This window comes from Cupressus sempervirens, chromosome 3, assembly GCF_028749045.1.
Source record: "Cupressus sempervirens isolate cs-2001-9-10 chromosome 3, ASM2874904v1, whole genome shotgun sequence".
In the NCBI taxonomy this organism is placed as follows: Eukaryota; Viridiplantae; Streptophyta; class Pinopsida; order Cupressales; family Cupressaceae; genus Cupressus; species Cupressus sempervirens.
Genome location: NC_143120.1, coordinates 344,622,042 through 344,694,130, shown reverse-complemented (window position 1 = coordinate 344,694,130; position 72,089 = coordinate 344,622,042). Strand labels below are relative to the sequence as shown.

Sequence of the window (72,089 nt, the reverse complement as noted above, 5' to 3'; positions counted from 1 at the left end):
CCAACACATTGAGATTACAAAATATTTTTCATGTGGAAGATCTTTTCAACAAATTTTAGAGTGATTTAAGTAGCAATGAATTCTATATTGAATCCTCTAATAACAAAAGTAAATGTGCTTAAAGTAATTGTGAATGTAGTGAATCCATTGATGCTAACAATGTATCTTGTGATCATGAAGAGAAGGATTTGAATTTTAGTGAATTAGATGATTGTAGTCATCAAATTAAAGATGGATATGTAACCAAAAATAAATCATGTGATAGTATGTATGAAAATGAAGAAATTTCTAACAATAGTATGGATTACTCTTCTTGTGATGAAAATGAAAATGAAAAATCTAATGAAGAATTATTCTACAAGGAAGATGAAATATGGTGCAGTAATGATTCTAATGTTTCATATTTTGTACTAATGGTTCTACTATTATAATTTTTTCATGTCATCTAGATAATAATCACAGCCAAGAGGAGAATATTTGTGAGGAAGTTTTTTTGAACCCTAATGAAATTTTAGCTTTGTTAGCTTATGATTTTGAAAGGTATATAAGTGTTTCTAAGGATGTTCATATTTTAAATTATGATGTTTCTTCATTTAATGAAGTCACTTCCCCAAAGTTTGATGTGGAAAAAGATCTAAAATTAGAACCATCTTTGTCAAGCTTTGGAGGTGTATATGATTGTACCTCAAATGTGTGTGCATATGATGACTTGCTATATGTGGGGGATGTTATTGAAGGGAAATTTGGTGCTTTTTCATTTTCTTCTCATGTTGGTAGTACAGGAGAAATTTTTGATTTTTCATATGAAGAGGAGGTTAATACTAGTGTATCCCAAGATGATTATGATATATTTGAAGTTCATGCCAAGGGGATGCTTATTAATGATGATATTGTTGATCAATTCCCTATGTGTGAGCATTTTGATAATGGTTCTTATAACTTGGTGAATAATCAGTTATTTGAGTGTTAAGAAGTTTCACCATGTGATAAATATGATTGGATGAGTATTAGGTCTTCAAAGGATGAGACATCATATTTTATGTGTTCTTCACACCTAGTTACACAAGGTGAGTTGCAAGTTCTTGACACATACAACTTTTTGAATGAAGTAAAGTATGAAGTCTTTGTGTTTCCCATTGATAGCATGTATTATCCATTTTTTAATGATGGATTTCAATTTTATTTTATTTTATATGAGCATTCTGATTCACTTTCTCATAGTGAGAATGATGTTGAAGTAGATTCCGATAGGTATAGCACTATGAGAGTGAAATAGTTATTTTGTTTTGCCAAATGAACTAATAGAGAATGTTGATTTGTTGGTGAAATTGATGAAAATTATTTTTTCATCTCATCTCATGAAAATGGAGATGAAAAATAGGTATATGATAGAGGTAAGAAGTATTGTTGAAGTTTTGGTGGTTTGGAGCCATCATTTGTACAACTTAGAAGTCATTTTATTTCTTTCAATAAATTTTTTTGAGAGAATTTGTTGAACTGGTCTAATTCTTCTAGAGATCTAAATATTTTTCATGCCCAAAAAGGACATGCATCCCCAAAAAGACCCATGGTTGGGACTCAAAATTGAAGATCTAATTTTGAGTGCCATCCTAAAAATTATGCCTTATAAGCATTTTTTGTGCATGTGTATCCAACCATTATTTTGAGGCCTATGGGGTGTTTTATGTTTCTAACACCTTGTATTCAACATTTCCATGTATCCCTTGATGATAAATTTCTATTTTGAGTCATTTTGTGGAACATCATTTTGAGCATTGTTGAAATTTGCTTATTTCTATATCAAACAATGATAGGAAGCTTAGTTTGCAATTGAATATATTGGACCCCATTATGTTTCATGACTCATCACTTTAGGATTGTTTAGTATGCATATAAAAGAACCTATTTTTAATTTTTTTAATTTTTTTGATATGTTTTAACTAGGTTTTGATTCCATCAAAGTGGTTGTTTACTTTTTTCATGCTAATGGATATTTCTTAGAATTTTGGGAAGCCCTATTTGACCAATTATAGCTTTGACCTAGTTGAGCAAAATGTGAAAATTTATTTTGCATTACAATGTAGAGGTTAGATACTTGTGTTGGATACAATTGATTAATTGTGTGTTGTCTTTGATATTACACAAATGTCATATCAGTTATTAGACAGAGTCTACCAAGCTCAGTTGGTTAGTAAAGAAAAAGATAGAGTCTACCAATTTCAGAAGGTCAGCAAAGTGAATTACAGAGTCTATTGAGCATTTTTTGAAGTTACACTATGAAGACAATTTCTAATAAGCTCACTCAAGCACTAAAGGATTCTATGGGAGAAGTCAGTCTCTATCGAACTCACAAGGTCAGTGAAGGAAAATTAGTTCTTACCAAGTTAACTTGGTCTCCAAAGGATTTTGTAGAGTTCACAGTGTTTACTGAGCTTCACTTGGTTAACACTGGAAATCATTTCTAGAGTAGTGTTTACCGAGAAGGGTCAGCCAATGAAGGATTTCATTATTTTGGGAAATAAAGTTTAATTATTTCATGTAAAGTTTGTAGCTAACTAATGTAATGATTGTTGGTAAATGTAACTTGTAAATGAGCTAACTTGACAATTTGTAATGTATAAATAAAAGGTCAAGTTGTGAATTCTAAATTATGAATGGATGTATGAATGAGCAAGTATGCAAGTGAGTTGATTGTGTAAAGAGAAAGTATGAGCAAATTTTGAAGAAGGATCAGATCTCCTTGAGGAACTGCAAAGGTGTATTCGATTAGTAAGGATCTAGTGAAGTAGAATAGAGATTTGTATTAGAAAATATCAGTTGCATCTAATTTAGGTCACTCATTGTTACTTTCTCACAATTATAGCAGTGAATTTTAAATCTCTTAACATAGTTGGTTTAGCAGCCATTTTTGTAAATCCTCTAACAAGGTGGATAGTTCTACTAAATTGTTCTAAATTCCTCTAGCAAGGCCACTCCTAGTACGGTGATTAAATCCTCTAACAAGGTCACACCTAATAGTGTGTTTTGTAACCTTTAACAAGGTTGGCTCTTAACAGGGCTCACTTGAGAAGATTAAAAATTAGTAGCTAGTTACTTGGTGGTTTTTCCCATATTGGGTTTCCATGTTAAATCTAGTGTCTCTTGTAATCATGCTATTTCTTTTTGCACTCATGTTAATAATTGTGAATGCTTAAAGATCAGTAATAAGTTAATATACAATTCATCTATTGAGTTACAACATTTTTCTATGTGGCTATTGAGTGACAGTAATAACTAGTTATTTAAGACATCTAAGGGGTCTATGAATTTTTTTTTGTGGTAATTGATTCACCCCCCCTCTCAGTTACTCCATCTATATTTCCAATAATTGGTATTAAAACTTTTGGTGCTTGTAGGAAGGATTTCAAGGATCTAAGCTAAAGATCAGCATGTCTTACAAGAGGGAAATTCCAAGGCTTAATAGGGATAACTTTTCAGCATGGCAAGGTCTCATGAGACTCCATCTAGCTTCCATTGGAGATACAGGATTGAAATATTTGGATGAAGCATATGTCACTCCTTCTGGTACATTATCTACTAATGACATTGCTAAGAAAAAAAATCATAACACCATGGTGATAAATATTGCATCTGCCCTAAACTATGAAGAATTTGATGATGTCAAGGACTACAATTTTTTTTTTTAAATGTGGAACAAGCTGAAATATATTTATGGACGTGATGATAATGTAAGAAGAGCCAAAGCAGAAAGTCTAAGAGAACAATTTGATTAGATGAGGATGAGAGAGGATGAAAACATTGCCAAATATGTTGAAAGAGTCAAAGTAGTTGTCAGTGTTATTAAGGCTTTTGGAGGAGATATTGAGGAGGAAATAGTTGTAAGTAAAGTTCTTAGAACATTGCTTCTCGTTTATGCAATTAGAGTTTTTGCAATTCAAGAAAGAATATGTGAAGCAAATCATGAGATAAATTTAGAGGCCATATTAGGAAGATTGACTACATTTGAGCTAGATAACTATGATAACAATGTTCTAGCTTGTAAGAACATTGAATTAGCATTTGAAGCCAAGATTTCACTCAAAGACAAAGGCAAGAAGATCAAGGATTCTCAATTAGAAAGTGGAGAAGAATCAGAATAGAGTTCAGATAGTGATCTCAAGGTGGTTAAAGCTCTACTAGCAAGGAAATACTCTAGAGGTAGAGGAAAATACAAAGGTAGGTTCCTCTAACCTATTTTTCATATGAAGAAATTGGTCATATTTTTGCTAGGTGCCGAAAGAAAGAAAAACAAGGATTAGAAGAAAGGTAAAAAATGCAATAGAAAGAAATATTTCAAATCACTTAAGGACAAAGGTAAAAAAACATGTTTCATGGCTAAGAATTCTAATGATTCTAATGAAGAAGAAGATGAAATTGTTTACATTGTTGTGAAAGATGAATCTAATAATGAGGAAGAAGATAAAATGGAACTTATCTCTCATGTGAACAAAAATGATACATGCATTATAGATAGTGGTTGCTCTTATCATATGACTGGTGATAAAACTAAGTTTGAACAATTTGAAGACTATGATGGTGGTAGTGTGAGGTTTGGTAATAATGAACCTTGTTGCATAAAAGGAAGAGGAAGAATATCACTAACCAAAGAGCTTGTATGTGATAATGCCTATTGGGTTGAAGGTCTAAAATACAATCTGTTAAGTGTGATACATCTAATCAATATTGGATTCAAGGTGGAATTCATGCATGGAAAAGAAAGACTACTTGATGACAAAGGAAATCTGATTGGATCAAGCATACAGACAAAATGTAACTTGTTTTATCTTGAACTTGGTGAATGTTCATGCTTTATTGCTCAATTTGAAGAAATTTTTTTATGGTATAGAAGGTTGTGTCACGTGAACTTTGATAATCTGGTGAAGATAAGAAAATTCAGGAAACTTAGAGGCATTTCTAGTATAAAGAAACCTGATGTTGGTCTATGCAAGAATTGTCAGATTGGTAAGATGGAAAAAACTAGCTTTAAAAGTAAGAACTATCATTCTAAAGAAGTTTTGGAAATTGTGCATATTGATTTGTGTAGACCTATTGGAATTGAAAACTATACTAGAGAAAAGTTCTTCATTCTTTTTTTGATGATTACTCTATAATGATGACTGCCATGTACTTGAGAGAGAAATTAGAAGCTTTTTAGAAGTTCAAGTGGTATTTGGCCAGAGTAGAAAAGGAAACAGGCAAAAGACTGAAATTCTTGGCAAATTCATCTCCCATGAGGTCAATAACTTTTGAATTGAAAGGGGAATCAAAAGATAGGTATCAACCCCTGACACTCTTAAGCAAAATGGAATAGCTAAAAGAAGGGATAGATCTATCATGGACTATGCAAGAACTATAATGATTGAAAAGAATATTGCTATCAAATACTGGAAGGAAGCTATTAGCACTACAGTTCATACCTTAAACCGAGTACAGTTGAAGGACTCATTCAAAACCCCTTATGACTTATGGTATGGCTATAAACCCAATGTAAGTTACCTAAAAGTATTTGGAAGTAAATGTTACATTTTGAAAGAATCCAAAAAAGGTAAATTTGATGTGAAGGGTGATGAAGGAATATTTTTGAGATATTCTTATAAAAGAAAAGCATATAGATGTTTGAATTTGTCTACTCACAAAGTCATAAAAAGTGTACATGTGAAAGTTGATGAGTTTGTAGAAAGGACTAAAGAAGACAACAAAAAGGGACCAGAAGACTATAGGAGATTTGTTTTCATTAAACCTAATATAGTGCCAGATACATCTATCAATCAACAATCTTCTACTCTCTAGTCTTCAGTAACTGAGTTGCAGGAAGTTTAAATCAAGTTGAAGGAAATTGAGTCACATTCAAATGCTACCAAGTCAATGCCTACCAAGTTTGAAGGACCCGAGTAGTAGATAGAATAGCCAAAATCTAAAGTTGAAGTGCAAGAGGATGACAAAGCAATTCATTCAAAAGGAAAGGAACTTATATTAGCCAAGTATGTTAGGAGACATCATGCACTAGATTAGATTAGACAAGAAGTAAGCTAAAAGGTTCTTGTTGAATTTTTGATTTTGAACCTAGAAGTGTCAAAGATGCATTAGACAATGAAAGTTGGATTGAGACTATGAATGAAGAGATAGAGTAGATAGAGAAAAAAAAAACATGGACTCTTGTACCTAAGCCTAAAGATAAAAATGTGATTGCAATTGAGTATTTAGAAATAAGTTGAATGAAGATGTTAAGGTGTCAAGGAACAAAGCTAGACTAGTATGAAAAGGATGCTCTCAAGAAGAAGGAATAGACTATGGATATACTTTTTCTCCTATTGCAAGATTGGAAGGTGTCAGGACCCTACTTGCATATGTTGCATAGATTTAAGGTTTATCAGATGGATGTCAAGTTAGTATTTCTCAATGTTATACTAGATGAAGAAGTCTACGTTGAATAGCCTGAAGGTTTTGTTGATCTAGATAAGAAGGACATGGTCTGCAAATTACACAAAGCATTATATGGTCTGAAACAAGCCCCTAGAGCATGGTATGAAAGATTGTATAACTATCTTATTCAAATTGGTTTTCAGAGAACTAATGATAATAGTAGCTTGTATATCAAGGAAGGACAAAATAACAAGATTTTTTTGGTAGAAATATTTGTGGATGATACTTTGTTTATAGGAAATGATGACCTGTGCAAAGAGTTTTTAGAGAAAATGAGCAAGGAGTTTGAGATATCTATGTTTGGTGAGATAAAATTCTTTGTTGGTCTTCAAAATTAGCAAAGTAAGAATAGCATCTACATCACTCAATCTAAATCCATAAACGAGATACTAAAAAAAGTTTGGTATGGAAGACTATAAACCAATTGGAACTCCAATGTGCACTAGTCTAAAGCTTACCAAGGATGATGAATCAAAGGAGGTAGATCAGGCATTGTATAAATCTATGATTGGATAGTTGTAGTACATAGTTCATATTAGGCTAGATAATTCCCTTGTAGTTGGTATTGTAGCAAGATTTTTAGCAAAACCAAGAGAAAATCATGATGACAATCAATAGGATCATGAGATATTTAAAAGGCATTGAAGATTATGGATTATTGTACAAATTTGGAGGTTATCTAGATTTGAAAGTGTTTACTAATGTAGATTGGGTAGGAAAAATTGATGAAAAAAAAAGTACAAGTGGAGGCACATTCTTTCTTTGAAAGAGGTTGGTTTCTTGGACAAGTAAAAATCAAAATTGTACATCCCAATCCATGGCAGAAGTAGAGTATGTTGCAGTAGTAGTAAATTTTTCTAATATTGTTTGGTCTAAACAAATATATTGAAGGCATGAAGGAGGAAATCAAAGAACCTATTGTTATGTTTTGTGACAATACAAGTGCAATTGACATATCTAAAAATCTAGTGATGCACTAAAAAACCAAGCACATTGCAATAAAATATCACTTTGTCAAAGAATTGGTGTAGGATAAGGAGATCAGATTGGAATATGTCCATAAAAAAGAACAAATTGCTGACATATTCACCAAGCCTTTACCTAAGGATGCATTCTTGTATCTAAGAGGTAAGTTAGGGGTCATTTCCCTATCTAAAGCTCATGAAAATAAATTTTTAGTGATGCATCAATAGGTATCAAGTTGAAGATCTTTCAGTTGATGTAGAATAATCATGAGAACATTGCATATGAATCAGTACATAAGGTACATTGTTCTTCATTTGGTTTGTTCTTTCTTTGGCATGTGTTTCAAAGAGGGAGAGTATACTGTCATATCTTTCTAAAATTTGAATTTGTTTGTGAAGAGTGTGATGTTAGAAAAGAAGCTATGTAATTCCTTCACAGAGGGAGATTACTATATTTGAAAATTTTGTGGAATGAAATCTAAGGGGGAGAAAAATTCTATCAGAAAAAGACTTGTTCTGAAATTTCATTCTGCTATAACATGTTGTGTTGCCATTGATGCTAAAGAGGGAGATTGTTGGATACAATTGATCAATTGTGTGTTGTCTTTGATGTTACACAAATGTTATATTAGTTATGAGATAGATTCTACCAAGCTCAATTGGTTAACAAAGAAAAAGATAGAGTCTACTAAGTTTAGAAGGTAAGCAAAGTGAATTACAAAGTCTACTGAGTGTTTTTGGAAGTTATACTATGAGGACAGTTTCTACCAAGCTCACTCAAGCACTAAAGGATTTTGTAGCAGAAGTCAATCTCTACCGAGCTTATGAGGTTAGAAAAGTAAAATCAGTTCTTATCAAGTTAACTTGGTCTCCAAAGGATTTTTAAGAGTTCACAATGTTTATTGAGTTTCACTTGGTTAACACTAGAAATCATTTCTAGAGCAGTGTTTACTGAGTAGGATTAGCCAATGAAGGACTTCATTATTTTGGGAAATAAAGTTTAATTGTTTCATGTAAAGTTTGTAGCTGAATGATCTAATGATTATTGATAAATGTAACTTGTAAATGAGCCAACTTGACAATTTGTAATGTATAAATAAAAGGTCAAGTTTTGAATTCCAAAGTATGAATGGATGTATGAATGAGTGAGTATGCAAGTGAGTTGATTGTGTGAAGAGAAAGTGTGAGTGGATTTTGAAGAAGGATCAAATATCCTTGAGGAATAGTAAAGATGTATTCGATTAGTAAGGACCTAGTGAAGCCAAACATAGATCTATATCAGCAAAGATCAGTTGCATCTCATTCAGGTCACTCATTTTTACTTTCTCACAATTGTAGTAGTGAATTTTAAATCTCTTAACACAGTTAGTTTAGTAGCCATTTTTGTAAATCCTCTAACAAGGTCACACCTAATAGTGTGTTTTGTAACCTTTAACAGGGTTGGCTCCTAATAGGGATCACTTCAGAAGTGTGAAAATCAATAGCTAGTTACTTGGTGGTTTTTCCCATATTGGATTTCCACATTAAATCTAGTGCCTCTTGTGTTCATTTTATTTCTTTTTGCATGCATGTCAATAATTGTGAATGCTTAAATATTAGTATTAAGTTAATACACAATTCATCTACCAAGTTACAACATTTTTCTGTGTGGCTACCGAGTGACAACAGTAACTAGTTATTTAAGACATCTAAGGGATCTGTGGATTTGTTTTTGTGGTAACTAATTCACCACCCCCCCTCTTAGTTACTCCATATATATTTCCAAAAACTTTCTATCTTCTAGATTTGAGCCTATGATGAATCCATTTAAATAGTTTTCAAATTTGATTCCAAATGCAATTTGTAAAGTTTTAATGGTGTCAAAAAGTGCAGATTGATCTATAGCCCTGTTTGAGATGTCATAACTCTAAATCCATGATAGATGAGACCAAATGGATTGTACCACTATGTTATAATATGAAAATTCTCTAAATGTGCCAATTTTAAATTCTTAACCAATCCATCTACAGAATTTCCCAAGTCCTTTTCATTTGTGAAAATCACTGCCCTGCCAATGTTCCTAGTTTTTTAATTCTGAGTACATAACTTTGCATGCTTTCCAAATGTGCCCAGTTATTTTTCATGAGACCAAATCATGGGTTTATAATTTCCCCATGAAAGTGAACTAATGCCTTAGTTTTTCTACCCCCAAGTATCTATTTGACCAATTTTTGAAGCCAAACACGAATGCATTTTGTTGTTTTCTGACATGTTTGTTGCAGCCAATTCAAAGAAGGCAACTTTGATGGTCAATATATTTTGACCCAAGTGTGGTCATGAGGAAAATTTTGACAGGGTACTAGAATGTTGAGCAAAGAATGAATATGATTATTTTTATCTCTTAGTCAGGTGTTTTAATCAGGTTTTGATGTTGTCTTAGAGACCTCCTTGGAAAAAAGTTACAATTTTAAAAATGAGGTATAATGAGTTTTAAATGATGATTCAATGGTCAAATTTGATTTTAATTTGGGCCAAGTGATTAATGGATCAGTTTGACAGGTTAGGTATTTCAGTTTGATTTTTATTTTAGCCAGACCCACTTTGGGGTCCAAATGGTCCCATCAAACTAACAAGGCATCGTAGGTTTTGGTTATACCTAAGGAAGTTCATGACTATGATATTGAATGGTTTGTAAAGTGAGTGATGTATGAGATATCCACATGTTACATCACCCATAAGAATGGGGCTCAAACTTATTAACTAGTTTACCTTATTTAGCAAAGTAAATTGCATTTTAAACATCAGCTACCATTTGACCCATGAGTGTTAAATGTATCTAAGATACTTTAGCAAGATTTTCTCAAATACACCTCCTATAAAGTCTTCCCCCTTTCACAAATGATTTTTTTGAGAAACATTTAATAAAGCTTGGCCATATGTGAGACCCAATAACACTTTTTTTTTACCATGCATTTAATGTCATACATAGACTAAACTAAACTCATCAAGCCTTAGATAAATCAAAAGAATTTGGTTGTAAGAGATGGAAATATCATGTGGTTTTCCTATTTGCAATAATTGGCTACATATTGATCTTCTATTGTTTAGAAAATGAAATAATAATATGAGAGTTGACCACCATAGAAGGTTGACATTATAAGAATGTGTTGCATATATTGTCTAATTGGGGCAAAAGGCTAGTAACCAAGGTTTACTTATATCCCACGATCAGGGCTCCCGAATGATGTGCTTATACATTCATAGTTTCTTATGTTGGTAAGGATGTAGGGTGCATTTGAACCTCTCCAATTTTCATTCTACCATTGGTATCTCTTGACCCAGTGCCAAGTAGTTCACCTCCTTATGATTGATTGTGGGATGGGAAAAAAAATGCCCCATCGACTCATGATGTTGACTCCAACAAAATGCCCCTTGCTTGATGTCTTGGTTGTTTGAATAGATGAAGCATCTATTGAAGCCTCTAAATAAGAAATACCAAATGGAGAAGTAGAGAATCATAACTCCTCTTGATGCAGCCTTTTCTAGATGCATAAATATGTCACTAAATCATTTCAAAGAGAATCTATATCTATTAGATTTTCCCCATCATAGGTACACTGGAAAATTCTACATGGGATCTTCCCCATCTAGTTCAAATGTTGTCAATATTCCAAATACTACATCTAATGTTATGTCATTCTTTGGATTGCATCTCATTTATTGAATTGTTGATACTCTGATTGCATATATAGGAAGACATGTTCTAATAAATATACTTACCACTATTTCATCTTCAATCTCTCCTCATGAAGCTTTGATAGCACAAACATTGGCTTTGATTCTTTCACTATATTTTTTAATGTTTTCATCTTCTATCATCTTTATTTGGACAAAGTTCCCTCTAATACTTTAAACTTTAGCTCTTCTTTCATTATCATCTCCTCCATAGATGATTTTTTTCTTGATCCACATTTCATAACAATTTCCATAGTCTTTGACCTCATCAAATTCGACATAGTTGAGAGATGAAGTAATAGCAATCATCACGATTTTATGACTCTTCTTCTTTGCAATTTCTTCAATAGTCATAGTTCTAGCAAGTTTTGTGTATTTGGCATCTAGATGATTTAGCCTAGAATCTCCAATGGTTGCCAAGTGCAGCTTCATGAGTTATTTCCATGCCTTAAAGTTATCTCTATTCAGCTTTGGGATCTCTCTTTTGTAAGACATTCTAATCTTTAGCTTAGGTCTTTGAAATCTTTTCTACAAGCACCAAGAAGCTCTAATACCAATTTTTTGAAAATATAAGAGGGGTAACAAAGAAGGGAGTGGTGAATCAATTACCATTAAAATAAATCCTAGATCTTTTAGATTAAATTGTATTCTATGTTTACTCAACAAACACACATGCACTTGATTTATACCATCAAATGTTGTAACTCAAAATATGTAAATCTTAAGATTTTTTTGTGATTGGCCTTATTTAACTTAGTTGCATACATAAAATAAATAGCATGAATACAAGTGACACCAAACCCAATTTGGGAAAACCACCAATTGCACCTAGTTACTATTTTTCACTCTTTTGAAGTGAGCCTTGTGAGGAGCCAACCCTGTTAAAAATTACAAAACACAATGTTAGGTATGACTTTGTTAGAGGATTTAATCTCCATGTTAGGAGTGGCCTTGTTAGAGGTCTTTAGACACTTCAAGCTATAAATTCCACCTTGTTAGAGGATTTACAAATAATTATTAAGCCAACTCTATTAAGAGATTTAGATCACAACTACAATGGCTATAGAGTAATAATGAGATGACCTAATTTTTGATGTAACTAAATTTATGATTACATATCTCAATTTTGGCTTCTATACTTGATCCTTCTTAATCAAATATATCTTTGTAGCTCAACAATGATATTCTACTTATCCTTCTAATTTTCTTCCTCTAAGCATCTTCAAATCTTCTATTATGTTCCACACATTCAATCCACAACTTGACCTTACATTTGTATCTTACAAATTGTCAAGTAAGCTCTAATACAACTTAGAATACTTAATATTCATCTCCTTAGCTAGAACCAACAAACAAATCAATTGTTCACTCAATGTGCCAAAATAAGAAAATCCTTTGTTAGCCAACCCTACTTGGTAGACACTAACTCAAAAATAATTTTCCTATGTTAACCAAGTGAACTTGATTAATACTACATACTCACAAAGTTCCTTTAGTAACCAAGTGAAATCAATTAACTCTGGTTCCATCCAACATTTCCTTCATTAAACTGAGTGAGCTCAGTTAACACTCAACTTCCGTAAACTTTTCTTTGTTTCCTAATTGAAGTTGGTAAAAAATGTCTTATCATCTTGGAAAACTCTAGAATGCTCGACAGACATAGGAAAATCTCTTCATCACCCAAGTGATCTCAACATACACTAACTAGAAATGATATGACATGTTTTGTAACATCAAAGACAATACACAATTAATCAATTGTTCCCAACAAAGAATAGAGACATTATGAAGCATTATGTGAGGTTTATTCCACATCCTCTCTTACTGCGAACATTTCCATCAAATGTCTCATGGATGGGTAGATTTACTGAGGTTGGCATGAAGTTTCTCATGAGTTTTTTAATAACCAATTAGTCTCATATTGCCCAAGGCATCATTGCCTAAGATATTTTTATATACAAACAAACATACCATAAGTGTCTTTAAGACACAAGAATTTTTAAAGGCAAGGCAATCATGCTCGCCTATAACCCAAGCTAGCTAGCAGATGCCAAGTAGAAATTTTGAACAACATGTGGCATGAGGATGTAGATGTGGCAGCCAACTAGATAAATTAGAAGTATACACATGATACCCAATTGGACCAATTAGAGAATAACAAGTGGCACAAAAATTAAGGAGTTGATGACATGGAAGCATCCAAGATTGGAGGCACAAGATTGTGACACGTGGAAGAATCGACCATTGTTGCTTTCTCATATTATGAAGATTCATGATCATTATCCAAAGTGAGAAAGTAATAAGGCACCATGTGTCATCAACGGTGATGTGGTGATGTGTACAAGTGATGTACAAGATTGTGACATGTGGAAGAATTGAAGGTAATCACTTTCTTGCATTATAAAGATGTAGGGAAGTTAACCAAAGTGGAAAAGTGATATGTTAGCATGTGGTAGTGGTCCTAGATGATGGTGGGGCAATTCTAATGAATTAGGTGATGCCAAATAGTAGTGCACCCAACAAGGTGATGATGTGGCAGTGACCGTGCATAAAGAAATCCAATCAAAGGTCTCTACATGGCAATGTGTTCGACAATAGGTGGAGATTAGTGGAATAATGAGAGGGTTCCATGTGGTTCCTAGGTGGCAATGACTATGTGAGGATGGAAAAAATAGGTATTGCTATGTGTCATAGATGGTCAACCAAGTTTGACCCAGATGCAAATTTAGAGGGAAAATTCTAATTTTAGATTTTATTTATTATTATTATTTTTATTTTGAAAGTACATGCATAATTTTTTTAATTAAAAGGGGTTATATCATAAAGCTTTAAGTTTAGTACCAAGTTAAATTTTTGCAATAATATAGACCCAAAAATTGGTCATGAACTTGAAGTTTTTTGAATTGTCCTAGGTGTTTCCTTTAGGCTAGCATAGGACCATCATATAGCAATGAAAAGGTCTTGGAATGAGATTTACATATTTGTCATTTATTTTTATATAGGAAGCCACTTGTGTGATATATTTAGTGGTTTGTTCAAGGTACTTTCTTTTTAAGTGCATTTTAGTATGGTGGTTCAGACTTGGTTTTTTGTGAAATGACAAATTAGGTTTGCTCCAAAATTAGTAGAGATGTAGTTGGTGATGTCTTTTCACCTCCAAGTTAGTTTAGTGGAGGAGTTATCAACATTTTAGTTGCATATTTCATGTTTTTGTTAGAATGAGGGTTTCTCATTATTTGGAGGAGATATTTCAAGTTTCTTACACACAATGATGAGATTCCATTCAAATTTTCATTGTAGAGGGAAGAGAGAAGATTTGTAGCAATAGGGGATGGAGATTTTAGTGGACATGTGTCACTTCCAAATCAGATCTAGATTCTTCTTTCTTCTCTATATCTTTCTCTTTTTCTCTCATTGTAACTGTTGGTTCTAGGTTCTTGAAAAAAATTTCCACTACTATGTTACCACAAGGTTGGTTCCAATCTTCTGGAAGATTTCTAGAGCTAAGTTTCTATCATTCTTCAACATTATCTCTTGTATGAACAATAGTAATAAAGCTAGTATGGATAATTCTAGTCTATGGAGTTATTTCTCAGTTATTTACATGCATCTTAAGTGTTTTGTTCCAAAGAAATGAATATGATGAATAAAAACCTTCTTAGTTCCATTCTCATTCTCATCACTTATCTCTATTATTTGCACTATTTTTTTATTTAAGAGAAAATAACTTAAACCCATTTGAAGCCCCTTAACATTGTATGTCTTGTTAGGTTTTTCTATTAGAACTAAGAGTCACGTAATTTATTTTCTTGATAGGGTTACTAGTTACATGAGAAGGATATTTTATAAATATTAGAGGTTTTATGAACACTAATGTCTAATTCGCAAAGTGATAGGATAGATTTGATGTCTTGATGTATGGGGTATTTCATTTGTATCATAGATGTATGTTTGTGATTTGTGGAACTTTCCAATAGACAAGGTACTAATCAATTATAGGATGAGCATTTTCTTGCTATTGCATATTTGAATTTTTTTGAAATCAAACTTTAATCAAATATTCATTTCCCTTTCTATTAAAGAGCTGAAAGGATGCCCTCACTTTGCTTGTGTATTTCATAGGTTTTTCAATTTTCTATTGCATATCTTTGTCATTGAATGTGTATAGGAGAAATAAAGGTTTAATCTACTTTATAAGATTTAGATTGTATGCTTTTGAAAATGGTACCATACAATTGAATCGTACGATAACCCACCTAGGTCTTGTAAATCTTGAAGAAGAAGTATAGCCTTATATTTGGACCTAATGTCTAAATAGGTATGTTGCAGATGGGAATTAGCTACTCCTAGATGTATTTGTTACTATCATCGAGTTAGTCAAAAGTTATTAATTCAAGAGCCAACAAAATTAAAATATCACTTCTTTGCACTAGCTCCCTAACCTCATCCATGGTGAAAGTTTTAATATTGAAGTCACATTCTTATAGTGTCTCCACTAATTCAGCTATTTTTTCTGGTGAGTCTCCTAGCTACATTTAGAGAGTAAACTCATTCAATTTAATCTTAAAAACAATTGATTTGAATTCCTTAGAATTCATGAACTCATCATCCTTCATAAATTCTTAATCTTGGATAATTCTCTCATCCAACATTCTTGTTTGAAGCTCAAGTTTTTTCTCAATTTTTTCATTTTGGCCTGCCTTCCTTATTAGGAAATTATTTCTAATATCATCAAAGTATTTTCAACCCTTGGCAAGATCTATAGTGCATTATCCCTTACCTTGTTTGGTATTTCTATCATTTTTTTCTTTTTTTTGCCACCTTGATCTCATGATGAACTCTCTAGCTGATCATCTTCAACATTAATCTCAATTACATCATCATGTTGTGGAAACTTAGGTGGTGTTTTGTATTTTATCTCAATAGGTTCTTAAGACATTATAGCATTAAAATTTCTAATGAATTTATTGTATATATCAAGATACCTCTCCTAATGATATAAGCCCTTAAAGGAAGGATCTACTCTTTCCATCTACTCTTCTATCCTTATAAGTTCTCTCCATTTGAGAGTCCTATCTGTGTAATCCTTTGTATTTAAACAATTAATTGTTACATCCTCTTCCCAACATGGTTTGTTGTTTCAGAGAGTGAACTTTCTCATTTTCTTTAGGGCATTCCTAACCATATCTTTAGGACATACATTCTAGTAGGAGCAACAAGAAATAAGAGTTCACTCATGAATCCATCTATCTCTTTAGTAGCATCCTTTCCTATGACAAAATCTCCTATTTTGATTTTTCTTAGGACAAAGGAACTCTTCTTTATTGTAGAACCTAGGTATTCCATGTTCATCATTACTAGTTGCCAAAAAAAAATTAGAAATCCCCATTCTCTCTTGGATTTATTTGGGAAAAAAATGAGGGGGTTGGGGGCATCCATAAACCCTTATTAATTTTATTTTATTTTCAAAAATAAATGTTCAAACTAGCACAATCATGGCCTAGTCTCCTTTCCTCATTAGGACATGTAGAAGGTCTTATTAGCATTCTAACCCCCCTAGGAACCTTTTCTATTATATTTAATAAGACATTAGAAATTGGAAAGGTAAAATCATTATAGAAAGAAATATCATTGGAATAGGTTAACCTTTGCCACAATCTAGTCCACAGTTTCATTAGCTAGTTTTCTCCATTATCCTCTATCACTTCAATGAAATCAAGACTGATATTCCCTATATTTTGGTAGAGGATGACTTACATCAACAATGAGTAGTGTTGGAATTTGAAATTCCCCATCTCTCCCCTTTGAGTAGTAGTTATCTCATTAAGCATTACATTTATAGTGTGAGTCACAAAATCATTCCCTACATTATGGTGTGAGTCTTGTATGCTTGGAACCATGATGTATATATAGCCAAGAGCATTTTGCATACCATCCAATCCAATCACCTTGTAAATCCCAAAAATAGTATTATGGGAGTATCTGCTAAAAAAATTGAAAGGCATGAGGTCTCCTACCTTTTTATGCAATTGACCCTTTTCTTTTTTGGATTTAGGATGTGTCTTCTCATCACCTTACCAATGAAAAATATTTTCTAGTTCTTGAAGGCCTCATTCATTTTCTCTTGTTTAATGAATTTTTTCATTGGTCCTCCAAGTTTGAATATCTTTATGAATGTCTCCTTATCAAAGGTACATAGTAGAATCATATCTTTCCTATGAAATCCATGAGTTGTAGGATTATAGGACTTTATCAGGGCTTTTACCAAGTCTAAAACCACTATCACCTCTACCATGATTAACTTTGCTAAGTTTTTGATCCATGGGTTGGATATTGGTGGCTTCTCAAACCTATTATTGTAGAAATACCAGAATAACTCATTACCATTAGTTTCTGGCATAGTTGTATCTTTGTAGAAGCTGTATGTATCTTTAAAAATATGGGAATTCATTCTTTGTGCATGAGATGATCTTGGGATAAAATAAACCCACTCCTTAGCATACAAACTGGATAGCTTAGTCTTTGGTTTCTCAACACTTTAAGTAACTTCTTCCTCATTGACTTCATTTATCAACTTACCTTCTTCTTGTGCCATTTTTCTAATTTTAAATTCTTCAAGCACTTCATATGCAACAAAAATCTTTGAAAACAACTTGCTGCTCAATTCTCTTTTGGCTCTAAAATTTTGTGAATTATGTAATTATAAATCTATTGCATCACCTTTTAATAGTAATTAAACAAAAAAATAACATTAATAGTGTCTTTAAGTCAACATGCATGAGAAATTTTGAAACTCAAAAAATGCCAAAATGTGGCTTTACAACACTTGTACTGCCAACTTTCTAAATATTTTTTGCATTTTTTAGACAATACCATTTTTTTGGTAATCATGAAGTTATAACAATTATTTTATTATTAAACTCTTATGTGTGACCATGTGAACACTACATATTGCTAGTTGTTTGTGGCTTCACAAGGCTTATCCACTAACTCTTATTTCTCCTTGTGATTGTGGGAAACCCTTGGTCGCTACTTGACTATTTATCTTTATGTTTAACCCCATAGCCTTGTGACCAAGTGGACACTATTAAAATGCCTTATCATTTATTTGCAACTTTTCTTTTTCTTTATGCTCTGTGACTGAGCAACCACATAAAAATTTACATCCTTTTGACTGTGTCGCATGATCACTACTTAATCCTAATCTTAACAATTAAGGCTTGCGACCATGTAAATTTTTTTATGTCTGAGTGATCTCTTAATAACTTCCTTAATTTACTTCTATTACTTTAGATGCTCGACCATATGATCATTGTGTTTCCAGATGCTCTTAACTATTTTTCTACTTAGTAGCTTCATTTTCAACTTAAAGTTTTAACTGTGCAACCATGTGACTAACATCTTATGCAACATACATAACAAATTTTCCATGTCATAGGAATCTATATAACTACTTAGTTTGGATATGCAACTATGGGATCAAAGATATTTCCAAGTCATAGCTTCATCTTTCTCTTTATTTTCCAACTATGCAACTACATGATCAGATCTTTCTTCATAGTTTCTTAACCTAATCCCTAGGTCATAGATTATGCTTCTTAGTTCCTTTTGAACCTTACATTTCAATTATCTATATTAATGGTTTCATACAATCATAGCTATGTCATAATTTTACATCTTTAAGCCTATGACTATGCAATCATAGTTGGTCGTTGAGTTGCTCCATTGTGCCAACTGCTTCAGCTTTTAGCTATGAAACAATGAATACAAACCATTTAACCTCAGTCACAATGTCACATCATAATTTTCATGTTAATCATAAACTTCTTCCTTCTGATTCTTCCACATGTTAGATGCTTCTACTTTTAATTAGGATCATGACTAACACTTCTTCTTTCAACTTTAACCATGTGACCTTATGATCAAATGCTTACAAATTTGGCCACACCTTCACTATCTAAAAATGATGCAAGAGCATCCAGAGGTATAAGGGCAATCTTGTGTCACCCAAAAAAATATACTTAGACTTAGTTTTTGTTTCATGTGTTTTCATTTTTGGATACCCATTTGGGTCAAATAATGGTTCCAACTCCCACAGTTCCACTATCAGTGTTTGTGTAAATCTCAAAAAAATAGGAGTATGTAATTGAGCCATCATTTTGGTAAACTAGGAGGTGTAAATTGGCTAGATGAATGTAATTTTAACTTAGAGCATTCAAGAAAAAGAATCAGGTCAAAAGGCCCCACAGTTTGAAAGTTATTGCAATTTTTTGGGTTGTGGAGACCTCCTAAGAATGCTTCAAAGTTAGGTTAGGGGCATTAAATGACCTTGAAAAGGGCCAAAAAATGGGGGACAAGCAAATCTCTCCATAGGGCTATAGAGTGCTTCAAGAGCTTTTCGAAAATGTAAAAGGTTTGTCAATCGGAGCTACGATTCAAAAGTTATGCCTCCCAAAAGTTCGGTTACCATTTTTGGATTCTTCTAGATTTGCATCAACTTCTAACGTAGCTTCTGGAACCTTCTATTTGGTCGGTGGATGCCTACTAGCACTTTCTAGAATGCACTCCTAGTCCTTAACCCTCTGGGGCCTATTTAAGGAGATTTCTGGCATTGTAAAAGGCAGTTCTGAGTGGAGTTTGAGAGGAGGTATTGAAACGAGAAATTATCTCCACATTTATGCTATTGTAAGCCCTTAGGGCATGTTTTGAAGTTTATTTTCTCTGTACTGAATGTACTAGCTTATTTTTTTTAGTTAATTCAATTTCCCTTTTCTGTTGTGCCCATATCTATTCTTGGGTTGTGTCCCCATCAAGTGGTATCAGAGCTGGTTTTCCTGAGTGTGTAGACAGAGCGCTGACTGTGAGGTAGTTTTCACCAAGATTGTGTGGTTGTGGGTTTGAGTTAAGAAGATGCCTCCATGAAGAGAGCATGGTGGAAGGGTCAGAGATATTAATCCTAAGGAGGTTAGAGCCTTCCAAAGGCAGGTACAGACATTGCAAGAGGTGCTCCGTAGAGGAGAAAATGTTGCCGCAAGTGATGAAAGTGAAGATGACAACGAAGAAGATGAAGTTGGACCAGAAGGGGAATTTGACAGGGAAGTTCTAAATCATGCAGAGGAAAGGATTTTTAGGGCCATTACTAAGTTTGGGAAAAGACCTACAATTGAAGTGGGTGTATTTTCAAGAAATTTGAAACCAGATGAGTTGATCGATTGGATTAATGAACTGGAAGAATACTTTGAGTATGAGGATATCAGGGACCCAGATAGGGTTAAGTTTGTAAAGGCCAAACTGAAAGGCCATGCCAAAATCCGGTGGCAAGAGGTCCAATTGGAAAGAAACAGAAGAGGAAAGGAGAAGATCACAAGTTGAGATTGCATGGTGGACAAATTGAAGAAGTAGTTCATTCCTATGGACTATGAGCTTGATTTGTTTAAGAAGATGCATGGGTTAAAGCAAGCAGGAAGATCAGTCCAAGAATATATAGAGGAATTTTATCGACTCTTGATTAGAGTAGGGCATGTAGAAGCAAATAAGGAGAAGGTAGCTCGTTATATCAATGGGTTGCGACCTAACATCCAGGAGGAATTAAGTCTAGTAGGAATGACCAGCGTTGAAGAGGCATACCAATTTTCCCTACAAGTTGAAGAGAATCTGAATAAAAGGTTTGAAGGAAGACAAAGAGGGCACAGTCAAGGAGGAAGGGGAAGTGGTAGATCATCTGGAGGCCGCAATGAAACTCAAAAGAAAAATGAAGATGTGGGTACTAGCAGGAACCAGAGGAATGAGGGTTTCAACTGCTCCCATGATCAAGACTTTGGAAATTAGAGAGGAAGAGGTAGAGGAAATGGATAAGGAAGAGGAGGCTTCTGTGGTACCTATTTCCATTGTAATGAAGAAGGTCATCGTGCCTTTGAATGCCCTCAACAACAAGGAAGGATAGATAGGAGAGCTAAGGGCCAAGCTAGGGTTGCTCATGTGGATGAGGATGCACAATCATCACAATCAGAGGATGCAGAAAGAGGAGAGACCTTGGTAAATGAAAGAGTCCTACTAAGTGGTGAGATTGAACCAGGACAATGGAGGAGTTTGTTCCATACCAGATGCAAGTGTGAGGATAAATGTTGTGACGTGATCATTGATGGTCGTAGCACCAATAACTTGGTATCAGAAGAGATGGTCTCTAAGATGAAGCTCAAGAGGGAGAAACATCCCCAGCCCTATCGGATTACTTGGGTAAAAGATGATCATAAGGTCCTGGTAAGTGAAAAATGTTTAGTGAAATTCAAAATTGGGAGTTACCATGATGAAGTTCTCTGTGATGTTATTCCAATGGATGTTTGCCATCTATTGTTGGGTAGACCATGGCAGTTTGATAGACATGCAGTACATGATGGACATGCAAACACATACTCTCTGACAAAGGATGGAGTTCGCCACAAATTGAAGCCCATGAAAAAGGAAGGTGAAAAGTTATGTAGCAGTGCTAGGATTTGTCTTGTTGATAGAAGGATGCTTTTAGATGGCATGAAACATTAGCATATGTGCTATGCTTTGATTCCTAGGAAAGATAAAGAAGGTAGTAGTGAAATACCACTTGAAGTTTCAGATTTACTAGGGGAATTTGGAGATATTATCTCTGATAATGTTCCAGATGGATTGCCACTAGTAAGGAAAATCAGTCATCAGATAGATCTGATTCCAAGAGCTAGTTTTCCTAACAAGGCTGCTCACAGGATGACTCCTACTGAAACAGAGGAGCTAAATAGATAGGTTCGGGAGCTGTTGAGGAAGGGCTTGATTTGAGAGAGCCTGATTCCATGTGTAGTACCTATAGTACTCGCACCAAAGAAGGATGGAGAGTGGAGGATGTGTACAGATTCTCGAGCTATAAATAGGATAACCATCAAGTACCGGTTTCCATTGCCAAGGATGGATGATCTTATGGACTGCTTGAGTGGAGCTTAGTACTTCACAAAGATAGATCTTAAGAGTTGCTATCATCAGATACAGATTCGAGAAGGACATGAGTGGAAAACAACCTTCAAGACCAAGGAGGGTCTTTATGAGTGGTTAGTCATGCCCTTTGGATTGACGAACGCCCCAAGCACCTTCATGCGGCTCATGAATGAGGTACTTAAGAAGTTCTTGGGAAAATTTGTTATTTTCTATTTGGATGATATTTTAATTTTCAGCAAGACTTTGGAAGAACATTTACTACATATTCGTAGTGTCCTTGAAAGGCTAAGGGAAGAGAAACTGTTAATTAATTTGAAGAAGTGTATCTTTGCAAAAAGGGAGTTAGTCTATTTGGGGTTTGTTATATCACCTGTAGGTCTCAAAATGGATCCAAAGAAGGTAAAAGTCATCTTGGAATGGCCTACTCCAAGGTTTGCTATTGAGGTAAGATCATTTCATGGTCTAGTTAGTTTTTAGAGGAAGTTTATTAAGAATTTCATTGGCATATGTGCACCCCTAACTGATACAATAAGAGGGGATAGAAAAAAGTTCAAATGGACAGCAGCTGCTACGAGAAGTTTTGAATTGCTGAAGAAGAAGGTGACAGAATAGCCTGTGTTGGCACTTCCAGATTTTAGAATGGTTTTCTAGCTAGATGGTGATGCCAGTGGTAGCGCTATTGGGGCTGTATTAAGCCAAGAAGGTAAGCCTATTGCATATTTTAGTGAAAAATTAAATGATGCAAAGAAGAAGTATTCTATTTATGATCAAGAGTTCTATGCAATAGCTTAGGCCTTAAAGAAATGGAGGAATTATTTATTTCCAAAAAAATTTATTTTGTATACTGATCATCAGGCATTACAGTACCTAAATAGCCAAGGTAAATTGAATCAGAGGCATATGAAGTGGGTAGAGTTCTTGCAGAGTTATACATTTGTGTTGAAGCATAGAAGTGGAAAATCTAATAGGGTTGCAGATGCACTAAGTAGGAGACAGTTGTTGCTTACAGTAATGTAGGTTGAAGTAGTTGGGTTTGATGAACTCAAGAATTTGTACCTCAAGGATCCTGATTTTGCTGAAGCATGGAAAGCTTGTAAAGAACCTGTTGCTGTAGATAGAACCAAGTGGTTAAAGACTATTTGATTCAGGATGTCATGTTGTTCAAGGGTAGTCAATTGTGCATTCCAAGGAGTTTCATGAGGGAAAATCTGATTAAAGAGAACCACAGTGGAGGGATGGCAGGACATTTTGGTCGAGATAAGACCATTGCCATTCTTAGAGAACATTATTTTTGGCCTCAAATTTCACAGGATGTGAAGAAGTTTGTACAAAGTTGCCAAGGGGTTTAGTCACAATACTGGCCTATATCAGCCATTGCCTATTCCATCAAGGCCATGGGAGGACATAAGTATGGATTTTGTTCTTGGATTGCCAAGGACACAAAGGGGTAATGACTCAGTATTCATGGTGGTTGATAGGTTCTCCAAAATGGCACATTTCATTCCATGCCACAAAACTCATGATGTTGTCCATATTGCAGACTTGTTTCTCAAAGAGGTTGTAAGACTACATGGTCTTCCAAGGAGTATAGTTTTTGATAGAGATACTAAATTTGTGGGGTATTTATAGAGGACATTGTGGAAGAAGTTTAGAATAGACCTAAAATTTAGTTCCATGCAACACCCGCAGACTGACAACCAAATAGAAGTGGTAAATAGAAGTCTAGGAAATTTGCTGAGATGTTTAGTTGGGGATAAGCCCAAGGGATGGGATTTGATTCTACAACAAGCAGAGTTTTCTTACAATAACTCTATAAATAGGAGTACTGGAAAATCACCATTCCAAATTGTATATGGGAATAGCCCAAGGACTGCACCAGAATTGAGGAAGATAGAACAAGGGGAGAGGACAAGTGTTGAAGCTGAGGAATTTGTTGAACATATCAAGTGTCTAAATGAGGAGGTTCAAGCACACATTACCAAGATGAATCAAGAGTATAAAGCTAGGGCTGATCAAAGGAGAAGACATAAGGAATTCAAAGTAGGGGATCTAGTCATGGTGCACATATGAAAAGAAAGATTTCCAGCCGGTACTTACAACAAGCTGAAAATGAAGAAATTTGTCCCCTGCAAAATTTTGAAGAAACATTACTCAGGAAATGCATATGAGGCGGAGTTGCCAGATGGTATTCACATTTCTCCCATTTTAAACATTGCAGATTTAACAGAGTATCATGATGATAGTGTAGATGAGGAGCTGGTGTTAGAGCCATGTCCAATTCTTGCTTCTAAGAAGGAGGAGATAGAAGACATTCTAGATCATCGTGTGGGTAGGAGTACCAGAAACAGGCAGTATGAAGAGTATTTGGTCAAATGGAAAGGACGATCGATCGAGGAATCAACTTGGATTTCAGTAGCTAAGGTTTCCCATTTGGGATTTCCTCTACCATTCATAAAGTGACAAGGTCACTTTTCAATCTACCCTGGGTGTCTGATGTAGGAGCATCCAGAGGTATAAGGGCAATCCAGTGTCACCCAAAAAAATATACTTAGACTTAGTTTCTGTTTCATGTGTTTTCATTTTTGGATACCCATTTGGGTCAAAAATTAGGTTCCAACTCCCACAGTTCCACTATCAGTGTTCGTGTAAATCTTGAAAAAATAGGAGTATGTAATTGAGCCATCATTTCAGTGAACTAGGAGGTGTAAATTGGCTAGATGAATGTAATTGTAATTTAGAGCATTCCAAAAAAAGAATCAGGTCAAAAGGCCCCACGGTTTGAAAGTTATTGCAGTTTTTCGGGTTGTGGAGACCTCCTAAGAATGCTTCAAAGTTAGGTTAGGGGCATTAAATGACCTCAAAAAGGGAAAAAGAATGGGGGACGAGCAAAGCTCTTCCATAGTGCTATAGAGCGCTTTGAGAGCTTTCTGAAAATGTAAACAGTTCGTCAATCAGAGCTACGATTCAAAAGCTATGCCTCCCAAAAGTTTGATTACCATTTCTAGATTCTTCTAGATTTGCGTCGACTTCTAACGCAGCTTTTGGAACCTTCTATTTGGTTGATGGATGCCTACTAGCACTTTCTAGAATGTACTCCTAGTCCTTAACCCTTTGGGGTCTATTTAAGGAGATCTCTGGCATTGTAAAAGGCAATTCGGAGTGGAGTTTGAGAGGAGGTATTGAAAGGAGAAATTATCTCCACATTTATGCTATTGTAAGCCCTTAGGGCATGTTTTGAAGTTTATTTTCTCTGTACTGAATGTACTAGCTTATTTTTTTCAGTTAATACAATTTCCCTTTTCTATTGTGTCCATTCTGTTCTTGGGTTGTGTCCCCATCAAAAAAGATATTCAACAATAAACTATTGCAACCAAGAGAATATTGAGTACTTAACTACATTGCACTTTCATGCCATAAACATACAAATATTTTAACCATGCAATCAGCTTGGTTGTCTGATCGCACTTCAAATATTTTTGCAATATTTTAAGAGTTTGAAACACATTTTTAAAACAAGGAGGGTTTCTAGTGAAAATAAGCATATGATTTATGAAACTAGGGTTTTTCTAGGGTAAAATTTGTATATAATAATTACAAACCTTAACTACAAACAAGTAAACTAGATTTTCACATTGATATTTTCAAGATTTAAACAAGGTGAAAATATAGGCTAATAGTGGCTCTTTCTAGGGATAATGGTTAGCTAGAATCTGAATAAGGATTCAAAATATTTGGTTTAAGTAGACCACATACTTGGAAAATGACACTTTTCAAAGAGCTACACACACAGGGAAAGCACTATCTATATATATATATATATATATATATATATATATATATATATATATATATATATATATATATATATATATATATATATATATATATATATAGAGAGAGAGAGAGAGAGAGAGAAACATATATATAGGATTTGCAAAATGTACACAAACCTAAAAAATTGTGCATGGAAAGAAAAGTACCTTGAACAAAAGTAAATTTTCAAGAATTGTCCATGAACTGGAAATTTTAGAATATTCCCTTATAATTCCTTTAAGATATATGAATTTTCACCCCATGTGGATTTTATCAAGTATGGGCCAAGCTGAATTGGATCAAACTTGCCATGCCTCCCTTTGTCTTCAATCCTTGCATTCCACATCAAGATCGGATCTTCAGGCTCAAATTTTCTTGCCACTACCCTTTTTTCATATAGATATTTTTCTTGTAGTTGCAACTTGGTATTTTTGTAGAAACTTCCATCCTATGCTTAGTAAATCCTACCAATTCATCCATTCTTTCCTGCATGCCCTCTATTATATCATTATCATACATCTGGATATAGCTATATAGGCTTATCAGGCTATTTTGATGCATTCTTTCTTTGATTCCATACACCACATCAAAAAGTGAAACACCTATTCCTTTCTTAACTATCACTCTATCAGCCCAAACTACCAGATGAAACTTGGAATCCCATGCCTTCTTGTTATCATCCAATGTTCCCTTGATGATTTTCAATAGACTTTTGTTAGTAGATTCAGCCTACCCATTCCCTTGTGGATGATATGGGGATGAAGTTTATTTGGAATTGCCATACTTGTCACAAAATTTTATAAACTCCTTTGATCTGAAGTACATGGCATTATGAGTTAGTATTTTTTTAAGAAATCTAGGTCTAGTGATTATATTGTTTAACAAAAAAATATTCACAACCTTGCTAGTAGCTTTCCTAGTAGGAATGGCCTCTACCCATTTTTAAAAATAATATGTTACTACTAGAATCCATGAATAACCTATACTGGAATTTTTGATATTTCACCTATGAAGTCCATTTCCCATTGTTGGAAAGGTGCTTGCACTTACATTGGCTTCAAAAGGGTATTTCTAAAGAACTCCAACTTTCCAAAAAACCTTTGGTAGGGATCATATTTCCTAACTAGATAATGAGCATCCTTGAATAGCCTTGGCCACCAAAAGTCATCTGTCATCACCTTATGGGAAGTGGTTGGCCATGTAATGACCTCCACATACTCCTAAATGCATTTTAGTGAGTATTTTTTCTAACTCCTTATGATCAATTCACTTCAACAATATTCCTTGAAAATTTCTCCATCATAGGCTCCCATTAACAATAATATATCTAACTATATACAACTTTACACACCTTTCATTATTAGTTAGATGAGATAGAGCTTCCATATGTTGAAAACAGTATATAACATTTCTATACCAATCACAATTATCCATATCACATATGTTTGACTTGTGGTTCTCATCTACAATATTTATCTAGTTAGCATCCAAATTTGACTAAGCCATCAATTCTTCTAACCTAGCCTCTTACTATTTTTGTAATCTAAATTTCAATGTTAAACTCATAAATTCTATTAATCCGTCTGTGCCTCCTACAAGTTACTTCTTGTTGGGAAAATATATCTATTATAGCTACATTAGTCAGAAAAGCTATAATATTAGCATCTACTAGATAACATCTAAAAGCTTTGACAACTTTTACAAGACCACATGCTTATTTTTCATTGATTTCATAATTTAGCTATGTAGGACAGAGTAATTTACTAAACTAGGCAATGGACTATTCAAAACCCTCTTTATTGTTTTGGAGGAAGACAACTACAATAGTACGAAAAGATGAAAATGAAAAGATATGCATGGGTTTTTATAATTTGGTTTCCTTAGCACTAGAGCATTTTTATTGCATCCTTGATTTCCTAAAATGCTATTGATGGTTGTGCTTCCCAATCTATTATTGCCCCTTTCTTAAGAATTTTAGAGATAGGTCTACTAATCTTTAAAAAAAATTTCACAAACCTTCTAAAAAAATTGACTGGACCAAAGAAATGATGAATATCTTTAACAATTTTTGGCATAGGAACCTTGACTATTATTTTTGCCCTCTCTAGATCAATCTTAACTCCCTCAGTAGGAAAAACATGGCCCAAAAACTTCACCTATATAACTCAAAATGTACACTTATTTGGATTTAAATAGACTCCATATTCCAAAGCCTTTAAAAACATTTTTTCTCAATTTTTACACTGGTCTTCATCTTTCTTGCATTAAGTTGTCAAGTCATCTTGGTATACAACCATGAATTTATCTATGTATTCTTTAACAGCAACATCCATGGCTCTCTAAAAAGTAGCCTTTGCATTGATCAAATCAAAAGTCATTCAAACATATAGATATGTCCTCCATGGGGTAGTAAAGGTTGTCTTGAATTTCTCTTTCTTATCAATTAGCACTGGGTTATATATAAAAAAAAACATCCACCATGGATATGAATTTAGAAAAAATGACTTGTTGTAACATGACTTCCATGTTTGGTAGGCCATAGTTATCTTTCAAGGAAGCCACATTCAAATTCTTGAAATCAACACACAACCTAATATCACCATTCTTCCTCTTAACTGGCACCAAGTTAGACACCCATGAAGAATTTATGATGGGCTTAGTAATCCCTCCATCCCTATGGATCATAAGCTCTTCTTGCATCTTAGGAGCTAAGGTGGCATTGACTAAACTTTTTTTTGTCTGAAAGGTTTGACATTTTCATTCAATGGATTAAAATTCTAAAACACATCTTCCCTATAAGCCTTACGGACATCATATGACCATGCAAAAACATGCCTAAATTTCCTTAGCAAATCAATTGACTTTCTAATGGTAGGAGACAAAGGCTTACCTATATACACATTTTTTGGAGATTTAGTTGTTCCAAGGTTCAATTCTTCAAGCTCTTGTGGTTTCTTTCCTTTGGTGTCAAGGTGTACTCTATCTTGATTATCAAACATACTCTCCAATACTACCAATCCTTTAGACACCTTATTTGTCTTTAGTTGTAAAAGCTCCTGGCCAAAAATAGTCTCCTTGCCATCTATGTTCTCAACCAATGTGTTGCAGTCTAGTTCCTATCCATCATATTTGTCTTCATTTAAAAGAAAATTTAGAATATCTTTATCATCCTAAAATACCTTCCAGTTCTCTATGTTGTCAAGAATTGATGGTCTATTTTTCATTTCAATCTTATATACCCCAACAAATGGTATAGATCATCTTGCTTAATCGCTACATTAGCTAATAAATCAACCATCTTTTTATTACATTTGTCCATCCAAGAGATTCCCAAAGCATCAAATGCTTTAATTTGATCCCATATAACATGTCTATATTGCTTTAGCCTCTTGTTCTTGGATGCATATGTCTCCTTAATCAGAGTCACAACTAGTTCAAAATCACCAATAACATGTATCATTTTAATACCATAACTTGTAGAAAATTTTAACCTAAGAAAAAGTGCTTGATACTCTGTTATGTTATCTATATAGGTAAAAGTCATGGTAAATGAGTATCAAAAAGTATTCTTCTCTAGAGAGATGAAAACTACTATAGCCCCTAACCCCTCTTTGGAGCTAGTCACATCAAAATACATTGTCCAAAGGTTCTGAGAATCTATGCATTTTGGTGCTTCCTATGAAATTAATGGGACTATCTTTTCAACTTCCTAAATGGTAATCTCAACTCTAAAAGAATTCACTTATGTATCTAGAAAACAAGTAGAATCCATATCAATGTTACCCTCAATCATGTGGACAACCCTTGTCCCTCTATCAACCTTGATGAATTTATCTCCTATGTTAAATGTGACAAAAGACAAGTCACACTATAGGCCACCTCCCATTTTAGTGCTTTATTTCCTTGAGAGAAACATTCCATATTGTGGGGGAATATCAACCAGTAGGATAGTCATAGTCAAGACAACATCAAGATAAGAAATTAACCTAAAAGGTAATGTATTAGTTATTTCTATAATAGGGACCTCTCTAGCAGCTCTATATCTACCCTATTTTGTATCTACCTTTAAACCAATGGCTTCCATGATCTTAAATGGAATGAAAATATTTGAGGCTCCTAAATCAATCATGTAGTATTTATAATTAGGCTAAGGAAGAAAGGGTCAATGTTTTGTATATATGCTATAGAATAATTATCCACATAAATCTGAGAAATTTGGGACATGACTCCTTTAGCTTCCTTCTCTTTTACTATAACGGATACCTCTTACCCTACTCATGACTCTCTATCAACAACATTACTATTCTCAATCCCTCCTAACCAAGTAATGGCTTTACTCTTATTATTCTCTATCCTAAACATTTTAGATAAGGAAAATTTGATAGTAATATAAGATAACATTGAAATCATATCCATAGGGTCATAAACAAAAGGTCTACATGAATTACCTCTCAATACTACATTTGACCTCATTTTTCTACCAAAATTTTTGATCATCACTTAAAAAGGATTAGGTTGGTTGGATTGTAGAAGGAAATTTTTATCTTTTTTAAAAATCTAACCCATGTTGGTCAAAATTTTGACCAACATGAGCATTAACTTTAAAATGAAAAATCATTTGATCGAGCACGCGAAGGAGCTGGAGGATGGTTAAGGGTTTAAGTTTTAATTTGCAAATGCATTCCATGACACATCAAATTGAGAATGAGAGGCCTAGTATGGTTGATTCAAGGCCTTCCCTTGCAAAATCCCACTGAATATTCCTTCAATATCATGCATGTCAAACAATCGGAAGCCCCTCTATTTTCATCAAAAGTTGTCGCATCACCCAATTTTCCTGTGAAGTTTGAGATTCTGCTTGAAGAGAATAAGGCATCCATGGAGTTTGTGCATAGGATGGATGAAGCATTGGATAAATTGTATGCATTTTCTTGTTTTTTTTCCCTTTCCAAAGAAGATAAGTTGTGGTGGATTTTTGTTGATGCCACCATCATGGCAAGGGCTTGTGAGTTTACTAAAGAGGCACTTCATGAGGCAACACAAGAAACAAAAACCATTCTTGTTGACCAAGTCAACTCCTGAGATGTCCCTTTACTGATTTTGTATGATATTTCAAACCTCTAATTATATCTTTAAGATCAAACAACCAATATTTCAAAGATCTACCAATTTCTCAATAAACCCCAAATCGGGTATGCCGGAAATAGTGCCAAAAACTTCACAGCCTCACATATTATTAATAAATCTGAAAGTGGAAATTTTTTATAGAAATTTCAGCAGAATAAGAGCCTAAAAAATGACATTTCCATATCTGTATAACATTTACACAACAGCTCCCAAATGGAGGGCAAAAACAATGCTCATCGAGCTCCTGAAGACAACACAAAATAGCCAGAAACACCACAAAAGCACTGATAATATATCATAGAAGTATAATCATGACCAAATAAATATATTTAGATCTATTTTAACATATAAATTTCTGATATACAGCAGAAATCCGAACTGATATGAAATACTCAACTGAAAACACCAAACTCTTACAAAAATCACACCCGAAAACCCACAAATCTGCACTGTTCAGCACAAAGGCAAACTCTGTATGAGCATGCACATGGAATGGATTCAAACTCCCATATTTAGCCTTCCTAGAAACTTGCAAAATTTTGTTCTTGGGTCTCCTTCTCCACAGGTTTGGTAGCCTCTGAAGAACAACAAAGAAATAAGCAAAAATCAAGTTTTGGAATGAGCCCAAAATGCCTCCAAACCCCTTAAAAGAGGGGATAACCCTAAATCACATCAAAGAGGGGTTAATAAAATATAATTTAATAATAATTTTTATTTATTAGTCCATTGATTTCCAAAGATTAGCCCCTTTTTCCGAAACTTCACCTTTTTGGAGCCTGCCTGCCTTAGCAAAGTTTATTATTTTTAATTATTTGAAAAGGGGACATGACAAGTCCTTCCCTCCCAAATATTGCTTGTACTCAAGAAATGAAGGTTGGAATTCTCAAGAATATGTTCTCCTTCCCAAGTTGCATCCTCTAGTGGTACTCCTTTCCATTTGACCAAATGCTCTATGACTCTCCTGTTTCTCAATCTTTTCTCTCTTGTATCCAAAATCTTTTCTGGTATCAAAACTAATTTCCCTTCATCATCAAGAGGTGGAAATTCTATAGATACTATGGTTTTCTGGCCTAAAACCTTCTTCAGGCAAGATACATGAAAAATATTATGCATTTTTCTATTTGGTGGGAGCTCCAATTCATAAGCTACCTCTCCTACCTTCTTGACGATCTTATAAGGCCCATAGAACCTTGGCTTGAGTTTCTCTACCCCAATCCTCTTCAAGGTGCTTTGCTTATATGGCTGAAACCTAAAAAATACAAAATCTCCCACCTCAAAAGATCTTTCAATTCTTTTTCTATTAGCATATAACTTTTTTTGGTTCTGTGCATGTTGTAGATTATCCTTGAGGGACCTTATTATGTCTTGGTTTTGCTTGACGAAATCACTTGCTGCAGGTACTCTACTATCGAAAAGTATTAGATCAACAAAGGAAAGGGCATCATAACCATAAAGAGCATTAAAAAGAGGCATACCAATAGACATGTGATGAAATGTATTGTAACAATACTCCCCTAGGTGTAACCATTTCACCCCAGCATGTTGTTGATTTGAAACATAGTTCCTCAAATATCCCTCTATCCATTTATTAACTATCTCTATTTGTCCATCTGTTTGAGGGTGATAGCTAGTATTGGGAGTGAGTTTAGTTCCTGCCAAATGAAAGAGCTCCTTCCGAAAAGAGCTGAGGAATCTATTGTCTTGATCACTAACAATGTTTCTAGGCAAGCCATGTAATCTAAAAATTTTTTTGAAGAACAATTCACCCACTTGTGATGCCTTGAAATCAGATGTGATAGGAAAGAAATGTGCATACTTAGTTAGTCTATCTACCACCACATATATGTAATCCTTACCTTGAACCTTGGGTAACCCAGTGATGAAGTCCATGGAAATACTTTCCCATTTTTGTTCAGGAATAGGAAGTGGCTGCAACAACCTTGCAAGAAAATTTTTCTCACTCTTGCTTTGTTGGCATACCATACATTCTTTAATGTTTAAGGACATCCTCCTTCATACCCTTCCATGAAAACTGCTCTCAAATTTGCGTGTATGTCTTGAATTATCCCTGATGACCAGCCAAAGGTGTGTCATGAAAGGCCCTCAATATCCGCTCCTTAGTTTTTGATCCTGGCACAAATAAGATCCTATTCTTGTAATACATCAATTCATCAACAACCTTGTACCTGTTATCATCCACTAACTTATCCAAAATCTTGGTGGCAAAGGAATCTTTAGCATACTCTAAAATTATGGAGACTTTCCAATCAGCAGAGATAGATGTTAAGGAACACAAAGTGGGCTTTCTTGAGAGAGCATCAACAACCGCATTATTCTTTCCTTTCATCTATTCAATATCAAAATTATAAGCTTGTAATTTGCTTACCCATTTTTGTTGATGATCATTCAAATCCCTTTGGTTCAAGAAGAACCTGAGGCTATTATGGTTTGTCTTTACAATGAATCTCCCACATATCAAATATTGTCTAAACTTATGAAGTGCATGCATGATTGCCAACATTTCCTTATCATAGATGGAGTAACCTTTCTCTGATTGATTTAATTTTCTACTCTCAAATGCTATTGGATGTCCCCATTGATATAGGACAGCCCCTATACCTTCTCCAGAAGCATCACATTCAACAACAAAAGGTAAAGAGAAATTTGGAATTGCAAGCACAGGGCATGAACTCATTACCTCCTTAAGCTTATCAAATTTTTTTTGTGCCTCTTCTATCCAAACAAAAGCTCCTTTCTTTGTTAAATCAGTCAAGGGGGTAGTAAGCTGAGAAAATCCCTTGGCAAATCTCCTATAGTAGCTACACAACCTGAAGAAACCTCTCAACTGTGTAAGATTAGTGGGTGGAGGCCAATCCAAAATTGCCTGGATTTTTTTTTGATCAACCTGTACTCCTTTAGAACTTATAATATGTCCCAAATATAGGATCTCTGTCAAACTAAACTCACATTTAGATAGCTTAGCATAGAAGGATTGCTGCTCCAAGATTCCCATAATAGTGTCTATGTGCTTTAGATGCTCTTTCCATGTTTTACTGTAAATCAAGATATCATCAAAAAATACCAAAACAAATTTTCGAAGATGCTGGCTAAATACCTTATTCATACAAGATTGGAATGTTGCAGGTGCATTAGTGAGGCCAAAAGGCATAACAAGAAATTCAAAGTGCCCATAGTGACATCTGAAAGCAGTCTTTTCCACATCTTCACTCCTCATTCGGATTTGATGGTACCTTGATCTTAAGTCAATTTTTGAGAAGTATACAATACCATGTAACTCATTAATGAGTTCATCTATGCATGGTATGGGATACCTATTTTTTATGATCTTCTTGTTTAGAGCCCTGTAGTCTATACACATTCTCATTGTACCATCCTTTTTCTTGACAAGTACCACAGATGATGCAAATGGACTAGAGCTAGGCCTTATGAATCCCATGTCCAGGAGTTCTTTAATAGTTTTTTCAATTTCTTCCTTATAACCTCTTGGATGGTGGAATGGGGTTGTTATAACTGGTTTGGCACCCTGTTCTAACTCTATAACATGCTCAAAACCTCTATCTGGTGGTAATCCTCGAGGCAAGTCATTGAAAACTATACTATGCTTATCAAGAATATTTTGAGTTTTAAAATGGAAATTGCCTTGATTCTTTGGAGAGATTGTTGGATGGATTATGACTCATACTGCCCATGCTACTTGTCCTCTTCAAAAAGTCCTCTCCATCCTTTTTGTAGAGACCGCCTTAGGTGCTCCATTCGATAAGCCTCTCAATATGACTTCTTTACCATTGGAATGAAATTTAAACTCCATAGTTTGATGGTTCATGTAATAGCCTCCAATAGAGTGCAACCATTGAACACCCAATACAAGATCTATCTCCCCAATACCAGCCACATAGAAGTCATCACATAACTCATAAACTCCTAAGGTCATCTTGAGTTGTTTCACCACCCGTGTGCAAGGCATAGTGAATCCATCAGCTACAGTAACATTGAATCCCTCAAAATATTTTTCTTTAAGCCCTCTTTTCATGACAAACCCCTCATCATTAAAAATTATGAGTTTCCCCAGTATCAAGAAGAACTGTCAACCTTTTCCCTGCTAGTACCCCTCGAATTCGAAAGGGATGGTATCTTGGGACTCCCGATAATGCTGCTAAAGTTCCATCCTTGCTGATTTCTTTTTCTTTATCTTCTTCTACCTCCTCCTTAGTGTCATGAAATTCCTCATGCTCATCTGAATCAAATTCTGAAGCAACTTCAACATAGTGCACTTGACCTTTCCCCAACCATCTGTGTCCTGGAACCCATGGTTCTCGACAAATAAAACAAAGCTTTTTCCTTCATAATTCATTCCTAGTCTCTTCATCTACCTTCTTTTTTGCCACATTTATCACATATTTTGGTGGTAGTGTTGGGAAAGTCTTTTCTAAAATTTTTTCTTATGTTGCCAAAGATTTGGGGGTTTTTGATTAGTGACTGATTTCATAGGCATGCAAGTTTCAAGTTGCAAGCTTCTTTTGATAGCTTCCTGTAAGGTTGAGGGTGAGAAAGCCTTAACCAAACCCTTAATATAATCTTCTAAACCATCAAGAAAAAGATAAACAATCCTCTTTTCACTCATATCAGGTACCATAACAGCCACTTTTTGAAACTCTTCTATATACTCATTAACTGATTTGGTTTGCTTCAACTTTGACAATTCTTTAAAGTACTCTTCATCATCTTTGAGGTCAAATCTATCTATCACTCTTTGATTGAAATCATCAAATGTAGTTACCTAATCATGACCTTGACTAGTCATTCCATGATACCACCAATCATAGGATGCATCTTCCAAGTGTAGACTTGCAAATTGAACAACATCACTCTCCTTCATGGGGTTAAGTGTGGAGAAAGTCTGTAATTTTTGTAGCCATGCTCTAGCTGAAATTTTATTTTTTCCAACAAATGTAGGTGTTGTAAACTTGCTTATTTTATTTATGAGCTCTCTTCTACTTATTTCATGCTCCCTCATGTTCTCTTTCTTGGGCATCAAAGTGTTCATCATATCCACATATTCTCTAAAAGGAACCGAACTATGAAAGTCATCATTTAAGCCATTGTAAGTAGCTCTTAATGCAATCAAGTTACCTGTAACCTCTTCCACGGGATTAATGGCTAGATTTGGTACTGGTGGCTCATTTGTAGGCAAGAAAATAGTTTTGGTTGATTTAGATGGTGTGGATTTCAGATTTCTTGGCTCCTTTGAAGTGCTCCCTTTCTCATTAATAGATGCAACTCCTTGTAGTTTTTCTGTCAATATTCGCAAAGCCTCTCTAGTTTCTGCCAAACTATCCACTATTTTCTTCTGAGTATTTTGGATGTCTTGGAAGAATTTCTTTTCCATCTCATCTAGATCAGCCATAATTTTCCCTTCCTTGGATTTTGTACTTTTACTTTCAACTAGAGGTTTGATCAAAATTTCTTTATTCTTTTCTCGCTGCAAATATATTTTTTCTCTTTCACTTAGTTGCATGCGACCACAAATTTTGACATGCAGCTGATTAGAAGCAACATGAAACCAAAAAATTCACAAATAAATAATCATGTAAATGATTATAAGTATCATGCAACCATAAATTTTGACATGCAACTAATTAGAAGCAACATGCAACCAAAAATTATGACATGCAAGATCTGGGTAGTTGTCAAAATTGACATGCAAACTTCTACAAACCCTCAGGCTGGCAAGATCATTGATCTCATACCATTGAGATGTTTCTCTACTGATTTTTTATGATATTTCAAACCTCTAATTATATCTTTAAGATCAAACAACCAATATTTCAAAGATATACCAATTTCTCAATAAACCCCAAATCGAGTATGTCGGAAATAGTGCCAAAAACTTCACAGCTTCACATATTATTAATAAATCTGAAAGTGAAAATTTTTTATAGAAATTTCAGCAGCATAACAGCCTAAAAAATTACATTTCTAGATCTGTATAACATTTACACAACAACTCCCAAATAGAGGGAAAAAACAATGCTCATCGAGCTCTCGAAGACAACACAAAATAGCCAGAAACACCACAAAAGCACTGATAATCTATCATAGAAGTATAATCATGACCAAATACATATATTTAGATATATTTTTACATATAAATTTCTGATATATAGCAGCAACCCAAACTGATATGAAATACTCAACCGAAAACACCAAACTCTTACAAAAATCACACCTGAAAACTCACAAATCTGCACTGTTCAGCACAAAGGAAAACTCTATATGAGCATGCACATAGAATGGCTTCAAACTCCAATCCTTAGACTTCCCATAAACTTGCAAACTCCCATTCTTAGGTCTCTTTCTCCATAGGTTTGGCAGCCTCTGAAGAACAACAAAGAAATGAGCAAAAATCAAGTTCTGGAATGAGCCCAAAATGCCTCCAAACCCCTTAAAAGAGGGCATAACCCTAACTCATGTCCAAGAGGGGTTAATAAAATATAATTTAATAATAATTTTTATTTATTATTCCATTGGTTTCCAAATATTAGCCCCTTTTACCGAAACTTCACCTTTTTGGAGCCTGCCTGCCTTAGCAAAGTTTATTATTTTTAATTATTTGAAAAGGGGACATGAGAACTCCCCTGTTTCCATTGACCAGAAGTAGAGTGAGAGCTTTGAGAGATCAGGATGGTGGATTGAAAAATGGACAACTATAGATGAGCTCTGGGCCACCACTTTCTTTCCATGAGATAGATGGAAATGCAGTATGAGAATGATTCAAGCAAAGGCCATTGAGAATGGAAATGTTGCTTAGTGGTGTAGGGTTTAAACCTTTGATGAACCAAACCCCAATTTCTAGTTTGAGGTTGATGTTCATGATTTTTTGGAGGGAGATGATGTGCTTCTACGACTTGGTATGGCCAATGACTGCCCTATCATTGTGTGCATGTTTTTGATGGAGTCTATGAAAGTCATCTATTCTTAGGAGAGACTCAAAATTGGGACCTCCTTGGGGTTGGGTTACCTACTGCCCGACACTATGAAAGAGAACATCAAGTTTTCCTTGGGCTGAAATGAGGCTGCCCTAACTAATAATAATGTTGTGGAAGATCTTCTTGGGAACTTGATCAGGTACCTTGCCTTCTGGGGAATATTTGTGTGATTTGTAGGCATGAATGGGTTTTGAATATTCTATGGAGTAGTACCTATAGAGATATTTGCAAGGCTAGAAAGAAACATTATGAGGATGCAATTGCGAGGGTTTTCTTTGAGATGAAGATTTAAGAGATAGAAAAGGCAAGTAGGAGAGAGCATTATATGAGAAAATTGTACAAAAAAATGACTGAGGGATGCTCAAGAATTGGGAATCTATTGTGTATGGTTGTTGTGGGTGAACCAAAAAGTGGGAAGAGTAGAGATGATGGTTTTCTTTGTTACATAGAGGTAGTTGGAAAAGTAATGATAATGAAGTTGAGGAGCATAGCATCGGCTCTACAGATCCTAGTTTTTGACTTATGGATTGATGATGCTGAGAGTTTTTAAATAAAACCCTAAAAACATGTAACAAATTTCTAGGTTAAATCAGCCAGATTTTAACCAATTAAGAATGCTCGCTTAATTTTCCATTTTCAAATTATTGGTTAAAATCTCATGTCTAGCCGAATCTCCATCTAAATTTTGAAATAGATTTTGTGGGAAATTATGAATATTGTTGTAATGGGAAAAAACCCTCTGTCATTAGACTATCAAGACTCAAAACCCTTAAATAAATTAGGATCATATCTTTTCCTTTTCATCTACAATTATGGAGGAGAAAACTTATTGTAGGCATCTTTGGTCATACATGAAATGTAGGATGATTTATTTATCATCTGTTTCACATTTGAATTCAAAATTGATTCCCTAAAATTTTCCATGAAACTAAAATTGAGATTGAAGGAACTAGTTAAAGTTTTGGTGAAGAGGCAAAAATGGTTGCACAATTCGATGTTTCTTGGTTTGGGATTACTACTGGGGCTAGTCATGGCATTGGCATTTATTCATAACCACATTGTAGAGGGGAAAGAATTGATGGGGAAGTGGAAATGAGGAGCTAAATTGATAATTCCAAGAGCTATCTAAGAAAGATTTGGGTTAAGAGTGTTGAGGGTAGCTTCACTTTGAGGTTGCCCTTTCATATTTTGTAATATAGTTATTGCTAGCTCTAGAGCACCACGAAATGATGTAGTCACAACTTTTTATTTGAATTGGGGAGACATTTATAGAAGTTATATTTTCATTATCAAGATATGTTATCGACTAAAATTTGATCCCCAACTTTGAAACTAACCTATGAAGTTTAGTAAACTTATAAGGATGTGAGTAGAAACTTAACCATTCTGTAGTTTTTTTCATTGTAAGGTTGATAGATTTGAGTGAAACATCTTCATCTTGATAGGTGATTTGGTTATGCAAGAAGGCCCACCAAACATATGAAGAATATATACCCGAAGATTTTAGTTTTGGGAACAAAGGAATGGCTCAAGAGGAAATCAATCACAAGGAAGCTCCTCCTCCCCTTGCAAGCATCTCCAAGTTTGGTTCTAGTTCAACAGCCAAGCTTAATCCCAAAGGCCATGACAATTCCAAATTCACAAATATGCCTCCTGATAGCATCATGATAGACTTATTCTTATCATGGTGTGGAGAAATCTCATTTGTAATCCTAATACTTATTCCAGTCTTATAGGCCTCACTTGGTCTCTCATCACCTTCAAGTTTGTTTCCTGCTTCTACTACTATTTTGTTGTATAAAATTGTTCTGAACTGAGTCATGAATATATTATAGTTCTTTGTTTCCCACTATTGATTAACAATTATTCTAGCCATAACCTATTGCTCTATATATAATTTTTGTAACAATTTCTTGTTGTTGCTAAGGTTACCATTGTTTATGGTTTATGTTATATAGTTCTATCTATAGGGGAAGAGACCCAGTAGCCACCCAAGCTAACTTTGTACATCTAGATCTCCTAGATCATAAGTCAAATTATGCCAACTTTTTTAGTAGACCTCCTTAGTGAGTAATGAGCTTAAAGCTAAGGTTTTAGCATTTGGGCATTTACAAATCTCTCTATAGAGATTGTGGAATGCAGAGTGGTCAAAAAGTGCCATCACTCACTTGAAACCCATTATGTTCACCCCTCAATAGTTTCTCACTTAAAAAATAGTACTTGTGTCACCAATGGATGAATTAGCAACCAAGAAAGTTAAAAGATGATCAACTATTAGTACATATGTGATCGGCTATTACTACACATAATATCATTTTTTTAGACTTTTAAAAAGCTTTAATTGTAGAGTATCTATCAGAAAACCCTCACAATAATTAGACCCTTAATGATCATTCGGTCTCTTCCCCTACTACCATATGGCCTTTTGTATAGGATTAAGTGGATGAGGGAAAATAGTACTTTTGAGGATTGTACACAGAATTAAATATATAGGTTGCTATGATGGAGTACATGACCTTATAATTGTGAATATTAGGATCCATGTTAATCGAATATCATATTTATGTGAATTGTGTTGGAATATTCAAATATGGAAAGAATACTTATGAGAGGGGGAGGGTGAATTAGAAGTATCACACTTTAACCAATAAAACATTTAACTAAAAGTAAATTGCATGCATGTAAGTACATCGAGTAAACATGAAACTAAGACATGCATCAACAACACATAACACTGGAATTTGGTAACCCAAAAACCCTCTAGAAATAAGAAGGTAAAACTAGGGTGGGAATGATACCCACAAAAATCACTGCAGTAATATTGTTTAACCACTTCTGATGGTCTGCCCTATTAAGGGCCTGCCCTGTTAAAGGCTTTACACTATGTCAATAGTGACCTGGTTAAAGGATTTACAAACACTTAAGATGAAGTGTCACCCTATTAAAGGATTTAATCACCTTTTGATAAGGATCTACAAATAGCTGTTAAGCCAACCTATCTACATAGGATTTCCTTTCTAATACAATGGTAAGAGAGTATTAGGTATTATAAACCTGATAATTTTCAATCCTTGATTACTAAATGCAAGCACTTGTTCTAGCTCTTTCTTTGATTTTGATCCTCTGAGATCTAATTTCTGTTCATCTACTTTGCTTTGTTCTGATCAACTATATATTGAATTGCTGCTCTTACACTCTATGTCTCCTTTCATTGAATTCCATTATGGTTTTCCCTTAACAATGTTCTCCTTCTCTCATCATTATTACAGTGAAAATTTCATCTTCCTTAAAAAGACTTTGAGGACTTAGGGTTAGATATGGATCTATGATCCACATTGAATCTCAATTTCCCGCTCAATACTTGCCTTTTGCTGATCGGCTGCATGCCTTTCCAATTTTCTAATTTGTTGCATGCAGATTACATAGGAAATGTAAAAGATTCATTCTTATCTCTAGATCTTTCAATATTTACCTTATGTCAGCTACAAAAATGGTTTACATCATAGTTTGTGCAATTACGAACTCTTATGTTGATATTCTGAGTTACTTAGCTCATGAAGCATTACTGATACTCGGCACATGTTGTTTCCTAGATAGCTCAGCACCTAAACTAAACCGTATCACTCGACACCTTATGTTACTCAACACTTGATATTACTCGGCACTTGATATCACTCGGCACTTGATATCATTGGATTGCTCGGCACATGACTGTGACTCGGCTCCTACTCTTTTCTCGGCATGTATAGTGAAAAATGGTTAAGTGTATTGACACTCAGCTATCAAAATTATTCTTTAAACCAACAATCTCCCTCTTTGACATGAGTGGCAAAAACACTTAGCTAAGATCCTGTGATCTTTGACATTATTTCATGCATCTTCTTATTTGCTTCAAAAATTTTAGGAACAAATAACAATATACCTTATGACTCCCTATGAATTGATTATGCCTTGTACACTCAGTGACTTCTATCCTATTTCTACATTCTAACCAATATTTTATATCAAAATTTGTGAAAATTCTCCCAAAATCCTCTATCTCCCCCTTTCATCATACTTACCATTTCATTCTGTACTTAACTCCCCCATACTTAATCTTCTACTTAACTCCCCCATACTTATTTTCCACTTAACTCCCCCATACTTATTCTCCCCCTTTTTGACACTTATGTCAAGGGTTCTATAGGGGAACTCCATACTTGGCCAAAAATGTATTGTTTACTTCAAGGAGTACCTTTAGAGCTACATCCCAATTTGCTAGTGCAACATCCAATGATTTATACTGGATGGCAATCTCTACTACTAGGTGTACAAGTCCATTAGATGTAGAAAGATTGGGGTCTTTCTTGAGGACTGTCTCTGCATTCATCTGCTCCTTGTGAAGTATTTCAAGATGAGGAGTGATTGAGGATTGAATTTGCATCAATTTGGCTTTGGTGGTTGCCTCCTCTGCTACTAAGATAGCTAACTCTCTTTGTGTGTGAATCGATTGGGAAAAATACTTCTTACTCTGAGCTAGATTTGTAGGGAGCTGTATGCTAGAAATCTTTAAATTTCTCTCCAAGCTCAATATTATTTTGCTAGTGTCTTGTGTGAATGTGGAAAAATCACACAACTTGTTGTATAGGGAAAATATGTTTCCAATTATAGTTTTGACTATTTCAATTTTCTTAGCTAGCTCCACTTGTGAGAGTGCTATATCGCCAGATATTTTCTTATTTACCTTGCCTTGGAATTTTTTTCTGACCATTCCAATAATTTGGCATTTGTTTCCTAGTCTTCACTAGTCACCTGGTCAACTATATCAGATAGTTTCTCTATAATTGGCCTTGACTCATCTAGAGACTATAAGCAGAAAGCTTCTGTGAATATGTCTTTGATTTCATTCAAGGTATGCTTGTGCTTGTGTTCTCTTCTTAGTGCTTCTTGTCTCCTTCTTCTATCCAATGCACTCTGAATTTCATTGATCTTCTCTTTAGTGAGAGTGCTGGATTCATAGTATGGAATCTTTATTTCTTCATCAAGCTTAGGAATTCCATAGTGAAGTTTCTTGACTGCCTTTGATGAGCTCGAGCCTAGTGTCTTGATTTGTAATGGTAACCTATCAGTGCTCGATTGCTGAAGAGTCTGTGTTGGAGTACCAAATTTGGGTAATGCAACTAATGTTTGTATTGTAGACTCATCCTTCTTACTTGTCTCATCTTTTTCTTCAGCTTGTTTATCCTTTTGGCAATCACTAGGTGGGGTTGAACTTGCTGGTTGTTCAAATGTTTCTTTAACTTCCCCTGTTGTTGTACTCGGCATCTAAAGTGTATCAGTGACTACACTTGGTGGAGGTGGTGGAGGAAGGAATAGAATACCAGTAGGTTGTATGGTCAAAGGTGGTTCTTGTGTTTTCACATTGACTTTCTTTGTTTTAACTACTGGATTCTGTAATTCATCAACACTGACCAATATAGGATTTGAACATAATTTCACTACTAGTGTTGATTGGTCAAGGATTTCTAAATCCTTTGCAGTTAATGGATTGATGTTTGGACTAGAAGTGTCTATAACATCCTTAATTTTGACTATCTTTGCAAGTGTAATGAGGGCATGAGGACGACTGATAGCTGTGTGTCTTGCACACTTTGATCTTGTTGTACAACTGTATTTTTCTCTTCCTCTTTCTCCTCTGTATGTGCCTTTTTATCTTCCTTTTCTTCTTCAAACTTCTTCTCCACTTGTTCCTTTTCTTTTTCCTTGGTTCTTGATACCTTCATCCCCTTTTTCTTGGCACTTGCCTCTACCTTATATTCTTCATTGTATACATCTTCTATTTTCTTATAAACTATCTTCCACAATCTTGTGGATTTTGTAACTACATCCTCAATTTTGTTCTATAAAATGCTAAAAGCTCTATGTTTGGGAGTGAATCTATTGTTATGCCTCTTGACTGCATTCGTTATTTGATCCTTAGTCAAATTAGGCAACAATCTAGCTAATGTTGATTCCCTTATCTCCCTCTCCATTTGCAATCAAAAATGCCATTTATCCTCTACAATTTTGTACAATTTCTTAGGCATTGATTCATCTAACTCTAAAGGTGTGTGCTTATACTCATCCATCATAGAATACATTGATTCCTCTAATTTATTTTGTTCCTCCTTGGTGAGCTTAGAAAAAATTAGGTTCTTTAAACCTTTCAAATCATCATTCTTAATCTTTGTGCATAATTTATCAATAGTAGTCTAAGGTTTGTGACTTACCACTTGAAATTGGTTGTTGTCCTCTGACTCAATCTTCTCTTCATTTGTTTGACACTGGGCAACAAATTTTATTTTCTTCTTTGGCTCGGCAACAATCTTCTTTGAATTTTTCTTCTTCTCTTTTGCGTCCTCTTGGGCTTTTTGTGCTACAACCCTTGTAGGAGTTCTCTTTGATGCAGGATCAGCTTCTTTCTTTCCCTTGGGTTGAGGAGCAAGAGGAGTTGTGGCCTTTCTTTTTGTGACCTTGGTTCTAACTTGTGCTTCCTCGACTTCTTCTTCCTTAGCACTTTCCTCTTTATCTTCTCCTAACCCTTGAGTCATACCTTGAGGTTCATCTCCCTCATCTTCAATGTCTTCTCCTTCCTCTTCTACTGTTCCTTCTCCTTCAACACCAAATTTTCTTTTGATTTATCTTACCAATTTTTCTTTCTTCTTTACTGCTGAGGCAGTCTTAAAATCTTTTATCACCCTTGATTTTACAACATCATAAGTTCCAAAGGCTTTTTCATTCTTATCAACTTCTTCTATAAGGAGGGCTATTATTTCTATAGAGGCTTGATCAATATCGAGTTCATAACCTAGTGGCCTAAGCCATCTCACTCTAGGTATGACTGCTTGTATATAGGTATAATCAATATCTACAAGAAAGAAGATGTCTTTTTCATATTTCTCAATTAATGACACTAGAATCCTCATTCTTTGTTTCATGGACTATTTGAAGTCCTCAAAGTAGCTACTCATTTGGGCATCAAAATTATCACCCATCTATTCAATATATCCATTGATTTGTTCAACAATTGTTTTGTCTGGATTCTATTTCACCTTACCCACAAAAGGGAATTCTTTCATCAGATAGAAAAACATGCACACCAAAATTGATCCAAATTTGCACTGAGCTCCCTTGCTCTTCCTTATAGCTCCCATATTCTCATTAATCTATTGAAACATGAGCTCTGCTAGATCATATGTATTATCCTTTTTAATCAATTTGTATGCAACATCAACTGCTATAAAAGGCACACTGTTTAACCTGCTTGACTAATAGAATTTGTGTGAAATTATTCTCACAACAAAATCTAGCAAGGGTTCTATGATTGTATCAATAGTCATTCCCCTATTGTTCCATTTAGCACCCCTGTTTTTCTCTATTACTTCCTTTTTGTCACTATGCAGGGTCTTCGGCCGATCTAAGGTTGGAATACCAGTAACCCTATGAACAATTTTCTTGGTAAATTTTGCTGGCCTTGTTTCTAACCAAAGGGCTCCATCATGTATTCTGCTCAAAACTATGCATACCCATTCAACTTTGAAAATAATAAAAAATTATAGGGTTTTGGTCAATCCTTTTCTCTCGACTATTTAGAACTCATCTTTTAGTATTTTGTTCTCACATAGCTTGTCATATGCATTGTGAATTTCTAAATCTCCTATGGCTCCAATTTTGCAGTTATAGTATCTATGAACATCTTGGACCATGACAACTTTATCAGGAATAATTGATAATGCACCTATAGGATCATTCTTGTATGCAACTTCTGGAATGGGCTTGAATTCTGGTTGCTTAACTTCATTACTAACCAACTGTATTTCATGACTCTCCTTACCCTTAGTGGTTCTAGACCCAGATGCCATTGTTTGCCAAACTAGGGTTTACAATTTAAACAAGGTTATAAACACTATGTAGCTCGACACACAAGTAAAATACCTTAAATCGATGAAACTCACGCTGAATCACTGTGGAAATCTTTTGCAAATGGCTTCTAAGTTGACCTTGATCTTCTACACTCTTCTCATCTTTGCTTCGCATTTGAATGGTGAGAAGTGATCAAAAATCAAACTATGTACCCTTCAAAATAGAGCAATTAATGCTTAGTGTGCTGACAACTGTCTACTCAGCACCTGAAGGATTTTAACATGACTCGACACCCATTGTGTTTCACTTTTCTTGGCTCCCATTGATATTTCATAGCTCAACATCATTTATCAACTCGGTCGCTGTTAGCAACTCGACACCTAAAGAAAAATTTGGTAGATTTTGCAAGACTCTCAATTTTGACTTAGCATCTTTGCTTATGTTGATTTCTTCTTTGCAGTTCTTCTATGTCTTGGGACTGATGTATGATGGAACTTAGTTTATCAATCCCACACACCCATTCTTACTTAATTAGATGAAGTGTGATCACTTGACCCATTAGGTGAAGTGATCTCTGCACTTGATGTGTTGTAGTCATCTTTCTTCTTCCATGTCTTAATCATCTCACTTCTGATGTGTTCAACATCTATCTTTGCCTTTCCATTGTTGAACTCAAAACTTGGTACCTTTGACCTTGTTGGGAAATTCTTGCTGACATGACCAGTTTTTAAGAAACTAAAACATGTGTTTTGACTAAACCATCTTTTATAGTTCCCCCTAAAATGTATTCTTATGCAATTCTAGGGTATATGTCCTTATTCTTGATAATAGTGACAACTATACCTAGTGTTGTAATCCCAATAGTAGTGATTTTCATGGTTTGATGTCTTTGCTAGTTGATTTGATGTCCGCATAGGCTTTGATCTGCATTCAAAAGCTCTATGCCCATATTTCTTGCAATTATGATAGTGACCCTCAAATCTTGATGTCTTAATAGTCTTGGTTCTACATTCATATGCTTGATGACCTTGCTTCTTGCACTTATGACAATAGTTTACACTCTTAGGCTTATCATACTGATGGGCATTCTTGCTTCTACATACATTAGATGTATGTCCTTTCTTTCCACAAAAATGACTATAGGTTTGACATTTTTACCTTTGATGTTCCTCTCTTCTGATGTCTTGGATGTCTCTCCTTCTTTAGTGCTAGAATATCCTAGTCCTGAAGTGTCATTGCTGGACCTTGGGGATTTTAGTAATTGCTCAAAATACTTGATGGCTTCATTGGGTTTGTTGAAGCTTTCTAAAATTTTCTTTTCTCTTCTTAAGTCATTCTGTAATTGTTCATTCTGCATCTTCATTGTAGAGATCTCAATGTCTTTCACATTGAGTTCATGATGAAGGTTCATCATTTGGGCAAGTATATCCATCTGCATGTTTGAGATCCTTGTCAATTCAGTACATTTTTATTCAAGTCTATTTGCAAGATTTCATTTTTCATTTTCCATCATGACTTTATCTTCAACTGCTCTTTTCTTTTGTTCAGTGATTTCACATAACATTATGGCTTGTGATTAATGTTCCATCTTGAGAGATCTTATCTCATCTGCTTGAACTTTTCTTTTCTCCATCAGTTCTGTAATTGCTACATCAAACTCTTTAGTATCTCTATTGGAAAATATATTTGTGGTATCAATCTCCTTGTAGTTTATCTCATTTTCAACTATGGCTAAATCCTTCCTTCTTTTCAAGGAATTTCTCAACTTATCTCTAGCTTCCTCCAAGCTATGCAGAGCAAGTTGCACATCTATCACCTGGTTTTCAATGATCTTTTCGAGTTTGAAAACTTCCATCTTTAGATCTTTTCCTCCAAGCTGTTAGGCTTTTTCTTGTGAGAACCTTATCAGCTCTGATACCAATTTGTTAGAATATTCAAATATGGAAAGAATACTTATGAGGGGGGGGGGGGCGGGGGGGGGGAATCAAAAGTATCACACTTTAACCAATAAAACTTTTAACTGAAAGTAAATTGCATGCATGTAAATACATCAAGTAAACATGAAACTAAGACATGCATCAACAACACATAACACTAGAATTTGGTAACCTAGAAACCCTCTAGAAATAAGAAAGTAAAACTAAGGTGGAGATGATACCCACAACAATTACTGTAGTAATATTGTTTAACCACTTCTGATGGTCTACCCTGTTAAAGGCCTACCCTGTTAAACGCTTTACACTATGTCAATAGTGACCTGATTTAAGGATTTACAAACACTTAACATGAAGTGTCACCCTGTTAAAGGATTTAATCACCTTTTGATAAAGATCTACAAATAGTTGTTTAGCTAACCTATCTACATAGGATTTCCTTTCTAATACAATGGTAAGAGAGTATTAGGTATTATAAACCTAATAATTTGCAATCCTTGATTACTGAATGCAGACACTTGTTCTGGCTCTTTCTCTAATTTTGATCCTCTGAGATCTGATTTTTGTTCATCTACTTTGCTTTGTTTTGATCAACTGAATATTGAATTGCTGCTCTTACTCTCTATGTCTCCTTTCATTGAATTCCATTATGTTTTTCCCTTAACACTATTCTCCTTCTCTCATCATTATTACAGTGAAACTCTCATCTTCCTTAAAAAGACTTTGAAGACTTAGGGTTAGATATAGATCTATGATCCACATTGAATCTCAATTTTTTGCTCAATACTTGCCTTTTGCTGATTGGCTACATGCCTTTCCAATTTTCTAATTTTCTACATGAAGATTACATAGGAAATGTAAAAGATTCATTCTTATTTCTAGATGTTTCAAGATTTACCTTATGTCAAATACAAAAATGGTTTACATCATAGTTTGTGCAATTACAAATTCTTATGTTGATATTCTGAGTTACTCAGCTCATGAAGCATTAGTGATGCTCGGCACATGCTGTTTCCTACATAGCTCGGCACCTAAACAAAACTGTATCACTCAGCACCTTATGTTACTCTACACTTGATATTACGGCACTTGATATCACTCAACACTTGATATCACTAGATTGCTCGGCACATGACTGTGACTTGGCTCCTACTCTTTGCTCGGCATGTATAGTGAAAAATGGTTAAGTGTATTGACACTCAGCTATCGAAAATATTCTTTAAACCAATAAATTGCTTTTGAGTAAGTGAAAGGGAATACAATTTTTTGAAGTGTGTAAGGATTTTTATGACATATAGGTGTATGAATAAATGAATCTATGTTGTTTTGTATCAATATCAAACATCTTTGATATATTTTGATGATTGTATAATCATTTTTGTAGATGGAAATTTGAAATGTCTACCATCCTAGAGTAGTTGATAAGAATATTGTTTGATGCTGGTCTTGGTCTGTCCATGTTTAGTTTGGGTATGTTTTGAATCCTTCTCTATCTCTCCTTTTGAGGAGTTATTCTGCACATCCTAGAGCATGGCTTAGCTAAGCCTTGTAAACATCTAAGACTGGATTAAGATTTTAGTGAGTTTGTCACATAGAAATAACTTTTAAATTATTGTAATGGATTCACTAATATTGTGCTTCAAGTTTCTTGTTTGGGTCATGTTAGTGAACAGATTTTCCTCCAAGAAAATATACACAAATATAACCCTGAATGCCCAAATGAGAAGACTAATCAGCACCAACAGTTGGAGAGGTTATCATGGGGTTGATAACCTTCCTCTGAATTTTTATCCAGTACAGCTCCCCATACAAGATGTTCAATGAGTTAAATGTGGATGCTTTTACCAGAAAGCATAAAAGGATATCAAACATCTACCTATAAGTATAGCATAGATGTGGGAAAAACTAAACAACTACAAGAAATTAAATGGTAAATGACACAAAGTCCGTTCACCCTAACAACAAATAGAATCAAGAAACACATTATCCATCTTCTTGAGAAAGTGCAGAAATGAAGATATGGAGATATAACAGCATATTTCAGAGAAAACCAAAGTGACACAAAGATCACACTTAGTGGAAAATAGATTGCTCAAACTCAAAGTTTTGAAAAACAATTAACTCTCAAGTCTCCCTCCTTTGAAAGCATAAAGCTACACTTGCTATTACAATCACCATTAAAGAAAGCTGTAAAAAATCAAAACTCTCCTATTGCTAACACACAGTTTAGAACAAGAAAATGAAAACTTGCTTTGCCCTCCACAACTTCACAAGAAAATGAAATAAAATTGGGGAAACTTCTTCTCCTTGCTATAGCACAAAGTATGCAGTCTTTTGGAGAGAAAAAAATGGAACCACTGTTTGTTTGATGCTTTCACCATATATAGAATTTATGGGCAAACTGTTCAGCTTCTATAACTAATTCTTGGAGGTATGCGTTCTTTGAAATCCTCCCTCCTTTTTAACTTTTTATCTTTCTTTGATGGAGATGAGAATTAAGGCTCACGAGCGCCCATATGTTTTCTGACAAGTGGCATATATAGCTGATGACTCATAAAATCATTCTTTTTAGATTATTGCTCACGAGTTAACTAATTATTATTATTTTTAAATAAAGTGACCTTTTGATTTATTTAAACTGATAATCTACCCACTATCTATTGCCACATGTTTTATATTTTGCATTGATTTGGAAGCTTGAATTGACCTAGCCATCATGATCTCGGGTATCAAATACTATGGGTATGTTTGAGCATATGTATGTGAGAAAGGTGCCACTTCTTCTTATAGAAGATTCAAACTATCTGCACCAACTATTATAATGATTGTATTTGCACTCGAGGAGGAATATTATATGCTTTGGATTGACCATTGTGTCAAACAGTTCATCTACATCCTTTAGACCTTTGATCAAAATGATTGCAGAGGATTTCAAACATCATTAGCTGACCCTTCTTTTGTTCATGCCGCGGGTTGGGGTATCTTTACATAGGTCTTCTATATGTCCATTCATTAAAGTGACTATGAGAAAAGTGTCAACTTACAACCCTCTCTTGAGCATGCATAGCTTTGGAGCTATTTGGACACACTTCTATCTCCATTTTAAGTAACTGATTGTGCTGACAGCATTCAATTTATATATCTTTGAATTGAAGGTCATCTTCATGCCCAACACTGTACCCAATGATTGTCACACGTATTGAGCCTGAGACCATATGGGTTTTCAAATGATCCACACTGCACTATTCTCCATTAAAGCCAAGCTCGAGCCTAAGTCTTATTCACTCAATAGCATATCATATATTAATGTTGAAGTTGTTCCCTCAATTTTATCTCCGTATTGATATGAGATGAATGATTCGTGGCTTTTCAACATTAGTGCATGGGTTCCATCCTTGCGGGTCTTAGCATAGAGTGGGTTGGCATGATCGATACTCATATGTCTTTGCAGCTTACTTAATGACTACTCGGATTGGCACCATTGTTACCTTGTGGAGATATGTATCCTTACCTCTACTCTCAAATTTTAGTTTGAATAGTATGGTGACACTTTACAACTCAGGTTTTATAATAAACTATGGAACTAAGACGTGGTGCATAGTCTTGATTCATGTTTGGTGAAGCCTATCCCAGCCGAGGGGTCAATGTTTCCATGCCGTAGGATGTCCAATTGTTAATTCTCTGCAATGGGAGAATCTGCAAGTTCCAACACTATTTTTCCACAATGTCTCCATTCATAGGCGAGTCCCTATGACTTGATATGTTCTTAATCCAATGCTCTTTGTTGAATACCCCACATACATTAATCCTGAAGCTCAAATGATACATTGTCTAAGTTTTGTGTAGCTTGCGGCTTTGAGAATCTCCAATAATGGATTGGCAATTATCATCAAAATGCTCCAACTTATGTGTTTTCTCGTAATCTACTACAACCACGTAAGTTAAGATGTGAGAGGGACCCCCGATTTGTGATATTTTAGGGCAACACTTTTAATTGCTCACATTCACAAAAGGTTCACATGCTCGAGCTCTGTCACTACTATAGTCACCAAGAATACATATGTATTTGTTCATCTTTCTCTTTGAACAACCTCATTGAATGATGGATTATTTCTAGTTACGGCTCTCTATAGATGTTGGATCTTCGAATATCAACATTGAACTCATGTTGAAAACTAGAATTTGCACTTCAACTTTTTTCAGCCAATGAACTTGGGAAATGAACCTTTCTGAACCACTGAACTGGTCTTCACCTTTACCTATACTTTGCACTTTCTCAAGTCTATGAACTGGCAGAACCTAAGCTTAAATGATGAAATTCTAAACTTTTTGAAACTGATCCTGCATTTTCAAACCCATCTGAACTAACAAATCTACATCTCGAACCACTTTGAACTGCTTTGAACTGAGTTTGAAGTACTTTAGAGAGGTTCAAAACCTGAAACTAAAAGTTTAAAAACCATGTCCACATAGGTTGAACATGAACCATTCAATCAAGACCAAGCTCAAAAACTAATCATGTATCTTGAACTTTCTTGAATCAATGGATTTGCATTTCGAACTTTGATTGAGCCTTTGAATCATCAGACTCATTAAATCTTTGAAACTATTGAGCTAGTGGAATTTGATTAAGCTGACGAAGTTTGAGCTTGAAACATGAATTGAGATTGAACCAAGGTACTAAACTAAACATGGGCTCTAAACTTTATGAACTGAAAAATCTGCATTTCAAATCTAGAATCTAAACTTCGCTTGTATTGAACCTGCAGGACGGGTTACCTAAACCATTGAACTGCTTTGAACTACTTCAAACTTTAGTTCGAAGTGGTTCAAACTCTGCACTTGAAGTTTTTAAAGTGTAACCATATTGGGCACTAACAGGTCACAAGACTATTCATGGCATTGCAACCCAGAATCATAGCATGTGGGAATTCAAATGTAGCATTTGCAATGGCATTCAAGTTTCTTACTAGGCCAGTTATAATGGCTACAACTTCTATTCTTGTTGGTCTAAGGGGAGTATTACTGCATGTTGCTATTGTCCAAGTATGTAGCTAAGTCATAGGATATGTCAAATTTCATCCATGAAGTTCAAATTTCAGCAATTTTTTATCCTTTCCAAACTTCATCTGAATTATATGAATTTCAAACCTTGTGACTTAGGGATCTAGTAATGCTACAAACCTTTTGAGTGGTACTTATTGCAAAAACTAGCTTAAATTAGGAACCATTTTTGCTCTCTAAATCCATTTGTTGTTAGTTTGCTCAATAATCATAGATGCTTGATTCTTAGTTTTTCTATCTTATAATTGAAGGGGCAATAGTAGAGATGTTCAAATATAGTAGTCTTATTCATCAACCATCTAGAGATCTCTAGGCTGTCTTTATTTTTGGTACTCAATATATGCATGTGACATTTTCTTTTTTGACATTTGTAAAGCTCTTTTTGTTTTATATACCAACATATTGCAATTATATTAGTTTCATTATTCTCTCCCAAAGTCGCTCTTTATTTTTCTTTTTCCTTTGAGTGACTGGACTGGTCACCTTTGTCTTCTTTTATAGTTATAATTGTCTACAAATGTTCCATTCATATGAGCATCAATATAAGACCAATACAATTTCAAGCACAACAAGAGACTAGTACTAGCTTCTTTCAAGCAACTACACTAGAAACTACATATGGAAGACCAAGAGTCACAAATCTAACTAGAAATTATCATGAATCACAACTTAGAGTTTCGTATTAGATGTCTCTTTGGGTTTTGAACTTAGATATCTACAATGAAAAATCCTTCAAACAATAAAGATGAACCCCTTAGAGGCTATCTTTCTATTTTTGAAAGTTGGTCTCTTATTAATTTTTTCAATTGTTTTTGGTGCAATTGATGTAATCTTCATATTGCCATTCAAAATTTGTTTCCTTGATTCTTTATCTTTTCTTTTTTGGGCATGGAAAACCATCCTTATTTATTGCACTCAAGAAACTATAAGACCTTGGGAGACTTTCAACCATGTCAGAGGTCAAACTCTTCCTTTTCTAAGAAATTTGGAACTCTTAAATAGCCAAGGTTTGAACCTAGCCCTTGTGTGAGGCAATGCCCATCTCTACCAATAAAATATTTCCAATTCCAACCAAATTCTTCTCAATTTATTTTGATTGAAGATTTTGTTATCATCCACAAGTTATTTAACAACATATTAATTATTTTTGTTGTTTTTGTAAGGAAAAGTTGGATTCTTAGGTCTTCTAACATGTTTTATTTGCATGGAACATGCAACAGTCCCTCAGGGAATTGTTCTCTTTGTATTTTCTAAGGAGTACAATGTACATCCACTTCTTCCACCCTCTCCCAAATTTTTTCTACATCTTTTGAGTTTGTTTTCCAATTTCTTATGGAAAATCATGTGTAAAGGTAGGTGATAGTGTTATTTGTACTAGTGTCAGTCTCGAATCATTTCACTTTGCAAAAATGTACAATTGTAGAGAAGAGTCTCCCAAACCCCCCTCCCTAATCTCTCAACATCTCTTTATAATCATTTTGAAAACATTACCTTTGAAATTCCACCTATTTCTAAATTATTTGCATTCAAACTCTTAATTGATAAGTACATGTATGTAAAGATTATATTGCATACCTTGACTTAGGTTCAAGTAGAATATAGAGAGAAAATGCAAATAGTTGTCTTTTTCTACTTTTTTTGGCATGAAAGCACAACTACAATTGGGTAGAATCTTCCAAAGAGTTTGGCAGATAAGCTCTTCACTCTTGTCTAATGAATCCCCTACCTCTACATACACTATCTAAAACTTTTACCTACCATGGTTTTCCTCCATCCTCCTTTCCTTCCTCACTACTTGTAGAACATGCTTGTTGTAATCTAAAGAAAGATTGCACATTGTCATCAACACACTCACTTCCACTTCTTCTTTCTTTGAAAAATAAGACCTAGGCCAATCTACCAATTGTCCATTAACACCCTCCACACCCACAAATTTTCTTCCACCATGAAATAGTGTATGCTCAAAAGTTTGTAGGAACTCATCATCAATCTGACACATGCAAGGCCAAAAGATATAACAAATATAACTGCAAAGAATGTCTTCCAAGCTAAGCTCTTCAACAATCAAGCTTTCACTAAACAAAAAAGTGAAATATTTTCCTAACATTAGCTCCAGTCAAGTTTAAATGACACACTTTAACCACTGACTTGTTTAGAGGTTTCATGTGAAGCAAGTTTCTGGATTGGATTATTTCATGTGAAGCAAGTTTTTATATTAGCTATTTTGAATGATTTTTACATCAACATTCAAATCACACTATGTGATCCATCATCAAGATGCAAGAACACTAAGGAGGATCCATCATTAGGATGCAAGAACACAAAGGAGAAATAATCACACTATGTGATCCATCATTAGGATGCAAGAACACAAAGGAGGATCCATCATTAGGTTGTCTTGCATCTTGATGATGGATCCTCCTTTGTGTTCTTGTGTCTTGCATCTTAATGATGAATCCTCCTTTGTTTTCTTGCATCTTGACAATGAACACAAGGGAGGATCCATCATTAGGATGTCTTGCATCCTGATGATGGATCCTCCTTTGTATTCTTGCATCTTGACAATGGATCATGTAGTGTGATTCAAAACATTGATGTAAATATTATTCACATAGTCTAATCTAGAAACTTGCTTCACTTATTAATGGATTTGTGGAAATCTGTACATTAGATGGTTCATCCAATCCTAAACAATCCAAAAATTAGATTGTGATGTTCAAGCCAAACCATTAGAACCTTATGTTTATACTCACCCCAGTGCCAGAGAAAATCAAAGGGTAGCTTTGTCCTATTTCTTTCTGCCTCTGAGTTAGTGACTCTGATCCATCCATTTCTAGAAATAACAAACTTTTGATCTCAACTGTGATGTCCACTACCTCTTCATCCAATGATTCACAATCTGATGCTCTTAATGCCATAACTAAAGTTAAGGGTTTAAATCCACCATTAAGTGCCTTCAAGTTGTTGTAGCCTTTGATGGTGAGAAATTTCAATGATTTGAGCTCTCCAAAATTATTAGGAAGACTATTAAGGTGCTCACATGCATCCATAAATAATGATTTCAAACAACTTAGCTGTCCATATGATTGTGGAAGGCTCTATAACTTTGAACAGTCACTCAAATTGAGAAGCTTCAAACCACATAGATTGCCAAAGCTCTTAGGTAATACAACCAGTTCTTTGCATTTAGTTAAAGACAAAAATTACAAAGAGGATAGATTCCCAAAGTTGTGTGATGATAAAAAGTAAATGCCCTACATTTAGCCATATTTAAAAATAGCAACAATTTAAGTTGTCCAAAGGCGGGCCTTTCTAATGGCCACACTAACTTCTCTTGTTGGCCTATTATCAAAAAAGAAAACAATGTCTAAAAAGGCCTCCTTTGAAAGATTGTCCAAACTTCTATATATTTCATCCACCACAAGTCCAGTGTCTCCACCAACTGCTATGGATTCCATGAAGAATGCCTTAAGAGACCTAACTTTAGAGGTACTAGAAAGGTAATTTTTTAATTTGTGCCCAATTAGTTCTATAACTAGAGGAATACCACCACACATATTCACAATCTCATCTATGCTAGGGGGAAGTGATGCATTGGCACTACCTAGAGTTATCTGAGTAGAAAATATCTTTCTTGTGAATAACTTGGAAAGACAAATATTTTTCTTTTTTCAAATAATGGGAAAACATTTGGTTAGTGTTAAGTTTGGGGAATAAAATTGGTCAGGGTTAGGTAAGGAAAAATTAAAAAACAATTGGTGCAATAATTATTGAAGTCCAAAAACCATAATTTTTTAATGAAAAAAATTGTCAGAGATTGCCAAAAAATCACAGTTTTCCTGATTTACTCATAATTTTCCACTCTAAAAACATGATTTCTCCAATAATTAGACTTAAAAGGATTAATGCTCAACTTATAAGAATCCAAATAGTGGAGAAAGCACAAAAATACATATACTTGACCCACTTTTTAATTGCAGCATCCTTACAGTGCATTTGCCAAATGGGAGGTCTATGACATGTTATCAACGTTCATCAAATTACAATTAAAAAGTTAATATATTAGAATATATAAGTACTACTAAGTTAGAAGGCATCAAAATGTGAACATACAGAAGGTGCTAAAATTGTTTGAAAAAAATGCACAAGAGATGAAGATTTAATCAATGTAAGATGTGTGCAATTTTGATTTCCTTGAGGATATAAATGCACCAAAAAATGTATAATAGGTTGTATTTTAGGGTTGTTCACATTAAAGGGTGTTTTGAGAGTGAAAGGAATAGATTTATAGTGTTGCTGATTAGGACAATTTGATTTAGACTATTGTAGTCAATAGCTTTATTTGCAAAATATTTGGAGGTTTTGAGAATGTTGAACCTTAAAAATTCATTCTAGTTGTTAATTTTGTTGAGATGTGGAGAATCGTTTTGTCCTGTGTGGAGAAATTCTAGAATCTTGATATCAGTTTAAATATGAGCTGACTATAGGTTCTTTATGCACCAAATTTCTACAGAGATCTTCCCATTCTAGATCATCTTGATGCACAGTTGCAAATTTGATAGGATTTTGCTGGTTGGAGAGGCAGACTTCCACCATTAACCTCTATGCTTTGCTTAATGTCCATACTGTATTCCCAAGGTGCCATTTTACCACAACTTAGAAGCAGGCTAAAGAAGTAGTGAAATTTTTCCGTATAGCTACCATTACCAATTCCATTTTTTTACGAGTTTGAACAACATATATTTAATATATTCATTTACTACATATCCCACATTCATGGATTTCCATGAGACATCACTTTAAAGAAAGAATAATGTGCCTTGTCTATTCTTCTATATTTTGCTTATGTATCTAACAACTACCATTACATATTCTATTATTTTTCAAGTTTGAATAACGTATATTTAATATGTCCATTTACTGCATATCCCACAATCATGGATTTCCATGAGATGACATCACTTTGGAGAATAATGTGCCTTGTCTATTCTTATGTATTTTGCATATGTATCTATCATTGCATTTCCAACAATAAAAATTATTTGACGATAATAGTCTTCTCATCATACTTTGATGGATGTCCATGACCTACTCTAGAGCTCCCATTTTGGCATAGGGGGGAAAGATGCCAAAAAAGGTTGCATAATTTGGCTTTATAATATCAATTTAATTTTCTTGAAAGTTTTTGAAGTGTTTTCAGCAAATCTAATTTTTTTAAATGCAATTCCCATTTCAGCCTACCTAGGGAGAATGTTGATCAAAATGGTCTCATTTTCAAAGAAAACTAAATCAATGATCTTGGCTGCAGAGAAAATAACTAGCAGTCCAGGGTCGACCATTGTAAATAGAGGATACTTTCTACTAGAGCTTTGTGGTTCTCTTAAATACTTAGCAAAGCAACCCAAGGAGTGACTGATCTAGGTACTTGGCAAAGCAAGACATTTTGGACCATGTTTTATGTTTTTGAGCATTATTTTACTCCTCCAATATGTTTACATGCAAAATGCTTCACAAATTTTGTAGTTTAGATGGTATCCCTTGTCTACAATTAATTCTGAGAAATTGATGTTACAAATAATAATATGTCCTTGAATCATAGCCATACTTGTCTAAATATATTTTGGCACCAATGAGAAGGCCATTTTTGTAAAAATTAAAGAGTGATCAGTCAATATATAATGTTCATCCCTTGCAATTTAGCTTCTCCACTTAACTTTCTAGAAAAAAACAACCAAATCTTAGTGAGGGAACATACTATGTGTTGTATGGGAACATAGAGAGACCATGAGTTTAATTTAGGAAACTGGTTCATGAATTTTTTTTTCCAAAGACTAGATGGATTTAAGGGTGGGATACCAATCTTATTTTAGTAGAATCATGAAATGGTATTAGTGCATTTGCAATACTAGATATCAATGACTATTCAACGATGGAAATTTTGGATTTTGCAAGTGGATGAACATGAATTTTAGAATACAGTTATATTCCTGTGCAACCAAATCCCCTAATTTGTTGATAAAAATGATTTTTATTCTACTTTTTTGGCAAACTATTGTATAAGATCTTGAGAGAATGGATCACAAACAATAGCTGGAGTTGAATGGAGTGAAGAGAGTGGGCAGAGGCCTATAGGATGGGGCATGTATATATGCTTTTTTTTTCATATATATACATTGTGGATGTAAATTCTTATTTGGTGTGTGGCTCAGGGTCAGAGGATGTACTAAATGAATATATGAATGCCATGGAATGGGCATGTTGTACTGATGGGCCAGGTGGTTGTGTTTGTGCTGCAACTAAGTGTTGTCAATAAGTCATTCCAAAAAGATTGGTGCCACAAATTGTTTTGCCCAAATGAAATGAGGGTTATAGTGTTCTTCATGTGTAATTGATAGTGCTTTTGCACATATTTTTTGTGGTTTCAAGGGGTAGGCATACTTTTCCTACACATATTTTCTTTCAAGCCTGGATAAGCATGGGGTGATTGCATGAGAGGAAGGAATATTTTTGGTCATTGACTGCATGACTATTCTTGTGATGATGAAAAAAGCATGGAGAAGAAGAAGATGATGAAGAAACTATAGATTAGGATAAGGATCTTCTTTTGAAAAAGTGCACTATTTGATGTTATTATTATCATTTTTATGATTGCTGATTAATGATTGTTGGTGGGAGTTTGTAACCAGTAGAATGACAGGGCAAGCAGGTGGGTAGGGCTGTTGATCTTAGATCTTGTTGTCCTTAGTGGTCAAGATGGATAGAATTATTATTATTTTTGCATGTATGTACAAAGTTTATATATATGTGCAAACATGTATGTATGTATATATTTATGCATATATGTATGCATATATGTATGTTTATATACAAATGCTTGCATGTATCTAGTGTTAAATAGAATCTTGTGGATACATATGTACAAACATGTATGTACAATATATACACATATATGCATGTATATATATATATGGACATGCATGTTGTATGCATATATATGTGCATTCATATATATATGGATGCAAAGTGTGGAAGCATGCAAAAGGCTTGGGAACTTTTTAACTGATTGCCTCAAAGAAATGCAGTCTGATGACATGTCATGATTACAAGATATTTGGTCTCAAAGGCAAACATGGCAACCTTTACCAGCATCTAGCCTTCCTATGTTGAAATGGGAGCTTCAAAATAGGTTATAAACATCCATCAAAGTACAAAGGATAGAGGCATTTTGTGAGATGTTGAAGTTCAAATTGCCTTGGTAGACTAATGCAAGCTGTGGAAGCATAGACAAGGCATGTGAATTATTTGAGGCACATGCTTACATGTGCACAAATACACATATCAAACTGAGTTCAAAATGGAGATGAAAGATTATTTATTTTTACACACACTCCTTTGGATGATATTTGCATACATTTGTAAGGAAAAATAAACTGGTTGTATAAAATAAAAATATCTAGGCCAATCAAATAAATAAAGCATAAAATGACATTTCTATAGGATAATAAAATGAATAAAACATTGGAAAAAAAAACTAATTTAGATATATGATCTGTGAATTAGATACTAAAGTTAAATGTGGAATGTATTTGAACATTTAATCTTTATCGCACTTTAGTGTTTGTATGCTTATATGAATGTGTGTTTGCAAGGGAAAATAAACCAGCTACATAAATATCTGTGCTATTTAGGTAAGTAGAGTGTTTATTAAATAAATGCCTTAATTAAATAAGTAAGGAATATATAATTCACAATGCTAGATTTTTAGGGCTTGTTAAGTTTATTTGCTTAGTACATTCAAACTGAAAGTTTACCTATAGGAGTGTAGACCGAAACTGAAATTGTTATGTTGATTTGAATTTTGAACTATACTCTAGGTTGTTAGATGATTTTCTTAGATCCTTTGAACCGAGTTAACTTTGCTTTGGTTCATCTATATAAGTGGATAACTGACCTTTACAATTGTGAAACTTTATTTAATGTATGCATATGAATTGTAGGTAACAAAAATGAATTGGGAGAATTTTAACTACTAGAATTGCTCACCTCTATCTTTTTAAATTTGAATTTTGTATGGAAATTGTAGTGTTTACAATCACTTTTGGAGCATGTAATAAATCATGAGGGTTATGTGCTTAGTCATCCACCTCAATTGGATCGATTATTTGGCTTTGGAACAATGGTTGAAGAAAAGCAACAAGCTTGCAATGGCTTATGTCATGGTGTATTAATGCTCCATGATAAATATTCTTCAAATACTCCAATGATTTCTAGGTTAATCCTCTTTCTATACAGCAGCAAGCATTCACTTTGAGTTTAATTATTCTAAATTCTCTTTTAGGATCACAATGTGGTATTTTTATAACGTTTTGATCTATTGAAATAAGTTAAACTAAGTTGTTTTACATACAATTATGGTCATATAAATCATTATCATTAACCTTTCCTTTTGTGATCTATGTGTATAGATACATATAACTAGATTGGCCTGTTCATAATAAAGATAGGAATAAGTATTGCATATGTTGGTGGATTAAGGTGGTTTTATTATGCTTTTCTTTATTGGCACTCTGTAGCTGCTTTCATCATCTAGGGAATGCCAATTCTAATTGACCAAGTTTTGAAATGTTTTAACTCCTTGTGCTTTTCTTTGGAGATCTATAAAATTAAATTTCTTTTTCTTTTCATCATTGATAAATTTGGTATACATTATAGCTTAATTGAAATGGTATTATTTTTCGAGTACATGTTATGATAGTTTTTTTACTTATCCACTGCAATTGATGATTTTTCTTGACATAATTTAGTTTTATATGGAAAATAATATGAGAATAAGTTAGAGGGAGGGAAGCATTAACGTTTCTCTGTGTGTGTTAATGTGAATGCACATTCATGTATGCTTGTAGTTGTTTTTGCCTATTTGGCTGAAAATGATTGTGAATCACTATCATTTTCTAGGTGGTTTGTATATATTTGAAAGTGTTGGAGAAGTAGATGGAGGAGCAAGATATCTGAAGCTTAAAATGCTCCACATCTTTTGCTAGAGTTTATGATCATTTGTTTATGACTAGCTAGACTAGAATTAATTTTGTTCTTGCATTAGTATTGGAAGACAAATTATACCAATGATAGTATATAGACATTTTTGGCTAAGTCATTATTACAAAGGTGAGGATTGTGAATGTAATGATCTCCCACAAAAGGAAAATAATTTTGAGAGCTACTTTTCTCATCTATATTCCATTCCTCTTACTTCTAGCAATGAATTTATTTGCAAAGAATTCTTTCTTTACATGGAAAATCACCAGTTTAGTATAGTTGCTACATCAACTGCTCCAAAAGCTAGAGCAATGGTTTTAGTAGACCATGGTGTTGTTTGCATTGATGAATTTGACAAGATGAGTGATCAAGACCATGTGTCTATACATGAGGTTATGGAGCAACAGATAGTAACATCCACTGTCACCTTAGACCACTCTCAATGCCCCCTTCATCTTGAATTGGACTTCAACTTGACCTCATTACTTTATCTTAAAATATAATGTTTCCCTCAAGGTTCAAATTCCACAAGAGAGCTAGAAATGCTCCTTATAGAAGTCAATTTTAGCATAGAGCAAGAAATGAGAAAACAGCTTTACATAAACCTTCCACATTCTGCCTATAAAATCTTCACCTCTTTGTTGAAACATGAAAATTTGATGTTTCCCTTTTTAAAACTTGAACTATAAACTCAAAGTTTGTTGTTTTAACTTCAAATCTCTATACTTTAAATTTTCCTCTTATTCCTTAGGTGGATTCTAGTGATGGAGCTAGAAATGGTTGAGGAGAAAGACCAAGATTTCATACACAAGCTTGAAATGCAATACTAAGGTTAGAAATTAGACAAAGAGCTAGAAATGGGCTCTCAAGGAGGTTGGAATTTAGAAGGGGAGCTGGAAATTCTTCTTAGCTTGACCAAATTTTAGGAAATGAGCTAGAAATGTGGAAGGTTTTTGCCTAAGACATTCATTTGTCTGGAACTTAACTTGATTTTTCAATTGAATATGCAAAAATTCTTAAGCATTCCCTTGTTCTATATAAGATTCTTAAACACTTTTTTCTTTAACATTTGCATCTTTCTATCCCACTTGACTTACAAACTGAAGGACTTTCCATTGCTACTCGTGCTTTCAGTTTGACTTGGTTCACGATTTCTACATTTCCATGACCCACCTTGACTACTCTTTTGTCAATGTCTCCATGACACTTTGTGGACAACTTTTTAACAACTTCCTTGGTGATTTTCTTGATACTTTCTAACATTTTCTTGCAATCCTTGATGAATCTTAGATCATGGGTTAATGACTCACTCACTTCCTAAGGAGAGGACCTAGAGGCCAAAGCAAGGCCAAAGCAACTACCACAACTAAGCCTAAAATGACCATACCACTAAGCAAGTGAGGGGGTCCCATTTGCAATGCGGAAATATATTGAAAGGTCACAACACTACTATTATACACACACCCATTTAGAGTGGCCTTTTTTTATTTCTACTTTTTTTTGGGCTATTTCCTTACCTTTCTATTTATCATTGTACTAGCTTAGCAATTAATCTTCTTAGGTTCACCCCATGCTTAAATTAAGCCCAATTTTTTTCTATTCTCTTTGCCCCATGGCTATAGCTATTTTTCCTTAGTCCCTTGCTATTGTACCTACTATACATTCCACTATTTTTAATCTATTTCTAGTTTATTATGCTAGACATTGGTATAATTTCTTTCTTTAGTTGGCATCAGCAATATTTGAGTTTTCTCATTTAACATGATGCAAATCAATGGTTTTGACTTCTTTTTTATTAAAGCAATTTCCTGAACCATCATCTATATTGTTCTCATGCATCTCAAGCAAGAGGGTTTTATCACATGCTTAGTGTGAGGATGTTGATGTAGTAAGAATAAGATAAATCTCTCTATTTGGTAGTTAATGTCAAACATGGTGTTGGGGTGTAAGGAAGTAATAAGGTATGAACATTGGGAGAGATATGCTAGATAATGTAGATTACATCAAGTGTTGATTCTTTACATCTGTATGCAATTTTCCTTTTTCTTTAATGACATGTATGGTTCTATCTTTCACTATATAAGTTTGGAGCTTAATTTTTTTTAACAGTACATAAGAGACAACACGTATAATAGTTGCTTGGGAAATAAACTTGTCTTTGGAATGAGTTTTACTATTGCTTATTTCACACTGATGCACACCCAAATCATTTGCAATTTTGTAGTAATGAGCAATTTTATGTAGTTTGGTGATGGTTAAGCCTATCAATTGAATAATTATTTTTCTTTTTTAATGTGCAGCTAAAATTCTAGCAAAGCATCAGCCTCCAATGATAGATGTACAAGGTATGCATGGTGCCTCTCAAAGGTTTGAATAGGCCTCAACAGTGATGTAAAATGTGCATATTAGAACCAGTGACATAAATAATGTCTTTCCATATGTAGGCTCGATATAGGCTCCATCTTGATCCTATTGTTGAAGAGGTAAAGAAGCTTTGTGGCCAATGCTACAAGAATGCTAAATCAAAGTAGGTTCTTTTCCATTATAATGGACATGAAGTTCCAAAGCCCACAATATATGGGGAAATGTGGCTATTTAACAATGTTACATTTAATGTTAATTTCTTAGTAGAACATAATTTAGTATCTCTTATAATCTTGTTAGGTGGTTGAAGGCTTTTTTTTGAGTGTAGGATTACACACAATACATTCCCCTATCAGTTTATGAATTAGAATCATGGCTTGGGACACCCTCAATTTATGTGTTTGATTGTTTTATTGCTGGTATGATTGTGAATGCTTTTCTAGAGGTAAGTTTTACACAATAAGTTGTGAAGCACATGGAATCTTCTATGATTAATCCAAACAGATACATATGCCCCTTTATAAGTTAATTATTTGTTTGAATATATATAATATATTTCTTGACAGTGTCTTTCATTGATGTGCAACATCAAGATTGGGGTTCAGGTATTTCTTCTGTAGTCACAATGAAGGATTGTATATTACTTGTAGCTTGTGGAGCAGATGAGATTCTTCCTTAGAGTGCTGAATTTTGAGCTGATATCTTCACTTCATGTCTCACAACACCTATTAAAATTGCATTGTGATGGTATTATCCTATTCTCATACCTCTAATCATATCATTATTTTTACACATGATTGGGAAACTGCAATTTGTGATGCGCTAATAGCTAGCTCCTTTGTTGGGTACAACAACTGGACATCTTAGGGAGTGAATTAATAGCATGGTTTCTGGTACAAAATCAATTTAATATAGAGTTTTGGTAATGACTATTTATCTATCTTGTATCTTAAATTATTCTCATTTCCCTCAAATATGTGTCACAATGGATATAGTGTTTACATGTATCATAATATTGAAATGATTCTCTGATGTAGGGAAAAGTTGTTTACTATGCACAAATAGCTCACTTCTAATGGAATGGAACTTAAAAACATTGAGATGCTAAAATTAGTGATCCTTTTATTCCTGTCGCATTGGGAAATTTCTAGTTTTTGCAATGTATGTTACTAGTTTTGGATTTCTGTTCACTAAACATGATTACATATTTATCTAACAAGACATAAAGAATTACCAAAATGCCCATATTTGGAGAGGTAAATTTATATTATTTCACTTTCCAACTATTAAATTTACTATTGTGCTCAATATGCCATTCTTTTTATACAACACTTTGAATAGTTTTCATTAGCATTTGAATGCTCTTTTGAGGCTAATTATTGCATGCATATGAATAATTATTTTGATTGATTTTAGGCCCTTCCTAATTGTTGTAAGGTTTTGTGCAATTCAAAATGCTTCTTGTGACAAATATTTTGTGACAAATATAATACATGCAAATAACATCATATGTACAAAGTGATAGAATGGTGTGGAAGAAGACATATACAATACAAACAAATGATATCATATATACATATTTTAGAGGACTCATTTTTATGTTACTCTATTAGGATTTGATTATGTATCTTTCAAGTCAAACTCATTGATCCATATTTTGTCAGTTGTGCTCTTATGGGCATGAATGGTCAACATGCCATCTATTACATCTAGGTGATGCTCACAAGGGTGAAACATCATGATATATCACAAGGTTACCCATCTTTGTAGAATGCTAATGATTCTTAGTTGGATTAGTTCCAAGATAAGTCACCTCTTGGGAAGTCTTGATGCTTACCCCTTGAGTTTTGCAAATTTTTTGAGAAAACACAATTTTTGTGTTGCCCATACTAAAACACTAGAAAAACTAAAAATAAAGACTAGAAGACTACGAAGCAACGAGCTAAAAGATATGTGTGAAGGAACAAGCTAAATGGATATGCCTATTCTAGTAGCTATTAAAAAATAGTGTGCAGTGGAAGTAGATTCAACTCCAAAGATGAGTCTATTTTTTTCTAATTCTGGCATGTAGCTTTAGGAGAACAGCAATTGAGTGGTCAAAAAAAAATCTCTCCCCTTTCTTAGGAAGGGTTTCTCCAACAAACATTAATGTGACATTCATTTGGCTGGTTCATATTGCCCTAGGCCATGGCCAAGAAGATTTTTTGACTAGCATGAAATATAGCTTCTAGTACTATATCCTAGATCAAAATCTAGCCAAACTTTTGATGGATTCTTATAGCTTATCCCAAAGCTCGCATTCAGTAGATATGAGATGATCAATCCAGAGGAAATAGTTGAGAGCTTAGAGTGACACAATTTTTAGATGATCATATGAAATGAAATGGGCGTACGAGTAGAAAGAAACTAGAAAGATATTGTGTATAGATGAAGGCATGAAATGGATGGTTTTGGAGCATTTAGCAGAGACACTCAACATTTAGTACATATCATTATTTGAGATCAAATGGGTGTATAGGATTATATGCATAGTGAATAATAAAGGATGGAATTGAACCCTCCTTGAGGCTCACAGTTGTTGAGGTCCACTTCAGCAATGGCCCTTTCTGTGAAATTGCCATCTAAAACCTTTCTAATGAGATAATGTGTTATGAGCTCTTCATTAGTGGGATGAAACATGAATCCAAGAGGTAATTGTGCATCACTCATATCAAATTTTCCTCTATTACTAAATTTGATATGGGTGATGCACAACTGCCTCTTGGATTCACATTCCATCCCACTAATGAAGATCTCATAACACATTATCTCATTAGAAAGGTTTTAGATGGCAATTTCATAGGAAGGGCCATTTCTAAAGTGGACCTCAATAACTGTGAGCCTCAAAAAAAATTGGACCAAGCATTGGTCAAAATTTTGACCAATGCCCAACAGTTTTCTACCAAGCATTGGTCAAAATTTTGACCAATGCCTAGTAGTTTTCTACCAAGCATTGGTCAAAATTTTGACCAATGGCCAGTAGTTTTCTACCAAGCATTGGTCAAAATAAATTTTGACCAATGCCTATCAGTTTTCTATCAAGCATTGGTCAAAATTTTGACCAATGCCTAGTAGTTTTCTACCAAGCATTGGTCAAAATTTTGACCAATGCTTGGCAGAAAATGTGTTAGCAATTTCAAAAGTTTTCGACCAATGTAATGGTGGAAATTTTGACCAACTAGTAGGTTGGTCAAAATTTTGACCAATGTGTTGGTTGAATTTGGTCAAAGTTTGGTAAAAAATTAGATCAAAATTTTGACCAATAAAGGTCAAAAAATGAGCCCAAATGTGCTAGTGTCTAGTTGGTTGCATTTGAATAGTAGGCTCCTCCACTTGTCTGACAACATCAATGTTTGAGTTCTTTCTTCTTTGTTTACCTAGATTGCTTCTACACCTTGAAATTGTACCTTCTTCTTATGTTCCCACTTCTTGGTATTATTATCCTTGACCTTGACAACCACTTGATCTTTTGGTTTATTTCCATCATCCATCTTATCGATTATATATTTGATGAAAATACCAGATGCTCTTTTAGCAACATTGTTCACTATTTTGTTCCTTAGATTATGGGTGCTATGAACTGGAGTCACCATCTCAATAGTTATTCTATCAATCTCTTCCTTGGATGGATTCTCAAATTCACATGTTTAACATCTGATATAATGTTACACATCTTATCATCCTCTTAAATTTCATCATTCTAAGAAAGCTTGCTGATGATGTAACTAGTACATATTTCTCTAATTATTAACATCAATTTTAGACTTTTTTAGATCAAATTCTTCACCACTAGCACATTAATTAATCATGTTACATGGCATATAACATCATGGCTCTTTTCTTGCTCACCCTCTTCAAACTGTGCTTACTGATATATGGAAAATGACTAGGAAACAACATAGTAGTCAAGAGAATGATGAGAATGGAAAATAATACACCAATAAATTTCTCAAATCATATTTACAAAATTCCTCTATAGTGGATCTGGTGTGTTCTTGTCATTGGGACATTGGGTAGGGTTAGGAATGGCCTTGCCATCCTTCCATTGTGTATTATATGGATAATTTTGCAATCTAGTTTGCCCATTATAATTTTTTTTGAATTTTGGATTTTCACTAGTATTAGGCTTATTGGAATGGCTTGATGGAAGATTCAAATTCTTAAGCATATTTAAAACTTGATCCATTTTTTCATGCTTGGCCTTTTTGGTTGTAACAACTTTATAAAATTATTTTGTATTTCTACTAGGATTGAATAAATTTGGATCATCTCTCCTCCCAACCTTACCAAATGATTTTCTATTGTTTTCAATGTTGACAATTGTCTTGAAAGAATCCCTTAATTTTGTGGGATCTTTATCTCTTAGAATATATGCCAAGTTTCTACCAAAGGCATTGAAGTAGGTAGTGAGACATACATGCTCACCTAGTCTCATAACTTGAAATAATTTATACATTCCTTTCTGGAATCTTACATTAAAATAAAATGTTGATGCATTCTAATTTTTCTTAATATTATCAAACTCATTCAACATGAAGCTTGATTTAGTAATATCAATATATTCCTTTTTGAACAACTTTTCTAGATCATCCCATGAGCCAATGCTATCATTAGGAAATCTTTTGAACTAGTCTCTTTCATTTTCAACAACTGAATGCACAAACAACTTCATAATTATGTCCTCATGCTCCACTTCATAGTCATTTAACATATCATTGAAATTTCTAGGATCCTCCTCACCAATTATTGAATTATTTCATGAGAATTTAGTAACCTTGTCTCATAAATCATTGGAGATAGGATGGGAAAACTAGGGATTCCTAAAAAGGTCATGTGTTTGTATCTTTCCATGTAAATAGGCCTTTTTTGAAAACCTAAGACATTTGAAGTACTTGTCCTAGCCCCTTGGATCTATATAGCAATATTTACCTATTGAGTTGTAGCTAATTGACTCATAGTAGTAGAAGAGAAATGAGTATTGACTAAGAAAAATTATCTATTTATAATAGGTCCACAAGTTGGAACAAAAGGTATAGCTTGTGTAGTTTGGTTTTACAAATTTTTTAGGTTAGAAATGGATTTAAGGAAATGGATCTTCCTTTTTGTCTCTGTATATTTGGCCTCATTTTCTAGTTTCTCAAGCTCTTTAGCTAAATCTTCCATCTCCTTTATTCTCTCCAACTCTATGTCACTTTTTGACATAATAGGATTTCTTAGAGGAACATGAGGCTCATTAATGTGTATTCCCACTACTTTTTTCTTTCCTTTATTAGTATTTTTCATGGTAACATCTATGAGTTTCTTTTCTATAGGTTTATAGGGTTGGATTTGGAAAATGATAGGTCATTGCTTCTCCTTTAGAAGGCATTCTTGATCTTGGATTCTTGACCTTATCTCTCCCACATAACCAAAGATGTTTTCATGCAACATGGAATTTTTTTTTTCTAGATTTCTATTTTTCTCTTTCAAATCTTCCATTCGTCTAAGCAAGATTTCTCTCTCTATAAGAGAATTTATGGTAATGACATCTTTTTACTTCTCCAAATGAATGTGTTTGGAATCTTTCGTAGTAATCATTTTCCTTAACATCTCAACTCTAATAACAATTCAACAAGGTCTACAAAAGTGGTTTATGAATCTATTGGATCATCTAGATTTATGAGATTCCTTTCAATATATGATACTTGACCTATATTTGGCCTAGTATTCAAGGTTTTGTTATACCCATGACTATGGTTTACTTCTTTAGAAATATTGGATTTGAAAATGTATCTCCTACAGAAGAGACAATTTTATCTTGGAAAATTCTTTCTTCTGGTAATTGGATTGTGAACATCTCACCTAAGAGCCTAGTATTATTAGATTTAGAGTTTAAGGATGATGATTCTCTATCTACCACATGATGATATTGGGAGTGGGCCAAGGAATTTTCTTTTGGTTTCCATGTGTTGTTAGGATCAAATTTCTTCTTCAGCTGGCTCTTCCTACCCACATGAGGTAGTTTTGTATATAATGGGACCTCTAGATTTGCCTTAGTATTAGCTCTTGTATTTTTTATTCTATCTACCATTTTAAACAACACTTAAAATATATACCACTACCTACTTGACCTTTGGTTGAGTCACCACCCATTAAAGGGAAATTTTTTTACTCTGGCTAGAAGATAGAGAATAACATGAGAGTAAAATGTTTGACTATAGATTTGACACAAGAATTTCTATCATGATGCACTTTTGTAAATGAAAACTCTATCACATGGACAAGGCACTATTTGGAGAAAACCCACATTATGTACTCCCTGATGTATTGGAATTTTGTAGAATCTCAAGGATTCTCTATTAAGATAGACCAATACATGTAGTCCCCAATAGAGTCAACATCTTGTTCGCTTCAAATTTGATAGAATTTAAACAAACTCTTACAAGATTAAAAAAACCTAGGAATTAGCTAGAGACCATAATGGGCATTCTGAGAAATAGAATTTAAAAGGACCAACTAAAAAGACTTTGATGTCATCTCCGCTGTGAACTCTACAAAATTTAGGCTAGTTTACCTAGGAATTCATTTTTTATTTACATTAAATTTAGGTTCTCTGTAGGAATTTCAAAATAATCAATGATTTATCCCTATTTTTTCTAGCTTTAGGATAATAAAAGAGATGACAAATGAATACTTTATCAAACCCTATAACTCCATGAATCATGTAAAAGCTACATTTCAAGAATTTAGTAATAGAAAAATAAAAGATTGATTTATAAATTTTTTTGCATTGTATAAGGTATTCCAACTATATTTACTTTAGAGCATGACTAGTGCCTTATCTATTGGGCTATGAACTTATAGGAATCAGACATCTACTTCTAGATCTATCTTAACACTTTGTGAGAAGATTATCAATGTTCATTTCTAGATCTCATACTTATCAAAATATTCAATTAAAAACCATAAATTTCTTCCAATTTACATCAAGCATTTACATAGCCCATTATATTATTGAAAAAAGAAAATTGAAATATAATTCAAAATGAATTACAACTAAAATTTAATAAACTTTTCCATTAGATCTCAAAGAAAAAGATGGAGATAAAAGAAGAGACAAGATCTAGGATAAACAAGAAGCTTTTTTAATTTTGTATTAACTTCTCTAAAATTGTTTATAATTCTATGACCATTTATATTAAAAAACACTCTATTAGATAAGCCACTCTTAAATTTTCATTCAAATTTTGGAACAAAATTACAGAGTATGCATGGGCTGACTCAAAACATGAACAAAACTTAGTTCAACAAAATGAATCTTAGAACCTCACTCCACATCTTGGAAATCTTTTTATAGAAAGAAGGATTGGAACAAGATTTAGATGGGAAGACACATGTTCAAAGTCAAGTTACGAAAACTTTTACATATGAGACAACATAGTTACAAAAAGAATGTTGGAGATAGCCAAAATTTTAAGAGTTGTCAGTAATGATGTTTTGGATCAACTCTATACTTTTCAATAAGAGTGCACCATCATTAGGTGAACTAGAAATATAAGATATCTCTATCAGATGGTTTTCCTCCCTCTTTATGCTCTTTGACTTTTTCTACATGCTCAGTTACTATCTCCAAATGGAAATGCCTTTATGTCAGCTATCACCTCCCAGACTGTAATATCTAAGTCTTTTTCTAGCTAGATGGCTTCTCTAAATATATTCAATTCATTTAGGCATTTATTCTATTT

At 34.1% G+C, this 72,089-nt stretch overlaps 1 pseudogene; it reads left to right on the top strand.

Moving 5' to 3' along the window:
• The first annotated feature begins 38,393 nt into the window (after window positions 1-38,393).
• LOC149566396 (putative auxin efflux carrier component 1d) lies at window positions 38,394-65,005 on the top strand (annotated as a pseudogene).
• The last annotated feature ends 7,084 nt before the right edge of the window (window positions 65,006-72,089 follow it).